This window comes from Pinus tabuliformis, chromosome 4_1 (genome assembly GCF_031772625.1).
Source record: "Pinus tabuliformis cultivar Carrire ecotype Pingquan chromosome 4_1, CPIR1, whole genome shotgun sequence".
NCBI classification, from domain to species: domain Eukaryota; kingdom Viridiplantae; phylum Streptophyta; class Pinopsida; order Pinales; family Pinaceae; genus Pinus; species Pinus tabuliformis.
In genome coordinates, this window is record NC_142303.1 from 340,613,819 (window position 1) to 340,685,907 (window position 72,089).

Consider the following 72,089-nt stretch of genomic DNA (forward strand, 5'->3'; position numbering starts at 1 on the left):
GGGATCGATGGCTTTGCTCTCGTAAACAAATTGTCACTTGGGAAATTTTTTATGGAAGAAATTATAGCACATTATGAGGATACAAAAGCCAACACCTTTTTTAGCCAATTGATAAATCTAAAACAAAAGGATTCAATGATGGAGCACATTGAGGACTTCCAAAAATTGAACATAAGGGTAAAATATATTCCAGAGGAGCATAGGATTGATGTGTTCATAGGGACCTTAAAGGATAATATCCAACATGAGGTTCGCCTTTGGGAACCTGATTCATTGGATAAGGCATTCAAGTTAGCAAGAAAAATTGAAAGCAAAATTATGGCAATGAGGAAACCTACCACTCACAACTATAAATATGGAAGTGTTGTTGCCCCTAGCCTTCCACAAGCTACAAGGTTGACACCACAAAAATTGGAAAAAGAAGGTGAAAAAGGGCTATGTTACAGTTGTGATAGAAAATACACTAAAGGTCATAAGTGTGCTGAGAAGAAATTATTCTACATAGATTGTGAAGAGGAGGAAGAAAAGGAGCAAGAAATTTCAAAGAAGAGGATATGCTCCAAGAACAAACCATAGATAAAGAAGAAATGAATCCGACCATATCTTGTAATGCATTGGCTAGAACTATTGCTCCTCAAACTATCAATATAGAAGGACATATAAAGAAGAAAAAGGTAATAGTGTTGATTGATTTAGGAAGTACCCATAATTTTATTCATTGTAAGATAGCAAAGGAATTGAATTGCTTCCTATATCCAACACCAGAGTGTCAATTGATAGTTGCAAGTGGAGGAACCATAAATTTCTCTGGAAAGTGCCATAATATCAAGCTATTCATGGGAGAATATGTATTGAATAGCCAAATGCTTTCCATTCCAATGAGTGGTGCTGATGTTGTACTAGGATTCCAATGGCTACAATCCTTGGGTACAATAGCTTTTAATTTTCAAGAACTTTTCATGAAATTTTTTGCAGAAGGAGAGGAAGTTGAATTAAGGGGTATTGCAGGGAAATCGAGAAAGATAATCATCTCTAACGGTATGACAAAGCTTCTAAAGAAGGAACAACGAGGTGTAATTGCACAATTGTGTTCACTAGAGGTTCCCACATCGAAATCATCTAATTCTCCAGATATCCAAAAAGTCTTGGACAATCATTCCAAGGTATTTGAGACTTCCAAAGGTCTCCCACTTATTCGTGATAATGATCATGCTATTCATTTGATTCCAGGAAGTGTTCCTCCAATCATTAAGTTGTACATATATTCCTATGCTCAAAAGAGTGAAATTGAACATATGGTTGCAGAAATGCTAGAGGCTAGTATAATTCAACCTAGACAAAGTTATTTCTATGGTTTAGTAGTATTGGTGCACAAGAAGGATGGATCGTAGTGCATGTGTCTAAATTATAGGGAGCTCAACAAGCTCACTATTAAATATAAATTTCCCATTCCTGTCATTGATGAATTATTGGATGAATTGCATTGATCAATTTACTTCACCAAGTTGGATCTTCATTTAGGATATCATCAAATCAAAATGAAGACTCGAGACATTCTGAAAACAACATTTAGAACTAATGAGGGTCACTATGAATTTTTGGTCATGCCTTTTGGCCTTACCAATTCACCTTCTACATTTCAAGGTTTGATGAATTCTATTTTCAAAAACTTCCTTAGAAAATTTGTGTTAGTATTTTTTGATGATATACTAATCTACAGCAAGTCTTGGAGGGATCATGTTGAACATGTTGACAAGGTGCTCAAACTATTGAAGGAGAAACAATTATATGCAAAAAGCTCCAAATTTTCTTTGGAGTACAAGAGGTGGAATATTTGGGTCATATTATATCTCATGAAGGTGTTAAGGTACACCCTAGAAAAATTAAAGCCATTATGGAATGGAAAATCCCCACATCCATAAAGCATCTGCGAGGATTTCTCGGGTTGACAGGGTATTATCGCAAGTTTGTTAAGAATTATGGGAGAATAGCAGCACCTCTAACAACATTATTGAAGAAAGATGCATTTTCATGGACTCTAGAAGCAACAAAGGCCTTTGAACATCTTAAAGAGGAAATGTGCCAAGCATCGGTCTTAGCTATACCAGAATTCACAAAAATCTTTATTGTGGAATGTGATGCTTCATGAAATGGAATTGGTGTTGTTTTAATGCAAGATGAAGGACACATTGCTTTCGAAAGTTGTCCAATCAAGGGAAAGTATTTACACAAAGTTATTTATGAGAAGGAAATGTTGGAAATACTACATGGACTTACGAAATGGAAACCCTACCTAATGGGAAGACACTTCAAGTAAAAACGGACCGTCATAGTCTTTAATAATTTTTACAACAAAGATTATCCTCTAAAGAGAAACAAAAATGGGTCACAAAGATGTTGGGTTATGACTTTGAAATCATCTACAAAAGAGGGAAGCAAAATGATGTGGCAGATGCACTCTCAAGAAACGATGAGGATGTGGAAGTATTATTGTGCGCCATTTCTATTATCCAACTAGATTGGATAAACGAAGCAAGGGAGGAATGGAAGAATGACAAAGAAGTGTGGGCACTCATTCAAAAGTTACAACAATATCCCAGTACATCTAATACGTTTAGCTGGAAAAATTATTCGTTATGGTACAAATATCGCTTATACCTATGTAAAAATTCCCAACTCAAACAAAATATTCTTATGGAATTGCACACTTCTCCCTTAAGAGGGCACTTTGGATTCTTAAAAACTTACCACAGGGTTAAGAAGGAATTTTTTTGGGATGGCCTTAAATCGGATATTCAAAATTTTGTGGCGGAATGTTTGGTTTGCCAACAAAATAAAGTTGAAACAGTTAAGACCCCAGGTCTATTACAACCTTTATCCATTCCAAGCCAATGTTGGGAGGAGGTTTCAATGAATTTTATCACATGTTTACCCAAGTCCGAAGGAAAGAGTGTCATCATGGTGGTAGTTGACAGACTTATCAAGTATGCATAGTTTTGTGTAGTATCACATCCATTTAAAGTCAGTACAATTTCTACTGTATTTATGGAAACAATTCAAAAGCTACATGGAAACCCAAAGATGATTATAAGCGACAAAGATCCCTTTTTTCACTGGAAATTTTTGGATAGAATTATTTTCTTATCTAGGTACTTAGTTAGCTCATATCTCATCTTGTCGTCCTCAATCTGATGGGCAAACTGAGATAGTAAACAAATTTTTGGAAGGATATCTTCATTGCTTTGTATCTTATAAACAGATACAATGGGTCAAATGGTTGCCTCTGGGTGAATGGTCGTATAACACTTCCTTCCATACTGTAGCAAAAATGACCCCATTTATGGCACTTTATGGATATCATCCACCATCCATCACATCATATTTAAGAGAAAATTCTAAGGTTCAAGAAGTGGAACATCACATCGAGCATCAACTACAAGTTTTGTAACTCTTAAAGGATAACCTCACGTTGGCGTAGAATAGAATGAAACAACAGGCAGATCAACATCGCAACAAAAGAAGTTTTGATGTAGGTGACTGGGTATTCTTACGGCTACAACCATATAAACAAATGCCCCTCAAGCAAGCTAAGAAGGATAATAAATTATCACCAAAGTATTATGGTCCATACAAGGTGTTGCAAAATATTGCTACTCTGGCATAAAAATTGGAGCTTCCTGTAGCTTCCTGAGTGCACATAGTTTTCCATGTTTCATGTTTAAATGAGGTTATAGGTGACAAGCTCGCAGTTCAAAAAATATTTCCAAAACATAACAAGGAAGGAAAAATCATATTGGAATCGGAAGCAGTCACAAAAACAAGAACTCGGTAGCTACGAAATCGATCAATTTCGGAGTATATCATCAGGTGGAAGAACTTATCTACTAAATATTCCACATGGGAGGATGAGAATTTTATATAGAAGCATCCAAAACTACTCAAGCATTGAGGACAATGCTTTTCGGAAGGAGAGGGGCATTTTAGGCCCCTATAATACTAGTGATTCCCCCATTACTATTGTCATTATATCCCTTATTGTTATTATTGTGCCCCTATTGTCCCCATATTGTTATTAGTATGCCCCATAGAAACCCAATATTGTTATTTTTGTGCCCTTAGATTATTACTGTTATGTCGGCTTGATTACATTGTGACCCCTTAAACTCCTATATATAGAAGGGAGGTTTAATCATTTGTATCATCCAAGAATCGTTCATTTGTGTAATGTAAAGGAGATTGCCCCCTCGAAGAGGCTGAATTCTAAGGCGTTGATCTATCTTTTCTGTCTTTTTGTGAGATGGTTTCCTGAGAGAAGCTCTAGGTGCAACTCGACTCACTTGTGAGTTGTGTGGTCGATTTCTAAATTTCGTCTTCCATATTTTTGAGTTGGTATCAGAGTGTCACGGTAGAGTTGAGCCCTTGTCGCTGATATTGACGCGGTGAGCCTTTGTGGCTGAGAGATTCTGGTGAGTGTAGAGCCTCCTCTAGTAATGAGTGCAGGTGTGAAGATGTATTGGCAGAGTCAAGGTCTACCATATTCATGCATGGAGTAGTGTGATCACATTGGAAGGTTGCATTGTTCATTTAAGGATCGAGTCACTATCATGATGTATGTGGAGTGCAATGGATCTTGTTGTGGACCAATAGACGTGAGTTGAGTTGGGATGTTTTAGGAAAAGAAAGGATAGATCTGACCTGCATGCCCCCAGTTGATTGTATAGTGCGCAAATTGGCACATTGCACAATTTTTCTTAAGAAAAAGTGAGCAGATTTGTCCAGATTCTACAAAATAAAAGTGTGTAGATTGCTCAATTTTTATGAAGAAAAAGTGAGCAAATGTGTGCAACTTTGAAGTTGCTGACCATAGTTGTTGTTGGAGATGCGGATCTATCGATCAGGGATTCGTGGAGCGATTGGTGGCACTCTTGAAGTGTGGATATATGTTGGCCATTATTTTGTTCCTCAGGGTAAGTATGTCAAAGAAGTTCTTAGAAAGTTGAAAATGGATCAGTTTAAAGCTTCTTTTGTGCCAATGCAATAAAATGTGAAACTTGATTTTGATGATGGCTCAGAGGAGGTAGATGGCACATTCCATAGACAACTGATGGGAAGCTTGAATTATCTTATTAAAACTAGACCCGATTTAGCATAATATGTTAGTATGTGAAGTCAATTTATAGTGAGACCTCTAGAGCGCCATTGGAGAGTAGTGAATGATGTACTTAGGTATCTTAAAGGAACAATTGATTTTTGTTTTAAGTATACTGATTCATTTGATGTTGAGATGAAGTGTTACTCAGATTCAGATTAGGCTGGTAATCTGGATGATAGGAGATCTACTATAGGTTTTTCATTCAGTATTAGATTAAGGATTTTTTCATGGAGCGGTAAGAAAAAACCTACTATATCCTTTTCATCTACTAAGGAAGAGGATAAAGCTTTGTGCACAACAACTTTTGAAGTTGTTTGGTTGAGGAAATTTCTTCAAGATGTTGGAGAATAACAAAAGAAAGTTACAATGGTCAAATGTGACAACTAGAGCTCGATTAAGTTGGAAAATAATTCAATATATCATGCAAGGAAAAATCATGTTGATGCTCAGTTTCATTTTATTAGAGAGAAGATATAGTCTAAAGAATTTTTTCTTAAATATTGTAACACTTGTGAAAATGTTGCTGATATTTTCACAAATCCCTTTTGGAAGATGAAATTTGAGTTGTTTAGGCACATCTTAGGTGTGCAATTAAATCCTTTCTCCATTAAGGGGGGAACTTAAAAGTAATGGAGAATGGATTCATCAGGTAGTTTTGATTGTATGTGTATTTAGGAGTTAGATACAATTTTTGGGTAATTTGATTGATATCCCTAACTAAATGGAATCCCATAATATACGTATCTTTTGATTGTTTATTCAATGAATGGTTAGCAGTGCTCCTTAGGCAGCCTCCAAGTGCATCTCAAAAGACCTATGAATTGTGTGATTCATTCCTGAATTTAGTCTTCCATAATTTTGAATTTTTTTTGTACTTTTGTTCTCACTTCTAACTTCTTCTTTCTCAAAATACTTATGAAAAAAATGTTTTGAGAGAATTATGTCATGGAGTATTGTTCTTACACACTTTTGAGAATAGGAAAACATTATGACATTGTACCAAATTACCTTTATTAATCTAATCAATTTTATATGATGATGGTGGCTCATTCTTAATCAATGTGAAAGGTTGCACTCCCGTTCAACACTTCAAATTCAAAGTGAAAATAAAGTTGTACTAGGAAATAATTAAAAGGTTGAATATTATATATTGAATAGTTTTGTTTTCTATTCAATAATTTACAAAATAAAATTGAGTTTTGGTGTCATGTTGATCATTTTGTTTAAGATATAGATATTTTTGTCTTAATATAATTATTAATAAATGTTTATATTAAAATGATGTTGTTATATGATACAATTATTAAATTTAATTTTTTTAATTAAAATTATTTTATATTAATATTTAATTTAATTTTTTATATTTATTAATTATAATAAATAATAGTATAATTAATATTTTAAAATTAATTTCAATTATTTAAAAAGATTATTAAAATAAAATATATATTTTAAATTATCTAAATGTAAAAAACTAGATTACCCATGTTTTTATAGTTTTACTTTTATTTTATATAATATATATGTTTGTAAAATTTATAAATGTTTAAATAATTATAGTTTTTTCCCTTGATATTATATTAAAAGTTTCCCAAATTTTATTATTATATTTTTGAAATATATTAAGATTCTAATTGAATTTGTGATCCATATTATGAAAAGTAAAAACAAAATAGTAAAATCATATCATGAGAGATTTGTATACTCGAACTATCTAGTGTGCTTCATTGTTACGACAATATGAAGAACAAGATCTGGGCATCAAATTAAATAGATTAAGAGAAAAAAAAATAGTGGTTATATTATTTGACAAAATTAGATTTGAGACTCTCGTCACCCCTGTTATCTTATAGGGATGTGAATTGTGGGAGTGCAGTATATCTAGGGAGTTGTGGAGTAAGGTTGAGATGATCCAGAAGCAATTCATAACCTATAACCTCAAGATGAAGGGAAATACTCCCTATCCTATCCTCTTGATCGAAGTTGGCCTATCCCCCATTCAAAGTGACTATGTTTAGATATAAACTTCACAATATGGAACCCAAGAGGTTCCCAAAAATTGTTTCTAACCTTAGTCAAAACCCGTGAGTCTCTAGCACGGGTGACATCATGCTTAGTCCTGGCTCAACCTTTGGGGCATTAAGGAGGAGACCATCGTGAGAAGCCACTACAGTATCAAAGATATTATTATGTCAAGTTTTAAGGACAAGATGTGGGATGCTAAGGAGATACTAGGAAGGTGGAAGATGAAAAACAATTCATTTTAGACTGCCCCACTCTTGCACATACCCACTCTCAATTCTCTATCATCACCCACACTTCCAATCTTCTTGAACCTTATTTCCCTACTCTTGGGTCACATAAACAATATTTTGAAGAATGACAATTAGACTCTCTTTTCTTAAAGTCCTATAACCCACATTGGTCTTAGTAGACATTAATCGTCATGATCATTTAGTTATTTACTTATATTTAATTTATTATTATTATTATTTATTTATTTATTTTAAGTTTGACTATTTATTATTTTTATTTATTTTTAAGTTTTTAGAATTAATTGTTTGGATTATTTAGGTTTAATCTAAATATTATTTTTATTTTTATTTTTATGTTTAGATATTCAATTCATTATTTTTTTGATTAATTATTAATTTGATGTGAGGATCTTGTTCTTCATCTTTTGGGATGATTGGATGATGTGATTTTTACTTAAAATTTTCTTATTTTTTATATTAAGATTTTAAGATTTTTTTAACTATTACACTGTAATGACGTCGTGATTTTTAAAGAAATTTATTTTATTTACTTTTCAATAGTTTATTATTATATTAATGTTATATGTAGTTAATTATTAGAAAAAATAGTATTCCCTTACTATTTTACATTATAATAATATTTATAAAGAGGGTGATCTAATTATTTTGAGTTTTGTATTTTTTTTAATAAAATAAGATAAAATACTTTTAATTATGTTTTTTTTAATAGTTTAAGATTGGTTTTTAATGTAAAAATAGATTCATGTCATTGGAAATTTTTCTCTTCCTACAAATTTTTAACAGATTTCAAACAAATTTGACTGTAAATATACCAATAAAATGCTATAAAACTCAGAATAAGGAAACAACCACCTTAAAAAATAATATAATTTTTTATTTAAATTTTACAGTGTACTTCGATCCTATGACAAACATGGTATATTCTGTAAGAAAGCATGTGTAAGACCCTCCCATTGGGGATTAAAGAAAAGATAATATGAACAGAATGAAGAAGAAACCCGTTGACATTGAGACACATTGCCCATAACCGTTGAGAAGTAAGCTGGTTCAATTCATAAAAAATATACACAGAAAAACAAACTCTAGAGTTTCGTTCGACTGTCAGCACGAATGAGTTTCTGTGAAGTATAGGATCTTCACGGCGGCTATTCTATTCTATTCTAGACGTTTATGCTGCTACTTACAATTTCTTCAAAATTTTCCATGACAAAGTGTGGCAGACACACAGGAGCTACGATTCCTTGAAAGTCTTTCATTAGAGGAACGGAGAAATTTGACCACCCAGGTGTTAGCTCCCACGGAAAACCTGCATACGCTGCTTTCCCCCACCCAAAATCAGCTTTGGCATATTCAAGTTTGGACAAGTCTGTAATAACATAAGAGGCGCCGACTGCAAAGTGTGGGCGCCCTTTCACTTCCATCATATCGATAGCAGATCGCAGATATTTATCGTCGATCCTTCTCTTGGCTTCGTTGATTAAATTTACAGCGAAAGACAACGGCTGGTGAGTTAGATCCCCCCACTTTTGCCTCAGTGCAGGCAAAGCTTATTGCATTGCCATAGTAACCGGCCGGAAGAGGCGGTTGAAATCGAGAACGGGCGTTCAAAGCAAACAACATTTTCAAACCTTGGTCCGCAGGGAGCTTCAGTGCCTTGGTTCTTGATTGCCACAAACAAGCCGATAACGCTTCGAATGTGGTTTTAAGGCCTCGATGTCTCTTAGCCCAAAGAAGAATGACTTATTGATGTTCATTTCCTCCTGAAGCGCCATTAATTGTTTATATTCATCGGGCGTCGGTTGGTCATACTCAGGGTGGGGAAATTCCACGGTAGGCTTCTCTCAGGGAGGATTTCTCTATTCCAAACTGGTGGAACCACGGGGCTCGCCACGCCTCTTGCCATTTCAGACATAGCTTTTACGAATTGGGCGAGACCAACACCATCACTCATGCAGTGATTGGAGCGCAAACCCAATACGAAGCCTCCACATCTAAGACGCGTTACCTGGAAATTCACAGGGTGCAAAATTCTATCAGATTAGCCTCGACATGTGATACCGGATAGTGCCGACTTGAGGGCAAATATGAATTAATATTTCATAGGCACACCCGAAAAAAGAGAGTTGTTAGTTTATTACAGTAGTTTTTAATTATATGTAATGTATTGCGATGGACGATATCTTATAATTTACCTACTCAAACTAATTTTATAATATCTTAATCATCTACTCACAATCGAATTTTATATTTCTAAACTAATTTTATTACATTTGAACGATTTTTAATTGGTTTTATATTTATAAAAGGTAAGTATTAATTTTAAAAAAATCAATAAAAGCTTTTTATATTTATATGCTATCTCAATGGAGATTATGTTTACACGGAAGTGATCCCATACCAGCAACATTGACAATATATCCAACTAAACCCTAATAAGGATAACATTAGATTATGAAATTTATTTGTTTGTTTTTTTAATATTTATTATATTTATATTGTTTTTTGTTTGTCAAATTGTATGTGATGTTTTAAGTTTGATTTGCGGTTTGAGGAATTGTAACTTAGGGGCATTTAAAGTATTAAAGTCACTTAGAGCCACACTGACCCTTAGCTCACTGGATTTTTAAGCATGTCTTCTCCCCTTAGCACATAACCAACCCTAATAAAGTTTACTAGCCCTTAACTAAATAGATTTTTAAACATGTCTCTTCCCCCTAGCACAAAACCAACCCCAGTAAAATTTGATTAAGACTTGACTTTATTATAATTATACTTATTATAAATACATTACCCTTATATATTTATATAAATATATATATTATATTAATATTTATAATTAAGTTAAATTATGTTATATTAACACTCTTTGTGCCTTATTATATTTATACTTATTATGAATATATTACCCTTATATATTTATATAACTATTAATAGATACTATACTAATATTTATAATTAAATTAATTATGTTATATTAACAATTTTTTTATATTATGGATTTTCTTTTTAAGATGTTAATTTTTGGTTTTAAACTATTTAATTAAAATTATTTCGTTTTCTTTGTAAGTTTGGTAGGAGTACATCTTCATCAAGTCTAATATATCAATGGGTTAGAAGTAAGCAATTGAACTAGTGACTTCACATCAAAAAATGGGTTCTGCCAAATCACCATCTATCCAAAACATCATAAACAAAAGTATTTGATTTTAATTTATTTTGATTTTTCTTACCATTTATATTATTTAACCATTCTTTATTTATAATTTTTTTAACTTTGACTTCTTATATTTATACATTATTGTAAATATTTGATTCTTGTTTATCCAATAAAAAACTCTCTTCTGCTCGCATCTCAAGCATTTATGAGCTTCTACTTTTCAATTAACCTAACTTCACTTTCAAATAACCTAACTTCTCTTCTGTTGGCATCTCTCATTACTTTCTATCAGTGCTCATCAAATTTCATATCTCTATCCTCACATGCGCCACACTTTGATAACTATAAATATTTGATAACTATAAATATTGACCATAAGTAGAAAAAAAAAATTCAATTCTCACACAAATCTCCTAGTCTAAGTCTGAGAAGATTCACACTGATCATTAATCAATTGAACGCTTGAGGTTAGAACTGATCAAAGTAACAACTTCTCTGTAAAGACAATTGATTAAACTAGGCGAACAAAGTAAGACACTTGATTAAACTATTTTTTAGTCTAACAAAGTAATTTGTTATTGAGCCTAGAGTCTCATTCTACAGCTGAATACCACTTTGAAAAATATTCACACTAATCTTCATTAATTTTATGAGTAGAAAAGTTCACAAATACCAATAACATGATGATAATCAATTGAGCACATCCGGTTAGAACTGATCAAAATAACTACTTCTCTATAAAGACAATTGATTAAACTATTTTTTAGTTGAACAAAGTAATTTGTTATTGACCTTAGAGGTTCATTCTACAGCCTAATACCACTCTGAGAATATTCACACTAATCTTCATTAATTTTATGGGTAGAAAAGTTCACAAATACCAATAACATGATGATAATGAATGGAACACTTCCCCTTAGAACTGATCAAAGTAATGACTTCGGTATAAAGACAATTGATCAAACTAAGCTAACAAAGTAAGAAAATTGATTAAACTATTTTTCTAGTCAAACAAAGTAATTTGTTATTGAGCACAAAGGCTCATTCTACAGCCCAATACCACTGTTAGAATATTCACACTAATCTTCATTAATTTTATGGGTAGAAAAGTTCACCAAAATCAATAACATGATGATACTCAATTGAACACTTCGAGTTAGAACTGATCAAATTTCTCTATAAAGAAAATTGATCAAACTAGGCGAACAAAGTAAGACAATTGATTAAACTATTTTTTAGTCTAACAAAGTAATTTGTTATTAAGCCTAGAGGCTCATTCTAGAGCCCAATACCACTCTGAGAATATTCACACTAATCTTCGTTAATTTTATGGGTAGAAAAGTTCACAAATACCAATAACATGATGATAATCAATTGAACACTTCCAATTAGAACTGATCAATGTAACTACTTCTCTATAAAGACAATTGATCAAACTAAGCAAACAAAGTAAGACAATTGATTAAACTATTTTTTAATCAAACAAAGTAACTTGTTATTGAAATTTGAATTTAGAGGCTCATTCTACAGCCCAATATAATGTATAAAATTATAATTTTTTAAAAAAATCTAAAAATAAAAAAATTTAAATAACTATACAAAATATTTAAATAATATTTAATTTACCCATAGAAAAATTAGATTAACCTCTGACATAAATCTGTATTTAAAATAGATGTATAAAGACAATTTATCAATCTAATTCTTGAAATGATCGAATGTTTCTCCAAATTACCTGAACGAGTAGTAGTGGAGAGTCTGTGATGTTTTAGGAACCTGGAACGTTATTGATAAATTCATCTCCACGAGGAATAGGTGGATACAGATCTCCGAAGTCTCCGAGGGAAATATCGGCATCCGCTTCTACAAAAAGAACACCCTCGCCAGTGCAGTCCACGGTGAGTTTACCGTTATCTGCATCTCTCAATCTTCCGGCAAAAGGATAGTAATGCATCAGAACCTTTGCGAGAGCCTCTTTCACAACTTTGATGGGATCCTCTTCATTTTTCTTCTTCGAGGAATCACTGTCGCTGCGATAAAATAGAAGCTTGGGAGTCTGATACGTTACTCCCCGTTGATCGTCAATGTTTGAAAGATACAGCGATTGACGGGGAGTGGGGCGATCGGGGGCGACGAACACAGGTGGCTTCAACTTCTGAGATCGACGACTGTTAGACAGGCAGCAGGCCGACTGGCTGCTTACTCTTCTTCTGGCGTGTTGTGTGCCCTTCCAAGGACTGCTCCCAACTTTACGATCCCAAATGAATTATGTATCCCAAACTCTAATTCATGACGCTAGACCAAAGTGATACATAGATTGATTTAATAATAGCACAACATAAGATATTTAAGGGAAACAAAAATTGCAAGATTATCAATTTCATTGCCAATAAAGTTAAGGGTAAAGTGATTTACAATCAATTGTCTCTCATAATAACTTATTTTAAACATAAAAGTTTAACTTATTTTGAACATAAAAGTTTAGTTAATGAAATGAACATAGAAGAATAATGAGTAAAAAGAGAATAATAAGATGTAAGTGGAAAAGATTTAACAACAATTTTTTTGTTTTTTTTTTTTAATTTTTCAATATGTCAATCATCTTTTTTACCAAATGTAATATGAATTTCAATTTTATAAATCAAGAAGTAAGAAAATAAATTTTTTATATCTTTTTAAATTAAACAAAGAAATTTAAAATGCTATATTTTAGAGTAGAAACACAAGTTTTTGGTCATGATATACAAAGCAATTTAATTACACTAGAAAAAACTCACACTCATGAGTGAATGGATTATTGTTCATTCACTTTATTTATTTTTACAAAAAATATAAACAAGCATTTTGAAGGATAAAAAAATTGGAAGTTATTCAATCAATCAAAGTATTGTTTAAATCCCTATACAATAATGGCATTGATCAAAGTATATCTACCTATATTTTAATCCTAGAGACGTCTAATATCACATGTTTGCAATAGTGAAATGAATAATGTTAATTTATTATAGAGAAATCCAACATACAAAAAACAATAGATATAAATCCATATAGGACAATAATAATTAATAAGATAGAATGAGTGATGGATTTACAATGTCATGTGATAATATGGTTATATGTGTTCGCTAGTCAATATTATGTTCATTATAACAAGTTGACTTGACATGCAATGGAATGATTTGAAACATATGTACATTGTTCAATGTATTTTTTTTACTGTATAAAAGAAGGATAAATAGATGAAGAAAAATATTCCACTAATCAAGGCATGTAACAACTCAGAGAGAGAGATAGAGGCATTTGTTGTTTTATTTTCCTAAAGCAAAACACACAATAAGAGTATTTGAAACAATTGAAATGCGCACTCTTTCATGTTTGTAATTTTATTTGAGATGTAATTAGAACCATAACATTGAAATGTACACACATGCGTGTCTATAATTCTATGTGTGATGTAATTAGACCCATAACGTTGAAATGTACAGTTGTTGAGCATTGAAATTTGGACTTCTAGTTGCCCACCTCCACTCTCAACCATATGTAGTTGTTAACATACATAACAATCATGGAATCATGAATGTTAATATTCATGGCTATCCTAATCATCTGGTGTTAGCAGTTTTGGGAGATAATCGTGTGTGATTTTTATTCATTATTTATTATCCAGCCACACCACCTTATACAACTGAATTTTCTTGCTAATTTCTACCTTCTAATTCTGGGTGGGTGTAATTCAACTGCTGAGAATCACTTTCTTCATTTGAGACAAAAGGAAGCATCTTAATGCTCTTCTCTAGTTCGAAGTGTTTGTGAACTCTTCTCAAGAAGTGTCCATACATGACACACGCTGCATAGACTTGCCCCACTCAAACTGCCAACTGCTGGTGTGCTTTGTGCATCCCCTTTTTTGTGATTGTTGTCCTTGTGAATCGTGATGCCTTCTACATTACAATTACTAAAAAACAATTTGAGATATTCCTTGTTATAGAAGAAATTTCATTTTGGTGATAGCAATGTGCATAACCTTCCATGAAGATCAATGTTAATTTTAATTTTCAATGATCAACAGACCTATGTGTGTGAGATCTATTTGTTTCTTTTCATTAGTTTTCATATGAATTTTGTTGTATATTGTCTTATTTTCAAATAATATTATGTATTTTTATATTAATTTATATTTTTATATTTCTTGTTTTGTTGACTATAGGTATAAAATGCCACCTCTTGGTCGCCCAAAAAAGGATCTGAAACAACTTTCACTTTTCGATGCATTTGGTATATCTCAATGTTCTAATCAACCACATATTTCTGAAAATGAAGTATATGATCATGTGGATGAGGACCATGAATCAGATAGTGCAGAACTTCTTGAAGAGGAACCAACATCCAAGAGGTACAAAAGAAAATTCAAGTCCAAATGGAAGTTGAGATTTCCATGGGCTAATGCTGTAAAAGATTTTAATGGTGTTGAAAGGATAAAATTTTCATGGTGTGTAAAATTTAAAAGGGAAACTCCATTTGCTAAATATGGAAGCACAAACCTTCAAGTTAGTGCTTTAAACATCCATGCAACATCAGAGGCTCATAAATTTTCTTTGCAACTTGTAGAGGGAGAAAGTAAACGGAGTACTCTTCCAATTACAAAACACGTAGAACTAATGGTTGATGCTCAGAAAGAGAGAATTATATCAGTTATTGAGAACATGTATTTTGTTGCAATACATGATTTACCTTTGGAAGTATATAAGCCAATTTGTGACTTGAATAGGTATAAAAACACTCCTCACATGCCTCTAACAGATGAATAATCAGCATATACAAATACAACATCTGGAAACGACTTTCTAGAAGCTGCTAAGGAGGTATATTGGAAAAAATTAAAAGATGATATTTTCCAAAGTCCATATTACTCACTTTTAGTTGATGAAAGCACTGATCGGACTATGGTGCAACATTTGATTATTTATATTACATATTTGACCAATGAAGGAAGAGGTCCATGTGCTACAAAATTCATACAATTGCTACAAATTAGGGATGGAACATCACAATCTATGTATGATGCTGTGACATCTCTTTTAGCAGACATGAATCTATCCATGACAAAGTTAGTTGGATTTGGATCTGATGGAGCATCATCCATGAGGGGTATTCGTGAAGGTTTATCTACTAAGCTTCGTCGACATGCCCCTCATTTAGTAGATATCCACTGTATAGCTCATTGAGAAGCATTAGCAGCTAATGATGCTTCATCTTATTTTGAAGAGTTGAAAGCTATTGATAAGTTTTCAAACAAGATCTATTCATGGTTAGGGAAATCTACTAAAAGACATGGAGAATTGAAAGAGCTAATGGAGTCATTTCAAATCACAAGGCTAGAAGTGTTACAAATTCATCATATTAGATGGCTTTCTAGAGGAAAAGTCATGGAAAGACTCATTAAGCTCATGCGTGCTTTGTTAAGGGACTGAGAGTTAGTGGATAAAAAAATGTATGAGATGGCTACAATATTTCAAGTTCAATTTTGCATCCACTTACTTGCAGATGTGCTTATTGAATTAAATAAGCTGAATCAAAAGTTTCAAGAGGATCATGTTAACATTACATCTATTGGAACAACTTTGGATATCACTATTAGCTTACTTCATAAGCTATTTCTAAGAGGCACATTTGGGGTAGGTGCAATGCATACATCATCCTTCTTAAATAAAACACAACAGGGAACCCTTGAGTTTGCAGATTGCATAGGTATATTACATGTATATGAATTAAGGTTTGAGAGTTTGCCAAAGTCACAAAGATCAGGGACACTAGATGACTGCATTACGCTGGGAAAGGCTTTTGTAATAAAGGTGATTGACTCTCTAAATACAAGGTTAACAAATTTACCTATTTTTCATGCAGCTAAGTTTTTTAGCCCTCGTAATTATTATGAGGATATGGATGACAGAGGCTCTCAAACAAGAAGATGGTTGACTTCAACGACTTATTCTTCAGCTATTAATGACTTCAACGAATTATTCTTCAACTAATTTTTCTTGAATGAAACTTCTAACTAACCAGTCTACTTTCTCTTTATTTCTTAAATAAAAAATTTTGGGTATTTTTGAAAATCTCCTTCTTTTTCTTTTCCTTTTCTTTATAAAACTAATTAAATGGGTTAATATTACCCATTATAAAATTATTATTTAGATTTAGGTAGTAAGTTTAAGTTCTCTTTAGATAACTTAACTAATAAATTTATATTAAAAAGTTTCGCAAAACAATTAATAATAAAAATATTACTATTATTATAATATTATAATAATAATTTAATAATATTCAGTATTATTATTTTTTAATGATAATATTAAATCTATACTATTACTAAAAGTTATAATCCCTAGAGCTATTAATATATAACTATGATTCACTATTATATTCCCCAAATTTTATTTCAATTATTTTACTTAAAATAACACTCAATAACAACCAAAAGTATTAAATGACATTATAAAATATTAATATTATACACTACTACATTGATGATATTATTATAATTAAATAATTTAATCAACTAAATCTAGTCGTTTCTTAATCAATTATAGCCTTTGTCCAGTCTAGTCTAATATAGCCATTTGTTCTGACGATGAACCACACTCGTTGGTTTGAAAGGCCTCGACAGAAATTTTTTGCTGTGATTTTTCCGGAAATATTTTTATACTCTCACAGTATTGTCTAATATAGCCATTTGTTCTGACGATGAACCACACTCGTTGGTTTGAAAGGCCTCGACAGAAATTTTTTGCTGTGATTTTTCCGGAAATATTTTTATACTCTCACAGTATTGATGCATCATATATATATTTTATTTATTTATTTATTGATTGAGTATTAATGCTGCTAATATTTTATTTTTTTAATTATAATTATGAATAATTATAATGATGTACAAACGAGTATTGATGCATCGTGTGTGTGTGTGTGTGTGTATATATATATATATATATATATATATATATATAATATATATATAATATAATGTTTATTTTTTTAATTATAAATATGTAAATTTATGTTATATTTTATTTATTGAGTATTAAGGTTGTTAATATTTTATTTTTTTAATTATAATTATGTAAATTCATGTTATTTTTAAATTTTTATCAGCATTAATAAGCATTAAAATATTTATCTTTATTTTATTTTAGAAATTTATAATTTGTAAATAGTTTTTATTATAATACAATGAGTCAATATTATAGTTTACCAATATCATGTACTTAAAAAATCATAACTCATTTCATGTGACACTTGTTTATATGGTGTTTTTTACTTAATTAATTTAAGTAAAAAAAAACAAAGAATGCATAATTATTTTGGAAGTAAATATCAACTTTTGATTTGTGTATACTACTATGAATATTTTAGAATACCCTCTCGGAGTTAAATTTTTTACTTTCTCCCTGATAATTATTGATAATTAATTAAAATTTTAGAGGTCATATATCAAAGTAGTTAACAAAAACTACAACTAACTCACAAAAATATATCTAAAAATGCTACTTCATTTTGAAGGATTTAATCTCTTTTTTAACCTTTGAATTTAGACTTCTATGATCCATAATAATTGTAACAACATCTTTTGGTCAAAGTCACATAGGACAAGATGAGGAATCAAATGAAGAGAGAAGTTAACTAGCGGTTAGAATATAACAAGCTAGTTTGACTTAATAACCGATATTAATAATTAACATTTGGAGAAAGGGTATCAAACTAAATATAGTTAAAGAAAAAATTTTATTAAAATGAATTTTAATTAATAAATAATATTATTAAAATAAATTCTATTAATATTACAAATCAAATCAATTTCTTAATAAAAGTTATTAAACTAAAAATATACTATTATAGGTAATACTATTATTAAGAAATAGTATTCTAACAAATGATAATATTATAAACAAATAATAATATTGATGATGATGATGGTTAACGTCCACTGAGACCAAACTTTGGTCTATCGGACCTAAAGAAACAAATTATTTAGTTTGATTTAAGATTTTATTTCTATGCTCAAAAAGCTTGGAGAGAAGCCTCCCAAGCTCACTATAATTTTGACATCGTAAAAGGCTAGGAAGGTCAGTATTGCAACAAAGATTATGAAACTGAGATCTAATGTGGTTGTATGCAGGGCACTCTAAGAGGAAGTGGTTTTCATCCTCAATGTTCCTATTCTCACAGAGATGGCAGATCCTTTCCATCCATGGTGTTTTAGGAACTGCCCAACGACCTGTTTCACTATGGAGCTCATGAGAGTTCATTCTAATATTCACTATATTAATTTTCTTCTTTGAGCTAACTAAAACAAAGAGATATTTTTGATCTTCTACGGTGGGGTTGATGACCTTCTTTTAATAACTTAGTTTTCTTTTAGCTGCTAAATCTTTCTCACACCACATTTTTTCTTTGAACATAGAAGTAACAATATTTTTTAATGTTATTAATGTTTTGCAATGCATCATTCTCGTTGATCTCCCAATGGTTTAACCAGGGCCCGTGTGTCTTTATACCACCCCCGTTTGAGCCTTAGTTGGTTTTGACTGGAATTTAAAGCTAGCTTAGGAAGTTTATGATCTCCTATGTTATTGAGCTTGTGCTTGTACAACAATAGCCTAGTCATAGCTAAGCTCTCGATAGGGGAAAGACCTGCTTCTATAAGGAGAATAGGGTAGGTTGTATTGCTTTTAATTTTCAGGTTATACGTTATAAAGCGCTTCTGGATTTGCTTAATCTTTCTCCAGGATTCTCTAGAGATGTTGCAACCCCAAACCTCACATCCATATAAGATAACATGAGTGACTAAAGTTTCAAAGAGAAACTTCTTTTTATCCCACATTATGAGGTTTTCCATTTTACAATTATTCTCAAGACCAAAGTAAGATTTCCACCCCCCATTAATCCTTTTCTCAATGCTATAGTTCTAGTTGAGCTTGTGATGAATATCAATTCATAGGTACTTGTAAGAATACACTTCCTCCAAGTTATTATTTTCATACATAAAATTAGCATGGGTTTCCTTCTTGGATTTGATAATCATAACTTTTTTTTGTCAGTGTTAACAATCATACCCATGGTAGAGCAGAAATCCTTAAGAAGCCTAAGTTTCTTATCAAGATCAGATGGACACCTTGTGAGGAGAACAATATCGTCAGCATAGAGAAGAAGGATGATGACTATCCTAGCTAAGATTGTGCCAGCACATCCTCTTTCCTCTAAGTAACCTTCGAGCTTGTCAATGTAAATTCCAAATAGGGTAGGGGAGAGAGGGAAACCTTGTTTAACTCTGATATTACACTTAATATCTTTCAACCACCCCTCATTGCTCTTTAGCTTGGTAATTACATTCTCGTATAATCTAATGGCGACAACTCTCAACTCGTAAGGAACCTTTAGCTCTTCTAATCTATTCCAAAGGTTGTTTCTAGGAACCATATCAAAAGCCTTTCTAAAGTCCACAAAGCAACAAAAGATATTGGATTTATCATTACAACATTCATCCACAATGATCCTAAGCGTAACGAGGTGGTCTGTTGTTGAGTGATGCCTTCTAAAACCCACTTGGCCTTTAGCTCGCTTACCTTCACTTTCAAGCCATATGCTCAACTTGTTTTCCAAAATACTACCATATAACTTAGCTAAGAGAGGGATAATCATAATTGTCCGATAATTAGATGGGTTATTTGTATCCCCATTTTTAAAAATAGAGATAATGAGGCTCTCAGTCCATAGCATAGGGAACCCTTGCTTGACTGCTGGATTAAAAATAAACAATATTTTTAAGTTGGTATGAAAAAAAGTTATTCTTCCAAATAATTAGTAATACTATTATTAAGAAATAGTAATATAAAAATAATAATATTATAAAATTATTGTTAAATTACAATTAATAAATTTATTTTTTAGGAGTAATATTTTTATAATAAGACAAACAGAAACAAAAAAGGAAAAAGAATAATATATATATATATATATATATATATATATATATATGATTGAAAATGAAATTAAATAAATAGAAAAAACTTTAGGAAGATAGAGCAGGGATCCAACACTTGTTGATACTCTAGCCATCGTCTCTATTCAGATTAACAGGTCTCTTTTCAATTTCCAAGGCCTCTCTAAATTTACGATGCTGAAAATGGTCAATCTTAGCAATGACCCTCGCCTCTTCTATGCATATGTGATGATTTGTCTTTTATGCATGTTCTGCCAAAGTGGAAGATAAAGACCTTCCATGCTTGATGTTTGCAACATGCTCACAAATCCTTTAATTTATTGATCGACTAGTCTAACCAATATAAGGAGTCCCACAAGAACAAGGAATTATGTAAACCCCCTTCCCATCCTTAGGGTTAACCGATCCCTTAACAAAATGAAGAGAACTCTGAATAGTGCTATGGGGCCTAAAAGTAGAAAGGAATCTTATGCTTTTTCAATATCCTTACGATTTTATCTGTGGTCCCCTAAATAAAAGAAAGATGAACTTCAGAAAACTGATCCTTGGGATCAATATTATTCTTAGAACCCTTTTCAACATTAAGGAAAGCTCTAAGACCCTGGTACCTACTATAACCATTCCTCTTTTTTAACTGTTAAAATATTAAAAAAACTATATTCAATATCTTCAACAATGGAGCTCCTACTCATGGTTATCAGGTTTTCCCTGGCAGCTTCAAGTGGATTCTCTCACATTCATTACAACACTTTTTCCCTTCTATGTGTTCCCTATGGTCTTGGAGTCAAATACTTTTAGTTTCAACTTATTAAACTATAATTCTACCTCAACTAGAGCCTTTTGTGCATTATTTAATTGTTTCCTTAAGGCTAGTTCATGGAACACCATTATTTTCAAGGATGTTGTTCTAATTGGTGTTGTGGCACACCTCCCTTCCGCTTTTCCCTTTTTTATGCAATGAGCCCCTACTTTCATTGCTTCAAGCAACCATATGTAGAGGATTCATTGGGTTACTTCTCGTCTCATAGTTTGGTTTTTTGTTTCAATGGTTTTTGGCTAGGATTAACAAACATTAATTAGTAGATCTTCAAAACTAGATCTCAACCTCTTAGTTACTAGTAGATCTTCAAATTGGATCTCAACCTCTTGGTTACTTCTGATTAAAAGATAATTCTTTGTCCATCCATGTTGGAAGGGTTTTCATTGTGGAATTTGATATTATTGAAGACATGTATCAAATTCTTAATTTAGGCCCATTGTTTTTGCTGAAAGGGATGAGAAATACAATTGTATATCCTCGAGAAAAACACACATAATCACATGACTAAACTACAGTTCTGTTGATGGTTTTGGATGCCGCCAACATGTAAGGGGATCTCTCCGCTATGAACTCCCAATTTGACCTCACACCATTTGGTGTAGGAGTCCCATCCAACTATATGATCCGGCCACTGTTGGAAAGGTTTCAAAGATATGCCTTGGTTACACGAACACATAAGATAATGCAATACCACTTTTGGGCAGCAAGTATGTGAGCTTTGTGAGACACCCATTATAAGACGCACAAAGGAACTTCTACGGTTGGTAAGGGAAAATGAGCCTCCGGTTAGAAAAGTAATAGTAGTATCTTAAGGGGGGATCTCGGAAGGAAGATAAAGACTTGTTGATTACCTGTAGATTAGTCCACATAATAAAAAACAATCACGAAATCATAACAAAAATTATTTAGGAATAACCATAACTGAGCAACAAATTAGTTCATTAACTTAGTATGTAACTAAAGCAACATATACCATAAACATAACAAGAATAGTCCTACTATATCTATGATACAAGTATGAAGAAGTGTCAACTCATAGAGCTTCTGATTAAGAATGAAAGATCCCATGTACATTGTTACATACGTGAAACACTATATCGAGTAGTGGAACATGAATCCACAGCTTACATCTCTAAACAATGATCTATCTCCTATGCACTACAAGAGAAGTAAAGGCAAAAATCCAAGAATCCAAGCCCTCCACTTGAGTTACGAGGAACTATTTATAACAAATAGCAATGACCTTTGAGCTTCCTCACGACTCTTCAACTCCTATGACTTTTCATATTCTATACATGACTAATTACATTCCATATGTGGCTATTCACATTCCACATGTGTCTCTTGGACTTCATTACATACCATTTATTATAAAAGACAAGTAACAAATGAGATGGTGGTTATATAAGACAAAAATAATAATAGGACAAAGTCGCATATTGAAAAATCATTTCTTCCTCACGAAGGTCATTTGTGATATATGTGTGTCATGCCCTAAAATATGTTGAGATGACTTTGAATCAAATTAGAAATTCCCCAACATACTACATCTTCACCTCTAGTGCCTCCATCAATATAGTCTTTGAGATTAACTGTACATTATTCCATATCCATGAAAGTTTCATATGATCTTTAACTTTTGCGATGGCATATTTTAGAATAATGTCTTTTGATCTAAAATCACCCGTAAATGACCTCAGAGAATTAATGGATAGATAAGATTGCGAAATACACAGAAATTAAAACAGTAAGAGAACACAGTAAGCAAACACATAAAACACAACAAGCTTAATAAGGAGTTCACCCAATCCTCCTGGGCTATGTCTCCTGGTCCAGCCTTCAGTGGTGGCCTTTCTATTGTGTCTTAAAAGTAGAGTTTTTACAATAATGAGCTCAATTTGAGTTTCACTTAATAGATGATGATCAGTAGGATTCTACTTGGATTCCCCAGGCCTCTAGAGTACAATGACTCCCCTTACTGAATCTCGACCTCAACTAGTCTCAGTGGTATGAGTCCAATTTGGTACTCAATACCTGACAGGTATGCACAAAAGAGTTGCTTGAACCTCTCAAGCCTTCTCTGCAGTTCACAGACTCTCAGACTCTCTCTGTCTCTATTTGCTCGATGCTACCTTTGCTCTGCAGGTCAGTTCAGCTTCTCTGTTCTCTGCAATTTGCTTCTCTCTCTCCTTCTGCCTCCTCTTTCTCTCTATTTGTTCATGGCTTAAAGCCAATATGCTCTCTGATCGTTCATTTCCGCTTCTCGGCTTCCTGGATCTCCTGCCTTTGTCGTCTTGAATTCCCTTGCTCTGCATCATCATCACCGTGTAACGTTTCATAGAGAGGTGGCCACCTATTTCCTCATGAACCGAGCATCAGTTCTCTTTGAATGGTCATTATTTCCATTGCTCCAAGATTGCCCATGAAATTGATTGCTCTTCCAACTCATCGGTCTTGTTGGACCTCAAATCTTATGTGATTCAGCCTATTTCCCCATCGAATCTAGTCATCTATCAAATCATTTCTCCACCATTGATCTTGAGCCTCTAGATCCTATGGTCTCCACCCATTTTGGGTGGGTAAGTAGCATGACCTTTACCCATCTCACATGAGCAGTTTTCTCTCTCATCTGACGGACGCATGTCACCCAGTGTATGGAATTGGGTGGGACTCGTTCGAAGCCACTTACCACTTGAAGCCCTCCCGATATCTTGCTGGTTTTAGTGTGGGACCCGCCTTCTGACGGAATCGGTGATTTCTGTACTGTTTTATGCTTTCCTCATGACCGAGCGCTTATGGGCTTTCCTTCACTAAGGGTGATTTTAGCACTAATCACGTATCATAAACTGCCTCTGTTTTTCGATTTGACCTCCCGTTTGTCAATTTGTGCCAGCGCGCAGTCACGATGGGCCAACGGTCTATGTGCTTTGACTAAGGGTCCTTGTTGTTCCGTGTTAACAACAAATTGCCATTGTTTAGAGGTTATTTCTGATAAGCTCAATATCCATAACACTTTGAATCTTGACATAATTTGAAACAGTCATGAAAACTTAGAGAATGTTTAAGGATCCAGTTTGGATCATGGCCTTCCCATTGAAAAATCTTTTGGACCACCAAAAGTTGGTTTTCAAGCATTGACTAAGTGAGGGTATAGTTGTCTCACTTGTCCAATCTCTATCCATTTTGCACCACTTGGTTTTGAACCCTTGAGTCCAATCCTGAGGTACTCAACATGTCTCCTACACGTCGTTCTCACCTTTCGTTCCAGAACTGTATCTTCCTATAATTCATTGAGATATTCAAGTAACAGATCATCAATAGAAGGAAATCGACTCTCCTCTTTGGGATCTCCAATTAATGAAGGTTCAAATAGTCTCAAGTTATCTGCATTAACGACTGAGTAGATGTGCATGTAAGTTGGCAAATCAAGGTGAAAAGCATTCTCACCAATTTTCTCAAGTATCTTGAAAGGTACATACCTTATTGGCTTTAGCGTTTTGCCTTCACCTTTCATTTTGTCTTTGCTAATATACAGTTAGACTTGATCGCCAACTTGGAAACTATGCTCCATCCTATGCTTGTCATGCCTTTCCTTGTACTTGGCTTGGCTCTTTTCCAACTGTTCATGTACTTCCTGGTGAATCTCTTGGATTTGTTTAATGAACTTGGTTGCCTTGTCCACATTACTGTGTCCATCAACCACTATGTCTTTACCAAAGAAAAAATCCAAGGGAGACCTTGGTGTGAAACCAAAACAGTTCTCAAAAGGAGATCTCTGTGTAGAAGAATGTTTTGCTCAGTTGTAAGCATGTTGCACATAACAAAAATGTTCATCCCAAAGTTTGGGATGCTTGCTGCAATAACCTCTCAGCAACTGGATCACTGTCCTATTGACCACTTCTGTTTGGCCATCTGTTTGAGGATGAAAAGCTACACTCTTCTTCAGTTTGGCCAATAACAAAACCTTTGCAGCTGTGCAACTGTTTTACTTACCCTAAAGTGACCTAATATTAGCGAAGTGTGTACTTCTCGAATTGTCTTTACTCTTTCAATTTGTGGAATGCATATCTTCCCACAATGATATAAGAGTTGTTCCTTAATATGATAATCCAATTCTTCTACTTGTTTGCCTTGACTTATAGTTGCATATACATCTTTAAAATCTATATCTTGAGCATATTGTTCAATGTAGCTCTCATGCAATACTGAATTATGACTAAGTATAGTAGATGCATTTATAATTGGTCTATATAACATATCTGCAACTTTATTGTGTATGCCCTTTTTAGATCTAGTGACTAAATGAAACTGTTGTAGAAAACCCATCCATCTATAGTGTCTTGATTACTACAACTTAGTTTGGGTGTGTAGATATTGAATTGGTTGATGATCGGTATGTATAACTATCTCTTTTCCCATTAAGTAATGTTTCCACTTTTTCACACTCTGTACTAATGCATACAATTCTTTTTCATATGTGGGATAGTTAACTACTGCAGAATTAAATGTCTTGGAATGATAACATATGGGTTTACCCTGTTGTATCAACACTGCTCCCATGGCATAGTCGTTGGAATCCGTTTGAATCTCAAATGGTCTTTGAAGATCGGGTAGTGCTAGTATTGGTGTTGTACTAATCTTTTCTTTCAAGGTGTCAAAGGCTTTCTGCTATTTTCCTCCCCACTGAAACACCTTGTTCAATCCTGTTAAAGCATGTAAGGGAGCTACAATTAAGGAAAAGTTAGAAATGAACTTTCTCCAAAATTGTTTTTCTCGTAAGAAGCTTCTAACTTCTGTAGAAGATTTAGGTTTAGGTTAGCTTACAATGACTGCAACCTTAGAGGGATCTATCTTCAATTCACCACCCCCTACTATGTGTCCCAAATAATTTAAAGATGTTTTTCCAAATTCACATTTTGAGAGTTTAACATAAATATTTTCTCTTTTCAAAACATCTAGGGTCTGCTTAACATGCTTTAAATGTTCTTCCCATGTTTTGTTGAATATAAGAATGTCATCCAAATATACAATAACAAAATCATCAAGAAAAGGTATGAGTACTGTTATCACTCAGGTTGTCCCTTTTGACTCCCAAAGGGATACGGCCGAGGTAACCACAAACCAACTTTGGACTGTAGGCCCTAGCCTGCCTACATTCAGAGAGGGCTCTCTCTTTATGATTTAGCTTTGCTGAAAGGGGTGATTTTAGGCTAGATATGATGCACAGGGTTTTGATTGAGTTTTGGCGGGAAAACTGACACTTTCAGGCAGAGAGGCTGAGTATAGTCTGAATGTTTCAAACCATTGGGCGTGGAGTCGAGGAGGGGAACTGCTGGTGTTTTTCTTTAATAACAGTGAGGGGAAAATGGAGCGAGATAACTGAGGCAGAAGCAACTTTCAGGTTCAAGGGATGGCAAGAATTCTAAAGAAAGAGAGGCAGTTAAGAATCTCTCCAACAGATTAGAAGGGGAAACAACAAGGCGCTACCTAGGAGCAGTTAAGAATCCCTAGATAATTGGCCAGAACAGGTGAACTGGGGTAAACATGAGCCAAAAGGAATTCAATGTTCATAACCAATTCATTCAGAAGAAAACATCAAGAAACAACAGGAATTGAGCATAGAGAGTAGTTAACTAATTCTAGGCTATTCTTTCTTCCTCCTATTTAGATAATGGCAAACACATAAACAGAGATAAGAGGCACTTATTGCTTCAGGCCGCAGCACAGGAATTCCATCTCCAACTCTTGAGCACATTCATCAACAACAGACAGTTCGTTCTCCAAGCTTTTAAGCAATCTTTGATTACAGAAACTTTCAGGTATACACAGCGAGTCTCTAGTGAAAATTATCAATTGACCAACCCTTAAAACTATACAGAGGGTGGTATATATAGGGAAAAACTCTCTGCAGAGTTTCCTTTATTACATTTTGACCTAATTAGGTCATAAAAATGACTACTTGACCTAATCCTATTTATAAATAAATGCAAAGAATGTCTCGGGCCGTGCTCAGGGCCGACGTGTCAAAACTAAATGAATGATGCTGTCCTCGGTGGCTTGCTGCAGTGTTTTCTGCAATAAATGGGTATGGGTCTCTGCTTCCTTGCTGTCCTGGTGCCTTAAATGTCTTGACAGTGATTTGAAAGCAAGGATGGGCTGATGCTTATCGATTTGATTTTCTGGGGGCTTCATCAATGTTCAGGTGCCTCGCGCCCCTAAAAGATCATGACTGATTCTCTCTGGCGTCCTTTCTTCCACTAATACTCTCTGACAAAATCTGGGCTGCTGATCTGCTGTGCTGCGTGTCTAATCACCAGTAAATGGCCGCTGTTCGGCCTCTGTATCATCTGGAATTGTCTTCTGATCATTTTGGTATGCTCTGTGAAGAAAACAGATCATTTTTGCGCCTTTTCGGGCTTCCTAGGGCCGCATGGGGCGAAGATTCCTTAAAGATTCCCTGAAGATTCTCCATTCTGGCCCAAAAAATCTTGCGATGAGCGATTTGCGCTAGGCGCAGCGCAAATCGCTCATCAAAAACTGCCTCAGAATTCGATTCCGGGGCTCCGAAGTGCGATTTTCGCGCCTCTGCGTCCAAAAAAGGGCTGATGACGTCAGCATTGTACGGCGGGTGACGTCAGCATGACGTCATCATGGCGACGTGGCGGTATGACGTCAGCATGACGTCATCTCGTATAGACGATGACGTGGCAGGTACGGTGGCAGGACAAGTGGCAGTGACGTGGCAGGAGGCCACGCAGGCGGGTGACTCATCGGATGACTGTACAGGGGGGGTGACGTGGGCTGGTGACTGTGCAGGGGTGACGTGGGCTGTGACTTCACCGGGCGGTAACCAGTATTTGGCACACCGCTTATGGGGGATGGCGGTTTCGGAGGGAGGGGCTCCGCCACAGCCCGGCGCTTGACGCGTGGCGGGAGTACGGCGGCAAAACCGCCGAACTCCCGGACGTTAAAGGTCGGGCGCGTTGGGGATGAGGATGCCCGCCAGCCATTGATCTGCGGGGCTGTGGATCGGACGGCTGGCAGCGAACGCGACGGGACAGGGGGTTAATGGGAGGGAATATTCGCAGGAATATTCCGAGTTTAATGTGCGCGGCAGATGGGTTAGAACTTAGGGAAATGGGTTTAAGGGATTTTTACAGCAGTGGGGTGAAGTTTTACAAGGGGAACATGAAAACATGGGTTTTTTTTTTTGGGGGTTTGTGGGGTTAAGGGAGAGGTTACTAGCTGACCAGATGTCGAACTAGCTCCTTAATGACGCGGATGGGCTAAAAACAGTCCCAGATGGACTGAAATTTCCCGGACTTAGTAGAAAGTATGGCTATATTGCCAGGGAGGGGTATTTACATAGGGGGATTTATATACATGGTTTTAATAGGGGGAGGGAAAAACTAATAGGGAGTTACATAATAAGGGCGATGAGAAAAGGAGAGATGTTAGTGAACTCCAGCCTGAGTGCCTCCAACTGAAAAAACTGCCTCAAAGCAAAAATGGATTGCTTTATCAAAACTGGAACACAGCAGTGGCCTTTAGACCAGCCTACTCTTATGGATACTCTTTGGCCATCTGTAGCAAATATGGAGCATTGCAGCATGCATAGCACGACATATTTGGCATGTAAAACTGTCGATCATGAAAGATGATTAACCTGCTGCAGCAGGAGGCTAACAAGTACATCATTCATTACTCTCATGAAAGTAGCAGGAACATTATTTAAGCCAAAAGGCATAATCAGCCACTCATACAATCCCTGCATTGTTTTGAATGCAGTCTTCCATGCATCTTATTTTGCAACTCTGACCTGATGATAGCCACTATGCAAGTCTAACTTAGAAAAATAAACAGCTTCCTTTAACTGATCTAATAGATCATCTATGCGAGGAAGGGGATAACAATTTTTGATTGTTATCTTATTCATTGCTTGCTAATCAATGCACATTCTCCATCAGCCATCTTTCTTTTTCACCAAAATGATTGGAGAACCACATGGTGATGTGCTAGGCCTGATGAACCCCTTCTCGAGAACCTCCTAAACATTCTTCTTGATTTCTGCATTCTCTAAAGCGGACAACCTGTACATTCCGATGTTAGGCAATGGAGCATCTTGCTGCAAATTAATATCATCCACTATTTTCGTTTTGGGTGGCAGACCTTTAGGTTCTTGAAACAAGATATCATATTCTGAAACAACTTTTTCTAAATCAGCTTGCTGTCTAGCATCAAAGCCCTCAAATACATTGGTTTTATCAGGTTTCCTTTCCTTTACAACCATCAGTAAAAATTGTTTGCATGAATTTACAATTCATTTGATCTGCCTTGAGTTTATGAGAGTATAATTATTCTTGAGCTTATGAGCTCTTACAATATATTCGATTCCATCTTTAACGAGTATATACTTGTTCTCAGCTCTATAGAAAATATTTTTTCTATCATACAAGTAGGGACTTCCTAAACCAATTCCACATATATCCAAAGGAACTATATCTAACTCAACCTCATTCACAAATGCTGACCCAAAAGAAAACTTAAGTTTACATTGTCTAGTCACTTGTAGTTGTGCTTTATCACATAACCAATCTAATGGATATAGCTTCTTGTGAGGTGTAGTCAGTAATCCAAACTTCTTTACAATTGCTTCAGAAATTAAATTTACTTGTGAGTCATTATCAAACAAAGTATCAATCTTTTGATGATTGGAAATAACTCGAATATGAAAAAGCTCACGTCGTTTCCTCTCATTTTCTTCATTATTAGTAGATTGTGCATAATTACTAGTAAATGCTTCAGAATTTTTACCTTTTATACCGGTGGATACAATGGTTGTTTCATCTCCTGAGTTTGACCCCAAATCTTTCTGAATAGTTGCAGAAGTCTTCTTCTTCTTGCCCTCTAACTTCTTAGGTCTCAGCTCCGGATGCAAAATCCAACAGTGCTCATCATCATGCCCATCCTTCTTACAGTGAGTGCATGAAGACTTATTTTTCTGTGTAGTGTTGGCCTTCCTCTCTTTTCATTTCTATTTTATTTTCTCCTTACTCTTGCTTGCAATGGGTTTGGATGATCCCCCAACTTCTGGGTTCCCATTCTTTCCTCTAGCTTCTAGATGCGTAGCTTGAACGGATACCTCATCTATAATAGTGGGATTAAACATGAGGATAGTGTGCCTCATGTGGCTGTGTAGAACACCTATGTACTTCAATAGTCTTAGGTGAGTCTAATGAAATTCCTAGAATCAAAGATCTTTTCCAAAATTCTTGGGTGTAACCTTGTACTCTTTTCCCTTTCAATTGGTGAAGAGTTTGCCATTTCATCATGGCTTGCTGCATGTAAGCTAGTGGATAGAATTTCTTTTCGATTGCAGAAAAAAATTCACTCCAAACAGAAAGAATATTACCATGTTTCTTCATGTCAGCTTGTGTCCTGCCTTCCCACCATACCAAGGCAATGCCTCCAAGGCGTAGGCTCACCAGCTGAATCTTACTTTTGTCTGAGTCAATGCTTTGCACTCTACAATAAACATCAATTAATCTGATCCAATTATCGAGCTTCTCTAGATTCAACTCTCCATCATATATGGGTAAGTCAAATTTAACATCTAATTTAATCAAAGATGTCTTCTTTTTATGTTCAAGGCTATTAGGAGGCGTGAGGAATTTTTATTCTTTCCCTTTACCTTTGGAGTGGTCATGGAGGAGATATTCTTTTTCTCCTTTGTCTTGTTTGAAGCCTGATGAATATTCATCTTTATGTTTCCTAAAGTCCCTATACATTTCCTCCACCATGGACCTCATGGCCAGGAAACTATCTAAAAATTGGGGGTTTGGTCCCAAGGGAGTTTCTTCTGACATTTTCTTCTTAGAATAGAATCTTCCAATTTCCAGGTTAGTTTCAGCCAATTCTCCTTCTCCTAATTTAAACTTTGATCTAGTTAGCATTCAACAACAAAATCCAGCACAAGCTTGTCTAACCTTAACAACCTAGTGCTCTGATACCACTTGATCTGAAATCACCCGTAAATGACCTCAGAGAATTAATGAAGGTATTACAGACTCATGTGTTGGGGTGTGCCTATGTTATTTTATGCAACAGATTGATAAGATTGCAAAATACATAGACACTAGAACAATAAGAGAACACAGTAGGCAAACACATAAAACATAACAAGCTTAATAAGGAGTTCACCCAATCCTCCCGGTCTATGTCTCCTAGCCCAGCCTTTAGTGGTGGCCTTTCTATTGTGTCTTAAAAGCAGAGTTTTTACTATAATGAGCTCAATTTGAGTCTCACTTAACAGATAATGATCAGTAGGATTGTACTTGGATTCCCCAAGCCTCTAGAGTACACAAACTCCCCTTACTGAATCTCGACCTCAACTATTCTTAGTGGTATGAGTCCAATTTGGTACTCAATACCTAACAGGTATACACAGAAGAGCTACTTGAACCTCTCAAGCCTTCTCTGGAGTTCACAGACTCTCGAACTCTCTTTGTCTCTATCTACTCGATGTTGCCTTTGCTCTGTAGGTCAGCTTAGCTTCTTTGTTCTGTGCAATTTACTTCTCTCTCTCTTTCTGCCTCCTCTTTCTCTTTGTCTGTTCATGGCTTAAAGCCAATCTGCTCCCTGATTGTTCGTTTTTGCTTCCTGGCTTCCTCGATCTCCTGCCTCTGTCTGCTCAAATTCGCTGGCTCCACGTCGTCATCGTTGTGTAACGTTTCATAGAGAGGTGGCCAACCATTTCCTCATGAACCGAGCGTCAGTTCTCTTCGAACGGTCGTTATTTCCATTGCTCCAAGATTGCCCGCGAAACTGATTCCTCTGCCAACTCATCGGTCATGCCGGACCTCAAATCTTATGTGACTCATCCTATTTTTGCGTCGAATCTGATCATCCATCGGATCATTTCTCCACCGTTGATCTACAGCCTCTAGATCCTACGGTCTTCGTCCATATCGGGTGGGTAAGTAGCATGAGCTTTACCTGTCTGATGTGAGCAGTTTTCTCTCTTATTCGCCAGACGCGTGTCACCCAGTGTATGGCATCGAGTGGGACTCGATCGAACTCGCTTACCACTTGAAGCCCTCCCGATATCCTGCCGGTTTTAGCATGGGACCCGCCTTCTGACGGAATTGGCGATTTCTGTACGATTTATGCTTTCCTCATGACCGAGTGCTTGGGGGCTTTCCTTCATTGAGGGGGATGCCCTGCGATACACTATTAGCACTTTAGCACTAATCGCATATCAAAACTACCTTTGTTTTTGGATTTTACCTCCCGTTTGTCAATTTGTGCCAGCGCGCAGTCACCATGGGCCAACAGTCTGCGCGCTTTGACTGAGGGTCCTCGCTGTTCTGTGCTGACTACAAATTGCCATTATTTAGAGGTTATTTCTGATAAGTTCGATATCCATAAGACTTTGAAGCTTGACATAATTTGAAACAGTCATGAAAGCTTAGAGAATGTTTAAGGATCCAATTCATATCATTTTTGGTAACCTATAAGCCCGTGTTCTATTGTTTTCTTGATCTACTCAATGTATTGTGTGACCTCATGGGAGATGAATTCTCTTCCTCTGATTTCTTCAAGTGATCCTATTGTGCGCATCCCATTTTTATGTGTTAGAGACTTGAAACCATTATACGATCAATTATAAGCAACAATAGTACTAATCGAATGTTCCCTAGGACACATGTAGTTATGACGGTGGAATATCAGCCAAACTTTATCTATGTCTTCGACAATCCTTTGCTTTTTTCTAAATGCTGCGCAGCATCGGGATACTTAGCAGCCCACTCCCAAAGTTGGTCAACTGCTTTGTTTGTCACTTTCAGGAGTTTCACAAATTCTTGTGCTTTCTTCTAAATGCTAAAAAGAGGAGCCACCACTTGTTGTAGAAGTATCATCTCATCGTATAACCATGCCATGGTGTCCTCCATTGACCCCAGTTCCTCCTGCATGGCTGAATTCCATTCTATGATGTTAAAGCTCTATGAAGATAACCATTGATTCTCCACTGCAAGATGTTTTGTCTGTTGCTTCACTGCAGCAATTTCTCTCCTTAATATAACATTCTTATTCAACATATATTCAGATTTGTCCCATGTTTTTGTAGAAGAAGCAACATTTCTCACCTTGTTTTCCCTAGGATTCCTTCTGGTATAGGCAATTATAACCTTTTCTATGGAAATTGAGACAAGATTCTAAGGATTATTCAGGAAGCATTTATGCCTCTACTACATGATCCTCTTCTTCAATTAATCAAACATGACACTGCATACATCCATGACTTTGTCTACCAATGGAGGTGTGATCCCCATCTATCCAAATGGAATATTACCTCTTGTGATAGGAGGTTCTTCTGGAGAACCTAGTTCATCATCGATGGGTTGGATGATATCTTCTTCCTCCAACTCTTCGCCTTCTATCTCCTAAGTCAATTGTTCTTCTTCGAGTCTATGTGCTGATTCTACCTCCTAGGATTGCCTTTGTTTTTCATCTTCTATTCTTCTACTTTATTCTTCTTCTCATTGCTTCTCAAGCAACTCATCCTGCTTCCTCTTCCCCTCTTATTCTACTCATCTCCTCTCATGTAATGCTTGAATAGCTCCTGTTTTCAAGGGATCAACTTTCCATTTCCTGCTACTCTCGCCTATCAAATCATATATGGTCCTCTTCTTAGGAGATATTTTCCTTACTTGAGGGGTTATCCTCTCTTCCTCTTAGACCTACATGTCTTGAGCTGGTGGATCTTGGGGTGAACTAGTCTCCATCCCTAGATGTGCCTTCCTAACTAAATTATATAGTTCTTTGCCTTCTCATCTTCTACTGCAGACATTGATGAATACCCCAAATTGAAACCGATCCTTTGACACTCTCTTGGGATCATATGCATAAAAGTCATTCGTTGTGAAGTACAAGCAATCTGAGTCTTGTATTTCTGTTTTTTCTGCCTTGTGGCTCTCCAATTCATATAGTCTAATCCTCAAAGGGAAGGTGGGCCAAGAGGCTTTCTTCCTCTTGTGAAAAAATCTGGACAAAACCTTGTTATAGATAACCTATCTTTAAAATATAACATTTTTTATTTCAATAACTTAATAATCTTATTAAAATGTTCCCTAACTCGATTTTTCTAATTTATCACTTTATGACCTAAAGGCTTAAAAAAGTGAACATAATAAATTTAATATCTTCTTTTACACACTTATCTAAACCATGCTTTTCCACAAAAGGCATATCATAAGTTAACTTACAATGATGATAAAGTATGATTTAACTTATAAAATAAATTAATATTAAATAATATAAAATAAATATATTTATAGTACAAAAATAAATAACTTTTTTATATCAAACAGGAGAATGGAAATATTTTTCTCAAAATTAATAAAATTTTAAAAACTATATAATCTATAAAGAGAAATTATTAATCAAAACCTTTTTGCAAATTAAAAATAAAACCTGAACTACATCACAAACTAACTATTTTGAAACTTGAGCTCCATCCCAAACTAACAATTGGCAATCACATAGCAAGTCAAGGCATAATGTTACTAAAGAAGCCATCCATATGGATGGTTCATGCACTAAACAATTTTTTCATAAAAGGCAGAAGAATGAGCTACAAGATAATATGAAATGTGTTACAATCTAGAAATGGATTATTTTTTATGAAAGGCTTAAGTGAAAATATAGTCACTTGCATATTATAAGCTTAATAAAAAATGTTAGTATCCCTCATGGTATTGTAGCAAGTAAATAATCTAAAAAGTTACTTTATCTATCTAAAAAGTTACTTTATGGATGTGTAGGAACTGAAGTTAAATTTAAATTTGCTGGTAATGAAGAATTCTTCATTTAAGGCAATAGTAGATTTTTCTTCCCTTCTTTCTATGAACATATCAACCTAAAATAATCCTTGGAATGAATTTTATTTCCAAACCGCTTTAAATAATCATTAGAATGAAACTTTACCTAAAATAATCCTTGGAATGAATTTTATTTCCAAACTGCTTTAAATAATCATTAGAATGAAACTTTTAATTTTGAAAGGCACCTCCTTTTTACTCCCTAGAAAAGTTAGTGGATGACTCTTAATAAACATGTTTTTGTACACAATATTTTCTTTATAATCTTATTTTGTAGAATCATATATTTGTGATAACTAATTTGAACTTATTTTTAAATTTCTATTAATTTCCATTTTATAGAGTTATTCTCGTTCGATATTTTGTTATAGGATGAAGGAAAAGGAAAGAAGAGTAGTATTCTAATTAAGATTCATTTAGGTGAGATTCTTCAAAATAATTTATAAATATATAATCACTTTTAAGGTTTTATCACTAGTGAGTATTTTTACAAATAAATTTTGTTAGGTATCTTTTAAATTCTAGATTTTTAAATTAGGAGAATTTTGACGTCTAAAATGGGTCTTTTAAGGAAAATAATAAAATATTAGTTAAAGTACTAAATAATAGTTATGAATTTATAAAGAGAAAAAAACTACCATTTTTACTATATTTTCGATTTATCTCTTTATAGGTTTACTCAAATTTCAAGAATAGACCCACATTGGATGTTGAATTAAATTCCACATCCAACAAGTACCCACTTTGCATACTTCTAAATAGACCCACATCAGGAAAAATTGAAAATACGTGAAAAAATTGGGTTGAACATGTTTGTTGATGTGTTTTTAATTTATTTTTTTATGTGTGTGTTAATTTTAGATAATAATGGTATGTTTTATGCTTAACACAATTTACTTCAATATTCCTTATCAGCCCAATGAAAATTTCCGGTTGTTTCCAGTAGCAATCACATTAACTTAATCACATTGACAGTAAATGCAGATAGAACATAAAAACATGTACATAAGACAAGCCAAGATAAGAGCATAGAAGATTTGGTGGATGCCAAGGAAAAACCCCAATGTGTGGAAAACCCTTTGATCAAATCTTCTTATTATTATTCAATAGTTCAACAGAGAGAGAGAGAGAGTACGTAGATCAAATTTACTTTCCCAATACACAATCAAAACAACGCTTTCAAAATTAGCAATCAAATGCAGTCAATTGTAGTCCTAACCAGAAAGTCAACATTGGTCAAATAAGCAACAAAACGTCCTCCAAGAAGCTCGATCAACTGTAGTCCAGTTTGACCTTCAGGGAGGGTCAAATTCAAGCCAAAATAGTCCACCCAACCTTAGTAAAACTTGATCAAAATTAAGTCAATGTTGTGGTCAAACAATCAAGTCAGCGAAGGTTAAACTGCCCCAAATGCCTCAATTTATGTGTCAACGAATGTGACCTCAAGTGGTTGGAATTTTCCAGAGAAAAACACAGTCAAAGATAGTCAAACAACCCTTGGTCAACGCTATTATGTATTTTGAAATTTCAGCATGTTCTTGTCTCTGAAATTTTTGTCCTCTTGCCACACGTGCAGAGAGAGAGAGAGAGAGAGAGAGAGAGAGAGAGAGAGAGAGAGAAGAACCCAAGTTGTCTGAACCAATATAATGTTTGGAGAGATAATGACATGTGAGTGATTCATGTCCAAATGAAGAGAGAGGTCACTCTTATTTATACAATTTGTTTAGGGTGAGAAGACACATCCAATGGGCTTCTTGAGCCTAGATTTGACTGATGCCGACCTTGACAATTTGTGCACGAAAGAGAATAAATTCAAAATTGCACTTCTTCTTCTCCGAATGAGAAGATATTTATATAAAAAATGGACCTCTCGAAAAGAATAATTCAATGAAATAATCATCTCCATCATATGAGTTGTACCAAGGTGGAATTTGGTGCTAGTTTCCAATTTTAATACTCCCTCTGAACTAGGGAGAATTCCACCTACCAACCCATCTCTATCATCATATCATCATGTCATCATGTCATCATGTACCATCTCTGTCATCACTTCTCTACTCTTCTCTGTTGAACCATGAAGTAATAATGAAGAATAAGTGATCAAGAGTGAGTCACAAGACCTTACCACTCTCCACTAACAAAAGTCAATCCTTCATCCCAGATCAAGTTGTTGAACACCTACTTCTAAGTCATAGGGAGTACAACAATCGGTAGTGCTATGGTCCTGAATCACTTTTCCCAACTCATTGGCCAGATGAGAGGTACTTCACATGAGTCCCAGACTACATGGGTAGGATGTGTGTTGGGGCACTGATAGGAGAAGGTGAACCACTCATCCTGCTTATATGCCATAGGAGAAGGTGAACCACTCATCCTATGCATATGTTGATCATAGGGGAAGGTGAACCACTCACCCTACATACATGTGTCCACAATCATAGGGGAAGGTGAACCACTCACCCTACACACATGTCAACCATCATGGGATATCACGGGGGAAAGTGAACCACTCACCTTGTATCTAGCGCACCACTAGGGGAAGGTGAATCACTCAGCCTATGGTCGCTCATAGCTCCAAGAATTACCCCAAGCCCCTAGGAGCTCCCAGAGCTTAGTTTTCAACTCATATGGGACCCTCATATGAGGATCCTTCCATGACTCCAAGTCTCTCTCAGAAGGTTAAGAAGTTTACCTTCCCAATGGATTTGTGAGAATGTTTGTGACCTACTCATTCGTCCTGATGTGTTGGAGCCTTATTGCTCCCTGTTGTACCATATCCTGGATAAAGTGGTACCTGATTTCAATGTCTTGGAGCGGTTGTGGAACACGAGATTCTCTGAAAGGAAAATCCCATTCTTGTCATCGCATAATATCATAGTGGTATCTAGCACATGCTAAAATAGCTCACTAAAGATCTTCCCTAACCAAAAAACTTCATAGCAAGCCATACTTCCAACAATGTATTTTGCCTTGGCGATGCTTAAAGCAACTAATTTTTGCTTCTTTGTCATCCAAGATATTGAAGCAGACCCAAAATAGAAGCAACACCCAGACGTACTCTTACGATCCACCACACTGTTAGCCCAGTCAACATCTATATATCCATGTAGCCTCAAATTCTTGACAGTGTATCTTAGACCATATTGGATTGTGCCATAGAGATATCTCAATAGATTCTTAGCAGTAATCCAATGAAAGTGATGTGGCTCAACCATAAATTGACTCAACGTGTTCACAATGAAGCATACGTCAGGATGAGAGTTGACGAAGAACATCAGGGCCCCCACAAGTTGTCGATGCTCAGAAGGGTTCACTAATTTGGGCCCAACAACACTTCCACATAGCTTCTTAAATTGGAGTTCCATCGGAGTAGACACGAACTTGCAATCCACCATCCCACATCTCTCAAGAAACTTCACAATGTATTTTCCTTAATAAAGGAAAATCTCACCTAGCTTTTGCTAGACCTCTGATCCTAGGAAATAATGCATCAAACCTAGGTCCTTCATCTCGAATTCCGAAGGCAACACCCTCTCGCATTGATGAATGAGAGGTTCATCACCCATCATAAAGAGATCATCAACATAAAGGACTAGAATGAGAAGTATGTCCTTTTCATCCTTGAAATAAAGGTCTGGGTCAATATCACTCCTTGTAAATCCTAGCTTCATAAGATAACTATCAATCCTCTCATACCAAGCCCTAGGGTCTTTCTTCAAACCATAGAGGGATTTCTTCAACCTGCATACATGTGTCTTACAATATTGAATTTTGAACCCCTCAGGTTGTTCTAAATAGACTTCCTCTTTAAGCGGGCCATGCAAGAAAGCAGTGTTGACGTCCATTTGGTGTAAGCTCCAACCTTGCAAGGTAGTAAGGGCTATGATAGAACAGGTGGTGGTATATTGGGTATCCGATGAAAATATATCATCATAGTCTACTCCTTCCCTTTTAGAGAAGCCTTGAACAACAAACTGGCCTTGATCTTTTCAACAACCCCATCAACTCCATGTTTGATTTTGTAAAGCTATTTTTAAGTGACCATAGACTTGTCCTTGGGTCTGGCAACCACATCGCAGACATCATGCTTCGTGATAGATTCATATTCCTTGTCCATTACATCCTTCCAGATTTAGTGTTTCATGACTTCTTCAAATGTACAATGATTAGATTGTACAATGGTACTCATGGCAACTAACTACCCTTGGTACTTATTTTACTTATTTCTATCACGAAATCATCCCCTTTGTGTAATATGTCTCTCAACATCTTCAAGAGTATCATGATCCACAAAGGTATTTTTTCTTGAAGTATAGGGCTCACTAGGAGGTGTATCAATGGGATCCATCGGACCTTCAACATCGGGCATCAGATCATCCGTAGGAGATTCATCCTGCTTTCTTGCATCATCATCATTGTCCTTCCTAGGGATAGGATGATCTTCGACTTTCCTAAGGGGAAAAGCTTCATCGAAAGTTGCATCATGACTTATTTCCACTTCTCTTTGACCAGAAACACAAATTATATATGCCTTCGAAGTTTCACTCTAGCCTATAAACATTCCTTTCTTCCCAAATGCATCTAGCTTGTTTCTTTTCTCTTTCAGTACATCAAAATATATAGGACAACGAAATTTTCTAAAATTAGAAACATCAGGTTTCTTACCATAGAAAATTTCTTCAGGTGTTTTGAAGTCCAATGCTTGATGTTGGCCTCTACTGTGAACATACAAAATGGTGTTGGAAGCTTCTCACCATAAGGACTTCGGTAGACCTTGGTCATGAAGCATGGCATGGGTGGCTTCTATGATAGTTTGATTCTTCCTTTTGACAATTCCATTTTTCTTAGGAGTGTATGTAGTAGTAGTCTTCCTCTTGATGCCATCTCCTCTACAATAGTCATTGAATTCATTTGACTCATATTCAACCCATTATCTGTCTTTAATATTTTTATCTTCTTCCCTATTTGATTCTCAACCAAGTCTTTGAAAGAGCGAAACCATTTGAACACTTCATCCTTTTTATTCAAGAAATATATCCATGTTTTGTGAGAGAAGTCATACAAAAAAATTGCATAGCACAAATATCCTCCCAAAGATGTCACGGGCAAAATACCTCATAGATCAGAATGAACGAATTGAAGAATATCAGTAGTTTGACTTTGACTTGAGGGGAATGGTTCCATTGTGTGTTTTCTAGCTACACAAACCTAACAAACACCTTCATGATCTAAGTTGAATTCGGGCATACCTGTGATCATCTTCGTTACATCAAGTAAGGCTTTGTAATGAAGGTAAATAAATCTTTGGTGCCTGTTGTAGTACTTAACAACCCCCATTTGAATTTATTTTAGCTATATATTAAATAATGGGAACCCTTTTGAAATCAAATAAAATTTGTTAGTCCTAATAAAGATAAGACAATTTTTAAGTTTCTGTAAATAACCCTCTTATAAAGGTTTCATATATCGGAATTATATATAAGAGGATTTAAGCCACGCACATATTTTAAAACCCGATAGGCCTTTCATTATTTATGATAATGTATTATCGAGTTACTCATATTAAAACATTCGAATATAGTAACATTCCTTATAGGAAATTTACGATAAAAAAATCCTCAATACAACTTCCCCGATATCTAAAGAATAAAGTGGGCACTTCCTTTATATTTAATATTTCAAATAACAACTGAACCACAACATTCCCACTTGGCATACCAGAGCTCCCAAATATCATAACTTTCATCCAAGCACCATCTCAAAACCTCTAATACCTGATATCCCCAGTACCAAATGCTTCTGATTCTTGCAAACTACCGATATTGTGATGTTCCGATATCTTACACTCTCGATGCCCGATATCTCCCATATTCTCCACTCTGTTATCCCAACCCTCTAGTATTCCCACTCTGCTTAAATCAAAACTTTACATATCGGATGGCACACATTAAAGTCCCCACTATTCCAAAATGCCGATATCAAACCCCTGGCAATCTGCCGGCCTACACTTATGACCTTTTAATCTTTGAAAAATATATATTGAGAGTCCCAGATATCGTAACTTTTAGAGTGAAACAACAGGATTTCTTCGATAAAAATCCTTCGATATGCTCATGTGTCCATCACCCACATGAATCCACATTTTTCATTTAATTTCCAAAAAGTGGAGAATTTATGGTTTTCGAAGTTCTAAAACAACATTCATTTTGAATTAATATTGTCATGATTCGCCCTTTAAAGATAGAAATTGTTATGGAAATTCGTTACTTGCGTAAAGAGCTTTCAGGAGAGAGAATTATCACTTAGTACTATGTTTTACATTCCAAGCTAGTCCCGATAAACACAATTCAAAATATATGTCAAGGGTAACTAAACAAAGAAAGAAACCAGTTGCTCAGCAACAACCAATCACTCCACCAGCTAAAAATCTTGACACACCAGGGTTGTTTTCAGATACAGTTTGTTCTTTAGATGCTAGTAGAACCTCATGGGAGCATATTTATCGTTTATTAGAAGAAGAAGGACCAAGGGATATTAAAAGAACTGTCATGACTAGATATTCCACTCTGTTTTCCAATACCACCTACAACAATGTTGGAATCTCATTTCTACATAGAATTTCTACTTGGCCCAAGCTCCTACCCTACATAGATATGATTCGGTGGGTTGTGGATCATTTAAAATTTGCAGAAAGGAAATTCATAACAAATAATTATACAATCATCAAATCTTTTAGTGATAGTGACTTCAACGCTACGTATCATTTTCCTACTCCTCAGTGTAAATATGACAAATAATTCGTTGAGAAGTTCATGAGTGGCATTGATCATCCATCTGAATCGATAAAGGATTGGAGGATAGATCCCAATAAGCATAAGATTAAATAAAAGGGCATATATTCAGTAGACTCTTTTTGCAAGACCTTATTTCCGAATTTCTGCCATGGTATGTAGAATTTTCTCCTATCCTAATACTCAGAAGTTCTTAGATCAATGGGCTACTTTAATAGATGTTTCTTTTGAAGGATATATATTGGATTGAGGAAATATTTTATCTCATAACTTGGCCACTCACATTCTTGATTTTAGAAGAAATAATATAGTTTCATAAGGTTATCTATATAGGTCATGCAAGGACGATCGATCTCGAATATCAAATAAAAAACAACTACAAAGAAATGCTCATCCAATATGTCATATGTGCCTCTGACACTTGATTTTGACAATATTTTGCAGTAAAAGTAAACTGGGAACTTGTCCTGAGGGGTCTAGTTCTAGTACATTCCTGGGAATGCATATTGTGCACAAATCCCATCTAGTAGAAATGTAGAAATATAGAATTATGGGGCCTGATTTTCCCTCAAAAATGCTTTTTCCTGCCCACATGACATTGCAACTCAAATTAAAATATATCTTCCAAAATGAAATATTTACCATGTGTTACCACCATATTGAGCATATATATCAAGTTTTCCTTGAACACCTCAGCATTCTTCTGCCCATGTAACTTTTGTCGAGGTCAACCCATCTAATGTAGAAGTCATCATTTTCATATTTTGTGGACCTAAGAATATTGTAGTAGGTTTGCATGTCTTCTTCATAGTAGGTGGTGATATGACAACTGCTTTCATTACAAACCATGAGATGAGAGTCATCCATGTGTCTAATAATCCACTCGATCACTTCCACACAAGGGATGACCGAGAATCTACATGTGATCCTATGCATCTTGGATTGCTTGATATCGATGTAAACATATAAGTCTTCCAAGTTCTCAGGAAACCTTTTCTACATGAATGTGTCTTTTATGCCACTCCATGTGACCTCCATAGAATTATTAATGAAGCAATGTGTGTCAACATATGTAGGAATGGTTGGCTTTGTTACTTCAACTGCTTCATCAGTGATTACTTATGAGGGTTCCTTGGAGGCCACTTTATGTGTAGCGGGAGGCATGGCTCCAACAAATGATGTTGGGTCCCTATAATACTAGTAATTACCCCATTACTATTGTATTTATACCCCGTATTTATATTGTTGTGCCCCTATTACCCCCATATTGTTATTTCTGTGCCCCATAGAATCCCTCTATTGTTATTTTTGTGGCTTTATATTATTATTGTTAGGTCGGCTGGATTATATTGTGACTCCTTAGACTCCTATATATAGAAAGGAGGTTTTGTCATTTGTATCATCGAAGAATTGTTCATTTATGTAATGTAAAGGAGGTTGCCCCCTCGAAGAGGCTGAATTCTAAGGCGTTGATCTATCTTTTCTATCTTTTCTTGAGCTGGTTTCATAACATTTGGTATCAGAGCTTTGGATTCTAGGGTTTCGCTGCTCCAAACAGGTCATCGTGGCATTTTCGCTATAACGTTTTTTCTGTGATGTTTCAGAAGTCGCAAGAGAAACCCATTTGAGAATAATTCGCGTTGAACCTTGGGTCCGAATTTCAGAGCTTTTCGCGCGATATTTGGGGAGATATGATCTGAGGAAGTTGGTATTTTTGCAGACTCCTAAATTACATTCAAAAGAGGTGACCTGGGGAAAATCGTCATAACATTCTCTCTGGGAATCGGATTGAAATTTCATAAGAAGGTACAGAAAGAGGATGGACTGTAGTTTCTTGTATGTGTGTTTTAGATTAAAAAGGTTGAAACAGTGACTCGTGGCACGTCATACAAGTTCTCTCTACTGAACTAGTCTAAAAGAAAGTCACTGTGGGAGATTTCACATAACTCTTCCTTGGAGAATCCAATTTGGCTCAGACTTGTGGTATTGGAAAGAGGACGCAGAAGGCTACTACAGGTAGCAATTTCAGAACTGGATGATCCGAAATTACAGAGATACATCAGATTCAATATCAGGCTTCTATAAAGTGAGAAAAGGTGTGTAGTTTTTTTTTTAAATTTTTGTGTAAGCTTGGTTTAACGGGAATTCAAAGGGCATAGTAAAGCATTATTATCGGTAACTGATGCCCCAAGGAAAGAAAATGCAAACACCTAGTAAGGAACCTGAAAGGTCTAGCATGACTCATGAAGAAGAGGAATAAATGCTACATGATATATCAAAATTACAAGAACAAGTGCAACAAATGTCACGCTCACAAAAGCTAACAGAAGCTAAGATAAGTGGCGTGGAATCTAAGATAAATGGCGTGGAATCTAAGATAAAGGGCATGGAAGCTAAGATGGAGGATTCGATGACAGATTTGAAGATAGATTTGAAGACAGACATGGAAGAATTGAAGAAGTTGCTACAAGAAAGGGTCACTAATGGTGAAAAGGTAGTAAAGGAAACTCATGATGAGAACAAAAGAAATTATAATCATGATTCCATAGACGCTAATGTTGGATCGAAGAATCACCATATTCCAAAAATCGATATGAGGAAGTTTGATGGCAAGGATCCCGCCACATGGATATTACAGATGGAGCAATTCTTCGATCTCAATAATGTGCAAAATGCACAAAAGGTACGTATGGCAACTATATATTTGGAACCAAATCAGTTTGTATGGTATCAATGGCTTTGCTCTCGTAAACAATTTATCACTTGGGCAATTTTTACGGAAGAATTGATAGCACATTATGAAGATACAAAAACCAACACTTTTTTTAGCCAATTGATAAGTCTCAAACAAAAGGGTTCAGTAATGGAGCACATTGAGGAGTTCCAAAAATTGAACATAAGGGTAAAAGATATTCTAGAGGAGCATAGGATTGATGTGTTCATAGGGTCTTTAAAGGATAATATCCAACATGATGTTCGCCTTTGGGAACCTGATTCGTTAGAGAAGGCATTCAGGTTAGCAAGAAAAATGGAAAGCAAAATTATGGCAACCAGGAAGCATACCACTCACAACTATAAAGACGGAAGTGTTGTTGCCCCTAGTCTTCCACAACCTATAAGGTTGACACCACAACAATTGGAAGAAAAAAGAGAAAAAGGGCTTTGTTACAGTTGTGATAGCAAATACACTAAAGGTCATAAGTGTGCTGAGAAGAAATTATTCTACATAGATTGTGAAGAGGAAGAAGAAAAGGAGCAAGAAAGGTCAAAAGAAGAAGATATACTCCAGGAACAAAGCCTAGATGAAGAACAAATAAATCCGACCATATCTTGTAATGCATTGGCGGGAATTACCACTCCTCAAATCATCAAGATAGAAGGACAAATCAAGAAGAAAAAGGTAATAGTGTTGATTGATTCAGGAAGCACCCACAATTTTATTCATTGTAGGGTAGCAAAAGAATTGAATTGCTTCCTATATCCAGCACTAGAGTTTCAAGTGATGATTGCAAATGGAGGAACAATAAATTGCTCTGGAAAGTGCCATAATATCAATCTATCCATGGGAGAATATGTATTGACTAGCCCAATGCTTTCCATTCCAATGGGAGGTGCTGATGTTGTACTAGGAGTCCAATGGCTACAATTCTTGGGTACAATAGCTTTTAATTTTCAAGAAATTTTCATCAAATTTTCTATGGAAGGAAAGGAAGTTGAATTAAGGGGTATTGCAGGGAAACCAGGAAAGATAATCAGCTCTAATGGCATGACTAAGCTTCTTAAAAAGGAACAAAGAGGTGTAATTGCACAATTATGTTGGCTAGATGTTTCCACATTGGAATCATCTATTTCTCCAGATCTCCAAAATGTCCTGGACAATCATTCCAAGGTATTTGAGACTCCCAAAGGTCTCCCACCTATGCGTGATCATGATCATGCTATTCATCTGATTCCAGGAAGTGTTCCTCCAAACATCAGGGCGTACAGATATCCCTATTCCCAAAATAGTGAAATTGAACGTATGGTTGCAGAAATGCTAGAGCCTCGTATAATTCAACCAAGTCAAAGTTCTTTCTCAGCTCCAGTAGTATTGGTGCACAAGAAGGATGGATCATGGCGCATGTGTCCGGATTATAGGGAGCTCAACAAGCTCACTATTAAAGATAAGTTCCCCATTCCTGTTATTGATGAATTATTGGATGAATTGCATGGATCAATTTACTTCACCAAGTTGGATCTTCGTTCGGGATATCATCAAATTAGAATGAAGATTGAAGACATTCTGAAAACGGCATTTAGAACTCATGAGGGTCATTATGAATTTTTGGTCATGCCTTTTGGCCTTACCAATGCACTTTTAACATTTCAAGGTTTGATGAATTCAATTTTCAAACCATTCCTTAGAAAATTTGTGTTAGTATTTTTTGATGATATACTAATCTACAGCAAGTCTTGGAAGGATCATGTTGAACATGTTGACAGGGTGCTACAACTATTGGAGGAGAAACAATTATATGCAAAAAGATCCAAATGTTTCTTTGGAGTCCAGGAGGTGGAATATTTGGGTCATATTGTATCTCATGAAGGAGTTAAGGTAGACCCTAGCAAAATTAAAGCCATTAAGGAATGGAAAATACCCACATCCATAAAGCATCTGCGAGGATTTCTTGGGTTGACAGGGTATTATCGCAAGTTTGTTAAGAATTATGGGAGAATAGCAGCACCTCTAACAACATTATTGAAGAAAGATTCATTTTCATGGACTCCGGAAGCAACAAAGGCCTTTGAACATCTTAAAGAGGCAATGTGCCAAGCACCAGCCTTAGCTACGCCGGACTTCACAAAAACCTTTATTGTGGAATGTGATGCTTCAGGAAATGGAATTGGTGCTGTTCTAATGCAAGATGAAAGACCCATTGCTTTTGAAAGTCGTCCAATCAAGGGAAAGTTTTTAAGAAAAGCTATTTATGAGAAGGAAATGTTGGCAATACTCCATGCACTTAAGAAATGGCGGCCCTACCTAGTGGGAAGACACTTCAAGGTAAAAACGGATCATGATAGCCTTAAATACTTTTTAGAGCAAAGATTATCTTCTGAAGAGCAACAAAAGTGGGTCACAAAGATGTTGGGTTATGACTTTGAAATCATCTACTAAAAAGGGAAGCAAAATGTGGTGGCAAATGCACTCTCAAGAAAGGATGAGGATGTGGAAGCATTGTTGTGTGCCATTTCTATTATCCAACCAGATTGGATAAACGAAGCAAGGGAGGAATGGAAGAATGACGAAGAAGTGTGGGCACTTATTCGAAAGCTACAACAAGATTCCAGTACTTCTGATACATTTAGCTGGCAAAATGATTCGTTATGGTACAAAGATCGCTTATACCTCTGTAAGAATTCGCAGCTAAAACAAAAGATTCTTATGGAATTGCACATTTCTCCCTTAGGAGGGCACTCAGGATTTTTAAAAACTTACCACAGGGTTAAGAAGGAATTTTTTTGGGATGGCCTTAAATCAGATATTCAAAAGTTTGTGGTGGAATGTTTGGTTTGCCAGCAAAATAAAGTTGAAACAATTAAGACACCGGGTCTATTACAACTCTTATCCATTCCAAGCCAACGTTGGGAAGAGGTTTCAATGGATTTTATCACAGGTTTGCCCAAGTCTGAGGGAAAGAGTGTCATCATGGTGGTAGTTGACAGACTTACCAAGTATGCACACTTTTGTGCATTATCACATCCATTTAAAGCCAGTACAGTTTCTACTGCATTTATGGAAACAGTTCAAAAGCTACATGGAAACCCAAAGATTATTGTAAGTGACAGAGATCCCATTTTCACTGGAAATTTTTGGACAGAATTATTTTCTTGTCTTGGTACTCAGTTAGCTCATAGCTCATCTTATCATCCTCAATCTGATGGGCAAACTGAGATAGTAAACAAATGTTTGGAAGGATATCTTCGTTGCTTTGTATCTGATAAACAGACACAATGGGTCAAATGGTTGCCTCTGGCTGAATGGTGGTATAACACTTCCTTCCATACAGCAACAAAAATGACCCCATTTATGGCACTTTATGGGTATGAACCACCATCCATCACATCATATTTAAGAGAAAATTCTAAGGTTCAGGCAGTGGAACATCACATCGAACATCAACAACAAGTCCTCCAACTCTTAAAGGATAACCTCGTGTTGGCACAAAATAGAATGAAACAACCGGCAGATCAACATCGTAGTGAAAGAAGTTTTGATGTAGGTGATTGGGTGTTCCTACGGCTACAACCATATAAGCAAATGTCCCTAAAGCAAGCTAAGAAGGATAATAAATTATCACCAAATTATTATGGTCCGTACAAGGTGTTGCAAAAGATTGGTACTATGGCATACAAATTGGAGCTTCCTGCAGCTTCTCGATTGCACCCAGTTTTCCATGTTTCATGTTTAAAGAAGGTTATAGGTGACAAGCTCCCAATTCAAACAATATTGCCAGAACTTGACAAGGAAGGAAAAATTATATTGGAACCGGAAGCAGTCACAGAAACAAGAACTCGACAGCTACGAAATCGATCAATTTCAGAGTATCTTATCAAGTGGAAGAACTTATCCGCTGAAGATTCCACATGGGAGGATGAGAATTTTATGCAGAAGTATCCAGAACTACTCAAGTGTTGAGGACAACACTTTTTTGAAGGAGAGGGGCATGTTGGGTCCCTATAATACTAGTGATTACCCCATTACTATTGTAGTTATACCCCTTATTTATATTGTTGTGCCCCTATTACCCCAATATTGTTATTTCTGTGCCCCATAGAATCCCTCTATTGTTATTTTTGTGGCTTTATATTATTATTGTTAGGTCGGCTGGATTATATTGTGACTCCTTAGACTCCTATATATAGAAAGGAGGTTTTGTCATTTGTATCATTGAAGAATTGTTCATTTATGTAATGTAAAGGAGGTTGCCCCCTCGAAGAGGCTGAATTCTAAGGCATTGATCTATCTTTTCTATCTTTTCTTGAGCTGGTTTCATAACAAATGATGAAAGGGTGACCGTAGTTTTTTTCATGGAAACCTGTTTGTGGTAGCACACTCATGATGACAAGATTAGATTTATGCAACTAACTATGAAGCATTATCTTAGAAAAACACATTCAAAGAGCCATTAAATGTACTGAGAATGTAAATCTATGAATGAAAAAACATAATCACTTTCATGCATAAGAAAATAGCCTAGAAACAAGGAGGGTGCACTCTCAAAGAACGAAGGGGTTTAGGGGTCATTTAGGGCTTTAATGCACACTCATGCGCTCAAACAAGGTAAGAGAAACTGTCAAGGGCACACTAGAACACTCTGAAGAGATGAAGGATGATTCTTTGGGCCTTGAAGCTTTCATGATGTGATTATGCACTCAAGGAGACAGAGAGGACACAATGGCAGGGATGAAGGGGAAAGAATTCGTGCCTTCAAGCCTTTAGGGTGTGCTCATGCGCTCAAGGGAAAGGAGTGTGTACTAGCGCATGTCAAAGGGATGAAGGAAAATAATTCAAGCCTCTATGATGTGCTCACGTGTTGAGGGAGGGTGCAGTTCTTCATTGTGAATGAGTGTGCTCAAGAGGGAAACTAGATTGTTTTGAGTGCAATTTTCCTAGCTGATCAAGCTTCGGGTTCCAGGAGTGTGCTCTACTTGGGGATGGCTTAATACCAAGCATAACAACAATATTTCATGATGGAAATGAGAAGAATAAAGATCTAAAAGATTTTATGGATGTTTTCTTAATCATGGTGAGAATGTGAAAAGACCAAGTCTAACAACAATATTTCGTGATGGAAATGAGAAGAATAAAGATCTAAAAGATTTTATGGATGTTTTCATAATCATGGTGAGAATGTGAAAAGACAAGGAACATGTAGATTTTTAGCATGCGACAACAAAATAACACTTGTAGAAGCAAGATGGAACATAAATGCTGATAAATAAATTGAAGAAAGAAGAAACACCAACAAGAAAAGTAATATAGATAGTGAAATCATGAAAGGCAGTGAATAGATTCAACATGAAAAACTTAATTGTAACACAGATCAACGAAGAGTTTCTTGATCCACAGTTGTGCACCCAACCCAGATGAGAATGATTATGGAAATGAATGATTAGTTGGGTTGATTTAAAAGAAATTACATGAAAGTCAATTTCATGCATGATCACCACTTGTCGACCAGTGAATGAGTTAGTTAAGGGAATTTATGTGGGCTCCTATTTTCTAGGATTGTGCCCACATTCAAAAAGAAGGCTCATGCATGCATTCAAGAAGGGTACATGTCTTCGATAGGAAGGAATGCACTCAAGGAGGGCACACTTGATCAACAAGAAGGAGTGCGCTCAAGGAGGGTGCACTTGTTTGACCCAAAGGAGTGCGCTCAAGGAGGGTGCACTTGTTTGACCCGAAGGAGTGCGCTCAACACACAAGCATGTCTTGATCATCAAAGAGTGTGTTTTTTCTTGATTTTGTGTGCTTTTCGGTGATTTTAGAGTGTGATAATGTGGAAAAGGCTAGTTTCTATGCTAAGAAAAGTCATTAGTCCACCTAAGCATGGGCTTGATAACACAAGCACTTCCAAGGGTTAGGTAATGACACTTAGGAAACATTGACTTAGGAGAATGTGATAGTAGGAGAAAACATAAGAATGAAAAAAAAAACAATGTAGCGACACTAAGGGGCTTGAAATGACAATTCATGTAGGCTCCAAAATTAACTTAGGAAAATATTTTGGAGGGTCATTGTCGCAACAACAACGCTTGGTGACACACTCAGAAAACCTCAGCTTCTCTAAAATGGTTTCATTTTGGTGCGAAGTCTCAATTCTCCAGGAAGTATTGATTTAATCAACGAGTTACCATAGCTCCCCACTCTTTCTCGATTAAATATATAGTCTTCCCAGTTCCACTACTCGGTGTTACACAACATAAAGCAAGCTATATCATTATTCTATCAATGTAAGGGTAATATAGTATGACGAGTTAAAGCGATCAGAGTATGAATTTTACATCTCTATTGTTGCTATGCTATTACCAGGCTTGGAAAGTACCCCGACAGAGTCACTTCAGGAGCACAAAATTTTCTTTGCTACTAGCAAGCTTGGACAATACCCCGATGAAGTCACTTGCTTCACCTCTTTGCATATGAATCCTTTCTCTTCTTTTACCATTTGTATTTTTCTTTCTTTTCCTTTTCATAGGACTATCCATAGGCACTTATTATTTTTCAATGGGTGGAAGAGGGATCCTAACTTATTGAGAGCAGAAGAGGTCGATCCTTTAGATACATGTTTAGGACATATGATGCATTATTCGCTAAATATTTTATCCTTATCTTACTCTACTCAGATAGATACGTAAGAACACATTATTCATAACAGGACGAAGTGAAGAGATGAGAATCGTAAAAGGATATGGGTATCATGGTTTTCTTATAGTTTCTCGGCTGAAGGATTGTATTTTCCATTTGAAGATCATTGCCTTGAAATGTGTAATACAAAAAGAAGAATAGGGTAATAGATAAGACAAGGGTTTTATGTTACCACAACTTTCCTTTCACAAAATATTAGCCACATCATCTTGAAGCTCGAAACCAACCTTATTCAAAAACAAACAAATGCATAAGAACAAAATGGGGTAATGGAAACAAAAAATAGGAATGAAATGCATCTAACTAAATGCAACCTATCTTATCTTAAACTAAACAGAATAAGGTCGGGTCATGTGAAATGGAACTTCCAATGCAACCATAGAAGTTTCTCCCGACCTTTTGGTGGAAAGATGTGATCATGTAAAATCTAAATGAAATGTAGTGCAGAGACAAGGTTAGAACATGAAAAAATATGCACTGACATGTAGAAACAAGAAGTGCAATCATAACGGTGTAACATACTTGACTTCTCTATCAAATGAGAGAATTCTCGATAACAGTAATCACCATGTCTATGGCCATACAATATTTGACGAAGTGCATGAAAGTATAGGCCATGAGACATGGGTCTTGACTGATAAGATTCCTCAAGGGAGTCCACAATGGGATCATGGAAATATCCTCTAGAAGAACTCTGACAAGAAAAACTAATCAAAGACAAATCCACATCATAAGAAATATAAATAGCTTTACCACAATACATGTCGTTGTGAAAGTGAGATTCTTTGATGGATGATTCAGAAGACAAGTTAGATTCATTAAAATCACTCTTTGCTTCCACTTTGCAGATTGAATATTTTCTTGAGGTGGGAGGTAGTGATGGAAGTTCAACATTCAAATTAGACTTTTCTCCCTAAGGGTTAAAATTTTCTATGTGAAGAAAATAATAATCCCTCAAGAGAGAGTCGACATCCCATGAAATGACATTAACAATAAGATCTTGTGAGAGAATCCTAAACTTACTAAAATCATTGATGTTATCAAGGTGATAGGAACCTAACAAAACCATCAGCGTAAGCTAAAGTGTCCTACTCACGTGACTTAACTTTGAATCCAGAGAAATCGCGGTCAACTGCTTATCATGACAAGAGTACTTTATTCAAATTATGAGAATCAAAATGAAACTGAGTTTGATCAGATATATTTTGGAGATTGTGTTATGCAAGCAACTCACAAAAATATAGATCAATGGCTTAAAAATTATCCTCTTCAAGGGGCGAACCTCCTTTACATTACATAAATGAACAATTCTTGGATGATAAATATGACAAGACCTTTCTACATATAGAAGTCTTAGAGGTTACAATATAATCAGAACCTACATAACAATAATAATGTAAGGGCACAACAATAACAATATTGGGCTTCTATGGGGCACAATAGTAACAATATGTGGACTACATGGGCACAACAATAATAATAAGGGGGCTACACTAACAATAACAATAAAGGACTACACTAGTATTATAGGGACCTAACATGCCCCTTTCCTTCAAAAAGTGTTTTCCTCAACATTTGAGTAGTTCTAGATGTTTCTTTATAAAATTCTTATCCTCCCATGTGGAGTCTTCAGCGAGTAAGTTCTTCCACTTGATGAGATACTTTGAAATTGATTAATTTCGTAGTTGTCGGGTTCTTGTTTCCATGACTCCTTCAGGTTCCAATATGATTTTTCCTTCCTTGTAACCTTTTGACAGTATTGTTTGAACTAGGACCTTGTCACCTATAACCTTATTTAAGCATGACACCGGGAAAACTAGGTGCACTCAGGAAAATGCAGGAAGCTCCAATTTGTATGCCATAGTACCAATCTTTTGCAACACCTTGTAAGGACCATAGTAATTTGGTGATAATTTATTATCCTTCTTAGCTTGATTGAGGGACATTTTTTTGTATGCTTGTAGCTATAAAAATGCCCAGTCACCTACATTAAAAATTCATTCACTACAATGTTGATCGGCCTGTTGTTTCATTCAATTATGTGCCAAAGTGAGGTTATCCTTTAAGATTTGGAGAAATTGTTGTTGATTCTTGATGTGATCTTCCACTACTTGAACCTTATAATTTCCTTTTAAATATGATGTGATAGATGGTGGATGATATCCACAAAGTGCCATAAATGGGATCATTTTTGCTGCAATATGGAAGGAAGTGCTATACCACCATTCAGCCATAGGTAACCACTTGACCCATTGTGTTTGTTTATCAGATACAAAGCAACAAAGATATCCTTCCAAAAATTTGTTCACTATATCAATTTTCCCATCAGATTGAGGATGATAAGATGAGCTATAAGCTAATTGAGCACCCAGACCAGAAAATATTTTTGTTCAAAAATTTCCAGTGAAAATGGGATCTTTTTCACTTACAATAATCTTTGGGTTCCCATGTAGCTTTTTAAGTTTTTCCATGAATGCAATAGAAACTATAATTTATTTAAATGGATGAGATAATGCATAAATTTGTGCATACATTGTAAGGCTATCAACTACCACCATGATGAAACTCTTTCCTTCGGGCTTGGGTAAATCTGTGAAAAACTCCATTGGAACCTCCTCCCAATGTTGACTTGGAATGGCTAAAGGTTGTAACAGGCCTGGGTTCTTAATTGTCTCAACTTTGTTTTGTTGGCAAAAAAACATTCCACCAAAACATTTTGAATATCCGATTTAAGGTCATCCCCAAAAAAATCCTTCTTGACCCTATGGTAAGTTTTTAAAAATCCTGAGTGCCCTGCTAAGGGAGAGTTGTGCAATTCCAAAAGATTCTTTTGTTTGAGTTGGGAATTATTACAAAGATATAGGCAATCTTTGTACCATAATGAATAATTTGTCTAGCTAAATGTATCAAATGTACTGGGATCTTGCTGCAACTTTTAAATGAGTGTCCACACTTCTTCATCATTCTTCCATTCATCGCTTTCTCCGATTATCCAATCTGGTTAGATAATAGAAATGGAACAAAGCAATGCTTCCACATCCTCATCCTTTCTTGAGAGTGCATATGCAACAACAATTTGCTTCCATTTTTTGTTAATGATTTCAAAGTCATAACCCAACATCCTTGTGACCAATTTTTTCTTCTCTTTTGAACATAATCTTTGTTCCAAAAAGTATTTAATACTATCATGATTTTTTTTACCTTTAAGTGCATTTCCATTAAGTAAGGTCACCGTTTTTTTAGTGCATGTAGTATATCTAACATTTCCTTCTCATAAATAGGTTTTTGCAAATACTTTCCTTTGATTGGACGACTTTCAAAAGTAATGGATCTTACTTCTTGCATTAAAACAACATCAATTCCATTTCTTGAGGCACCACATTCCAAAATAAAGGTTTTTGTGAAGTTTGGCATAACTAAGACCAATGCTTGGAACCTTGCCTCTTTAAGATGTTCAAAGGCCTTAGTTTCTTATGGTGTGCAAGAAAATGCATCTTTCTTCAGTAATGTTGTTAGAGGTGTTGTTATTCTCCGATAATTCTTAACAAACTTGTGATAATACCATGTCAACTTGAGAAATCCTCGAAGATGCTTTATGTTGTGGGGATTTTCCATTCCTTAATGGATTTAATTTTTTTAGGGTCTACCTTAAAACCCTCATGAGATACAACATGACCCAGATATTCCACCTCCTATACTCAGAAGAAATGTTTGGAGCTTTTCGCATATAATTGTTTCTCCGCAAATAGTTTGAGCACACTGGCAACATTTTAAACATGGTCCTTCCAGGACTCTTTGTATATTAGTATATCATAAAAAAATATTAACACAAATTTTATAAGGAAGGGTTTGAAAATTGAATTCATCAAACCTTGAAATGTGGAAGGTGCATTGGTAAGGCCAAAAGGCATGACAAAAAATTCATAATGTCCCTCATGAGTTCTATATGTTGTTTTCAGAATGTCTTCAGTCTTCATTTTAATTTTATGATATCCTGAACAAAGATCCAAATTACTGAAGTAAATTTCTCCATGTAATTCATCAATGAAAAGAATGGGAAATTTATATTTAATAGTGAGCTTGTTGAACTCCCTATAATCTAGACACATGTGCCATGATCCATCCTTCTTATGCACCAATACTACTGGAGCAGAGAAAGAAGTTTGACTAGGTTGAATTATAGCGACCTTTATCATTTCTGCAACCATACATTCAATTTCACTCTTTTTGGCATAGGGATATATGTAAGCCCTGATGTTTGGAGGAACAATTCCTGGAATCAAATGAATAACATGATCAGGATCATGAATAGGTGGGAGGCCTTTGGGAGTCTCGAATACCTTGGAATTATTGTTGAAGGGTTTTTGGAGATCTAGAGAAATATATGATTTTGATGTTTGAAAATGTAGTGAGCATAATTGTGAAATTATTTCCCGTTTTTATTTATTCAGAAGATTTGTCATGCCATTAGATATGATTAAATTTCCAGGTTTCCCTATTATACCCCTTAATTCAACTTCCTTTCCTTCCCCCAAAAAAATACAAGAAAAGTTATTGAAAATTAAAAGCTATCATCCCCAAAGATTGTAACCATTGGAGTCCTAGTACAACATCAACACCAACCATTGGAATGGAAAGCGTTAATGGACTATTTAATACATATTCCCCCATGGTTAGCTTGATATTATGGATTTTTCTAGGGAAAATTATAGTTCCTCCATTTTCAACTATCACTTGACACCTTGGTGCTGGATATAGGAAGAAATTCAATTCCTTGGTTATCTTACAATGAATAAAATTATGGGTAGTTCCTGAATCAATCAGCATTATTACCTTTTTATTCTTGATATGACTTTCTATCTTGAGAGTTTGGGGAGTGGTAATTCCTTCCAATGCATTACAAGATATGGTTGGATTCTTTTCTTCTTTCTCTAGGTTTGGTTCCTAGTGTATATCCTCTTCGTTTGACATTTCTTGTTCCTTTTCTTCCTCCTCTTCACAATCTATGTAAAATAATTTCTTCTGAGCACACTTATAACCTTTAGTGTGTTTTCTATCACAACTGTAACAAAGCCCTTTTTCTATTTTTCCTTCCAATTTTTGTGGTGTTAAGCTTGTAGGTTGTGGAAGGCTTAGAGCAACAACACTTCCATCTTTATAGTTGTGAGTGGTAGACTTCCTTGTTGCCATAATTTTCCTTTCAATTTTTCTTGCCACCCTGAATACCTACTCTAATGAATCAGGTTCCCAAAGGCGAAGCTCATTTTGGATGTTATCCTTTAGAGTCCATATGAAGACATCCATCCTATGCTCCTCTGGAATGTCATTTACCCTGATATTAAATTTGTGGAAGTCCTCAATTTGCTCTGCTTTTGAACCCTTTTTTTTGAGATATATTAATTGGAGAAATAAGATGTTTCTCTTTGTATCCTCATAATGTGATATCATTTCCTCCTTAAAAATTGACCAAGTGATAAGTGGTTTATGAGAAAAAATCTATGTATACCATACAAATTGACTGGGTTCTAAATATAAAGTTGCAATGCGTAACTTTTGTATTTGTTGCACATTATGGAGATCAAAATATTGTTCCATCTATAGTATCCATGTTACCAAATCCTTGCCATCAAACTTCCTCATATCGACCTTTGGAATATGGTGGTATTCAATCCAAAGTTATAGTCTCTAAAATCATGATTAACATTCATTTTTTCTCATCATGAGTTTCATCAAAAACCTTTTCACAATTAGGAATCATTTCTTGTAGCAACTTTGTCAAACCTTCCATCTTAGCATCCATGTCTGCTTTTAATCCATCCTTAAAAGCTTTGAGGTATTATTTTAATCCATCCTTCAAACCTTCCATGTCTGATTTTAAACCATTCTTCAAACCATCCATGTTAGCTTCCATTTCATTTTTGGTTACTCTTTGGGAGAGTGAAATTTGTTGCACATGGTCTCGTAATTTTGATATATCATGTTGCATTTCTTCCTCTTCTTCATGCGTCATAATAGAGTTTTTTGGTTGCTTACTTGGTGTTTAAATTTTCTTACTTCAAGTCATTTTCAAATCAAACAATGATATTTATGGTTCACTATGCCCCTTGAATCACGTCAAACTAATTTTTCAAACAAAACTTGTGCAAATTTTAAAAAACTACACACCTATTTCTGCTTTGTAGGAGCTTGATATTGAATCTATTGTAGCTCTATAATTTCGGATCTCCAAGGTCTAAAATTTCCTCCTGTGGTATCCCTATGAATCGTCTTTCCATCCCCACAAGTCAAAATGATATTGGAGTCTTCAAGAGAGAGTTATGCCCAATTTCCCATGATGGCCTAATTATAAACTAGTTCAATAGAGCGAACTTGTATAAAATTCCACGTGTCAATTTTTTGACCATCAAATATAAAAATGATACATGAAAAACTATATTATGTGCTATTTAAGTCGCTTTTTATAAAATTCAAATCTGATTCTTAGAGAGAAAGTTATGAAAAATTTCCCTAGGTCACTTGTTTGATACTGAATTCTGTAGCCTACAAAAACACTAACTTCCTTGGATCATATCTATGAAAATTTAGTGAAAGAAGATCTGAAATTTTCACAAGGCATTCACTAAGATTTCAGCTCTATGTGGTCCAAATTTTAGCTTCAGAAGCCTCGTAGAACAAAACGTATAGAAAATTCCAAGATGACCTATTTGGAGAAGCGAGACCCTAGAATCCAAAGCTTTGATATCAAATGTTATGAAACCAACTCACAAAAAGATAGATCAGCGACTTAAAAATTATCCTCTTCAAGGGGAGACCTCTTTTACATTACATAAATGAACAATTCTTTGATGATACAAATGACAAGACCTCCTTTCTATATATATGATTCTAAGGGGTCACAATATAATCAGAACCTACATAACAATAATAATGTAAGGGCACAACAATAACAATATTAGGCTTCCTTGGGGCACAATAGTAACAATATTAAGACTAGATGGGCACAAAAATAACAATAAGGGGGCTATACTAACAATAAAAATAAGGGGATACACTAGTATTATAGGGACTTAAAATATTGCCATAAAAATCCCCAATGATAAGCATGTGATCTTCATGATCAAAAGGAGATATACTTGAAAGAAAATATTTGATAATCACTTCAAACTCCATTTGAAATTCCTTCAAATATAAATCTTCTCATAGGGACAAATATTCATCAATGTTACTTGAACAATCATTACCATATAATTCAGAGAAAAGGAAATCATTAGGGTCATGGTTGTCCAAGGGTTCAACTTGATTAACGATTTGAGAATCGACAATAGGAGTATCAAGATTTAAGGATGGTGGATTTATGATATTAGATGAATAATCATGAATGGAAATATGTGAAATAAGAATTGATTCTTCATCAACAAATTTATCTTCCAATTTAGTGATCGGTTTACGTTCAAAGCAAAAAACATAGAAAGGAGGGGGACATGGAACAAAAGGCATATCTGGTTCTTCCTCAGGATGGCGAAATTATTTTTGATCAGGATGACATGATGAATCAAAATCAAAATATTTTCTTGACATCCTAACTAAGAAGCACAACATTTTATCCAAGAAGTGTCATTCCATATCCTCATTCAAAAATTCATGACAAAGATGAAGGAACCGTTCAACAAAATGTTCAAGAGATTCATGGGATTCCATTCTAAGATGATCAATTTGATTAAAAACATCTTGATATTCATATTTTTTGGAAACACAACGAAGCTTATTAACTAAATTCTTAAAATATGGGATAGAAGAAGTGAGTAAATAATAAAACCATTGCTTCACACGACCATTGAATGTGAGGGTAAACAATCATGCAAGGATTTATTTAGAATAAAAACCATTCGAGAAAAAATTTTGGACAAATTCAATAGTGTAATAAAGAATAGTAGTTGTACCCATGCCATCAAATTTCAAATGTGACAAGACATGTAAAAATTCTGTGGGGATTGAAGGATCTAACGCTTCATAAAAACACCTCGGAATTATGATATGGGATGAACTCATTAAAGGCAAAATATTCAAAGAGACTTCATAGGCTCAACTTGTCATCTAGCCCACCTTCTAGTGCTAAATATGTTGACGATGTTGGATGATGCCAACATGTAAGGGGATCTCCCTGATGTGAAGTCTCAATTAGACCTCACACTATATGGTGTAGGAGTCCCATCTGGCTATATGGTTCGACCACCATTTGAAAGGTTTCAAAGATATGCATTTGTTACGCACACGCACAAGAGAACACAACACCACTTTGGGGCATAAATTATGTGAGCCTTGTGAGACACTTGATGTAATGTGCACAGAGGAACTTCCATAGTTAGTAAGGGGAAATGAGCCTCTAGTTAGAAAAGTAATTGTTGGCAATCACGATTATTGTTAGACCAAAATAAGTGTTAATTAAAAATCACATCGCCAGAGATAAGGATCCACGCGAGGTGATTAGTCCATGTCACAAAACACATGGGGAGTGTTGGTTTTATCCAATGTTCAACAATCTCCCCCCCAATGTGAGCCGGGTGTGTATCGAAATCATGACCTACCCTCTGACATGGCTTGTTGGGAATCAGGATTGCGGCTATACCAAAACTCGCAGGTGTTAGTTAATGATCTTATCTCTAGAGATAAAGATCCATGAGAGGCGGTTAATCCATGTCACGAAACACATGGGGAGCATTCGTTTTATCCAATGTCCAGCAGTAATAGTATATCCTAAGTGGGGACCTAGGAAGGAAGATAAAGACTTCTTGGTTACCTACATATTAATCCACATAATAATAAATAATCATGAAATCATAGTAGCACTTATTCAATAATAACCATAGCTAAGCAATGAATTAGTTCATTATCTTAGTATGTAACTAGAGCAACATATACCATAAACACAACAAGAATAGTCCTACTATATCTATGATACATGTATGAAGAAGTGCCAACTCATAGAGCTTCTGATTTAGAATGAAAGATCCCAAGTATAATGTTACATAGATGAAACACTATATCCAATAGTGGAACATGAAGCCACAACTTACTTCTCCAAAGAATGATCTATCTCCTATGCACTACAAGAGAAGCCAAGGAAAGATTCCAAGAATCCAAGTCCTCTGCATGAGCCATGAGGAGCTATTTAAAACAAATAACAATGAACTTTGAGCTTCCTCATGACTCTTCAATTCCTATGACTTTTCATATTATATACATGACTTACTACATTCCTTATGTGGCTATTCACATTCCACATGTGTCTCTTGGAATTCATTACATACCATTTATTATAAAAGACAAGTTACAAATGAAACGATTGTTATATAAGAAAAAACTGATAATAAGACAAATTCTCATATTGACAAATCATTTTCTTCCTCATGGAGTTCATTTTTTGATGTATGCATCCCATGTATTGAACTCTGTTGAAATGACTTTGACCCGACTAGAAAGTCCCTTGCATACCGCATCTTCATCTCTAAGACCTTCGTCAATATAGTCTTGGATCTTGATTGTACATTACTCCATAGCCATGAAATTTTCATATGAGCTTTAACTGGTGTGATGGAAGAATAATGTCTTTGGTAACCTCGAAGCCCGTGTTTTGTTTCTTTCTTGATGTATTGAATGTATTGCCTGACCTCCTGGGAGATGACTTCTCTTCCTATGATTTGTTCAATCGGTCCTATTGCGGTCATCCCATGTTTCTATGTTAGAGACTCGAAACTATTGTGTAGCTGATTACAAGTAGAAATAGTACTCACTATAAGGAAAATACCTTCTAGCGGCGGTTTTTGTGGAAGCCCCTATAATAATAGTCCAGAAGTCCATTTGTAGTGGAGGTCACTAGTGGAGGTGGCTGCGCGAGTTTTTTAGGAAATGTTTTTTTTTTAAGGTGCATCTAAAATTTACAAACACACCATTTTTTTACTATCAATACATGCACTGATGTTGCATATAACATGGTGCACGATCGAAAATTTATTTTTATAAAATAAAAAAGCACAGTGTGCTAAATAACATAACATACCAATGATTGAATTATAGATAGCACCGGTGTCCTTAACATAGTAAAATGTCTCGATGCATACCAGTAAGGAGCATCGCTATATTTTTAAATTTCAGAGAAATGCGGTGTTATTTTCCAACGAAGCCCCGATGCAGTAGGCTTAAGAAAATGCCTTGGGGAATCTTCTAAAGAGCACCACTAGGTGGTTTTAATTTCTAAAAAAATTAGCAGTGCTATAGTAAAAACATAGCACCGGTGCGGCACCTCTAGAGAATTTCCTCAGGGTGTCTCTCAAGAAGAGAACCACCATATTTTTTAATTAAAAAAAATGTGGTGCTTTTGGATATATCACACACCGGTGCATTTGGAGAAAAGCACTGCAGGACAGTTAAATAAAAATAATCCCCCCATCCGTAGTTTTCATTTTTACAATCTACAATCCAAGAGAGCTCTGAACCACGAGTGCCACTCTTGTCACATGCAATAGCCTTGACATCAAAGCTTCTCTTGATCACTATCCTTCCATACCATTCTCACTGTGTGAGATTCCAATTTTTTCAAACCGTCCTAAAATTTATTTTTCTCCATTACATGTCCATAATGCCTCACCAACAACCAAATGTCCAGGTAGTGCCTATGTTTATTTGTAATATATTTTTTTAGTGGATTAGAATTGTAATTTAGGCTAAATTGGCCACTGTATTTAAAAAAAATAAAAATCATCGTGTAGTGTGTTTAATACATTTGGCTCATACCAGGTGCAATGCACCTTGTAAATTTACAGGGTGCACTATGTTTTGGTGCGTGAACATAATGCACCGCCATTGTTGCAATGCATTTTGTAAATAAAAGCATAAGAGGGAGATGAAACGAATTGTACATCAATGCGTCACTCCCATTTTGTTTATATTCAATAGCTTGAACATTTCATATTGGTCCGTAAAGGTTATACGTGCACATTAGTGCACAAGTGTGTCGCATTGCTATCAAAAGTTAAATTTGTAAAACAACAACGATGTGTCATACTTATGTGTGCACCGATTTTGGTGCAGTTATAGTTGAAAGAGAAATGGCGTTTTATGAAAATGTTTTGAGCATGTTAAAGTAGGTTGATTTATTAGTTGAAGGTTTTCGAAATACCATTTTGTTGTCTTGGAGAGATTCAAATTCATAAACATTATCACTATTATAAGTTTGACCTTGTACTATCTAGAAAGTCATTTTGAGCCCGGTCGTCACCTTAATCATTAAAGTCCAATCATGGGAAGGGGTGTCTAAGTATTGAGAGTTGTGATGAAGACTGTTGAGTCAGGGTACTAAGATTTGTTTAGGATGTCTACTTGTCATGTGTCTACAGTTAAATGAATGATGTTAAAGAAATATAGTCATTAATATCCCAATATTTTGCCGTTGTTCTCATCCCCTTATTCCCTCCTTCTCATCACCTTATTCCCTTGTTATCTTAAATTCCCCTATTCCTAATCATTCAGATATCCTCTACACCCTCATCATTTACCATACTCCCTAGACTCATACTAAACATAAAAGGCTTCTACAGTGTGCAATGCAATTTCCTCTAAAATTGACTATTTTAGTCACCATTTTGTAGAATGGTTTCTTATCACGTGGAGGATAATTTTGGAAACCGAAAAGAGGTTTTTCTTAAGCACAGACCATGTCACAATAACCTCTTCCACATTTAATATAGGTGTCATGGATGGGAGATTCTATTGCATCTTCAAAGCCTATTTTTCGGACTGCACATATACTCTATTTTAGTCATGGTTTTGCAGAGTCGTTTCTGAGGCTATGGGGAAGAATTTGAAGAAATTGAGATATTTTTTAGTAAAACAAATATCATATAGAAAAACCTATCTCATATTTTACATAGATGTTATATTTTTGGAGTTACACGCGTCCAATGGTGGCCTATTTTTTGAGTTTCTGCTGACAAAATTAGGCGTTGTGCACCGCTATGCAGACCATGACCAGACTATCTCATGTACTTTGGACGATGGCCACCTGTCAGGTTTCAAAGATTCTAGCATGGGGTACATGTGGTGTTTAGCTCATCTCCTCAAAATATTACCACATGTCTTTTCTAGAAGGATGAATTTTCCAATGCTGTGCAGCTGGTACGCAGGCTTTTGAACAATCAGAAAATAAGTTTTTTGTGCTTTTGCTATTTTAGTCATGGTGAATCAATTCAAAGATTTTTCTAAGTTAATTTGTATTAAAATAGTTTTTTTTTGCTTTCAAAGGGACAAAATATGCTTTATGTTTTATGTTGGAGGCAAAGCATTTAAAAAAAATAGCAGTTTACTATGTTTATTTTAGTTGTGGACCGATCCTCTATTGGATCGAAGATACAATGAAACTAAGCATGTTTTGATCATATGTATTGATTATAATTCTAATGAATGAATACATAAATGGTTGTTTTTGTTGGTTTCACTATCACTGGAGGATTTATTGCAATTATTCTTGTGATTTAGTTTTAATGATCATGCCTGAATGTGGAAGGGGTTCTAGTCGATTTATTGAGATTCTTATTGTATGGATGTTTTTGGAATAAGTTGTCTCTCTCAATTTATATGTAATTCTCTTGTCTGTTTTCTTCATACTAATTTAAAGGTGTAAGGGACAATTATACTTGAATTCATTTTACATGCTCATGCTTGATTTAACCTGGTATATTTCAATTGCAAATGAAATATGTATGCCTTTGAAAGTATTGTATTTTATTATTGATGGTCATTGATCTGAATTGCAGTGATAAAATGTTATTATTTTTTCTCTTTTGATAAATGTCATGATACCCTTACCTATTCAATACTACAATTCTTTATCCATTCCAAAGTTGTACTAATTAAGTCTCCATATATGAATCTGGTTGGAAACACATCCGCATGTCACAATAGGGAGATCACTATTACTGCCAATATTTTTTCTTAGAATCCTCTACCACCCCCATTATCAAAATCTAAACAAATTTAGAACTAGTCTTTATATGCTATAGAGTCAAATCTTTAGTTTTCATTAGTTAAGGGAGCCCCCTCTGCCTAGAAAGGACCAATTTCTAGCCCAAAGGGGTTTGTGGTTACCTCTGTGGCCATTTCCTCAGCTTGAACATATTTATAGAGTGGTAACAAAGTGGTGTTGTTGTCGGGGATTGAACGGTTTCCTATTCCCCAAGAAAGATCATCAAAGTTCATATCTGGTTGTTGATGGTGGATATCAGTCAGACGTAGGAATGCTAAACCATTCACCTAGCGACTCCAGTATTCAAAGGTCAATAGTTTCAGTAGTTTCAAGATGAATTCTCAATCTAGAAGATATGCTCCTATAAATCAATCTCACATTCCATGATTTCCAAACAACATGCCTTGTGTAGATTGGCAAACTTGTTTACCAAGGTTCAAAGATGAGGATAGAGAGGATGCTACTCTGTATTTGGTTAAATTTCACATACATGTACGGAAGATGAAGGTACAATTTCCTGAATATTGTCTCATGAAGATGTTCATGGTCACTTTGGAATGAAAAACGAGATGGTATGAAAAGTCACAAGTTGCTAGTTTATGTTCTTTGAAGCATTTTCATACAGTTTTTCTTTTTAAATTATAAAGGATCTCACCCATCTTTGCCACTAGTTCAAAATTGTTGTGATCATTTTGAATTTTTCATTCAGCATTTGGAAACTTTTTATGGAGATGATGAGTCTATGGATTATGATATTATAGAGGCATTTCATGAGAATGCTTTTCAACAGAAGAAGGAAAAGGTAGAGGACAAGTTCCATGACATATAGATGGATTCCTGGTAGGCATTGATTTATTCCTTAGCTAAAGAAGAAACTGACTAGGAATTCAATGTAGATATTCATGTTCATTCTCCTAAGATTGATGAAATAATATAGAAGTTTTTTTCTCTTGAGATTGATGAACATATTCAACAGTTTTTAAATGAACAAGAAAGAGAGGAAGATAGTAGATCAGTTTGTTCTTCATGTCATTAATTTTTTCAGTTTTTATCTCATGAAGAAATTGATGAAAATTAGATCTATGAAATTGCATGCAGTGAAATCATTCATGATGAAAAGCATCTAAATTTGCAAGAAAATAATGAAGAACAATAGATTGTTTTAGATCTCTTGAATGATGCAAAAAATATTCATGATTTTCCATCTTTGGAATTCACAAGTTCAGAAATTTTAAAGGTCAAGATAATACTCTTGTTGAAATATATGAAGACTTATTTCTGAATATGCCTTGTCATAGAAGATGTGTCTATTTCAATTGAAGATTCTCAGATCCATACAAATCTTGGTTCCAATAAGGATGATAGAAGGAGTGAACAAGATGTTATTTCTTCATTTGAGAATGGTGTTGAATTTCAGAACATAAAACAAGAAGTAGTTGGAAATGAAGAATGTCCTTTTCTTTTGGGTTATCAAGAAAATATAGTTTTTTATGTTCTTGGAGATTCTTTTGCCAATTTATTGGAAACATGAGTGCAAGCAGATTTTGTGTTGTCTATGGACCATGGGATTTGGCTTCAGCTGGATTTTGAGTTTCCATTTCTTAGATTTTATTGCCTGCTCAAGGAAAGTGTGAGCAGAATTCAGTCAAGTGGCCTTCTTCTTGATTGACTACATTGGAAAAAGGTGATTACTTAGTGTACATACTTTCAACATATGAAAGATTCCACAATACATATCATGTTACTTTCAATATTGCAAGTGTGGGTAGTAGGAGTTGGGATTTCAAGCCTGAGGTGAAGGCCGTGAGGTCTTGGTTTTCTACTGCCATAAATAAGTCAGTTTGTCCAAGAAGAGCTTGTTAGTCATCTATTATTTTTAGTCAGTCCAATCAGCAAATTTTTCCAGTTTGGTAGTCTGTATATCCGTTTTATACATTATTTCCATTTCCTAATGGATAGGCTTCTGGTCTGTGGTGTCATTCTTCACACCTCACGAGGAGGCTGCCATCCCCAATGGAGCCAATGTTAGAGTAGATTAATTTATTGGTTGAAGGTTTTTGAAATAGTAGTTTGTTGTCTTGGAGGGGGTCAAATTCATAAGCATTATCATTGTTATAACCTTGACCTTATACTGTCTAGAAAGTCATTTTGAGCCTGGTTATCACCTTGATCATTAAAATCCAATCATGGGAAGGGGTATCTAAGTATTGAGATATGTTATGAAGACTATTGAGTTAGGGTACTGAGAGTTGGTTAGGATGTATACTTGGTCATGTGTCACAATTAAAGGAAAAATGTTAAAGCAATATAGTCATTAATATCCCAATCCTTTCCCTCTATTCTCATCCCCTTATTCCCTCCTTCTCATCCCCTTATTCCCTTGTCATCTTAAATTCCCCTATTCCTAATAATTCACATATCCTCTACACCCTACTCATTTCCCATACTCCCTACACTCATGCAAAACATGGAGGGCTTCTACATTGCAATGCATTTTCCTCTGCAATTGATTGTTTTAGTCACCATTTTCCAAAAATGTTTCTGACCACATGGAGGAGAATTTTGCGAAAATGAAAGATATTTTCTTAATCACAAACCAAAGCACAATAAACTCTTCTAGATTTTACACAGGTGTAAAAGATTGGGAGATTCTATTACATCTTCAAAGCCTATTTTTTGGACTGCATAAATACTCTATTTTAGTCATGGTTTTTTAGAGCAGTTTCTGAGGCTCGGGGGAAGAATTTGAAGAAACAGAGAGACATTTTTCTCAAAAACAATCTCATCTACAAAAAAATATCTCATATTTTATACAATTTTTACATTTTTGGAGTTACACGCGTCCAATGGTGGCCTAGTTTTGCAGTTTCTACTGATAGAACTAGGCGCTGCATAGACCATGCCCAGACTATCTCACGTACTCTGGATGATGGCCACATGTATGGTTTTGAAGATAATGGCATGGGGTACTTTTGGTGTCAAACTCACCTCCTAAAAATCTTGCAACATGTCTTTTCTAGAAGGATGAAGTTTCTAGTGTTGCATAGTTGCTACGCGGGCTTTTGAACAATTAGAAAAGCATTCTTTTGTGCTTTTTCTATTTTAGTCATGGTGAATGAGTTCAAAGAATATTCTAAGTTAATTTGTACTAAAATATTTTTTTTTCTTTCAAAGGGACAAAATATGCTTTATGTTTTATGTTGGAGGAAAAGCATTTTAAAAAAACAGCAGTTTACTATGTTTATTTTAGTTTTGGACTGATCCTCTATTGGATCAAAGATACAGTGAACCTAAACATGTTTTGATCATATGTATCTATTATATATTCTAATGAATGAATACAAAAATGGTTGATGTTGTTGGTTTCACTATCGCTAGAGAAGTTATTGCAGTTATGCTTGTGATTTGGTTTTAATGATCATGCCTAAATGTTGAAGGCATTCCAGCTGATTTATGGAGATTGTTATGGTATGGATGTTTTCAGAATAATTTTTTTCTCTTATTTTGTATGTCATTCTCTTGTCTATTGTCTTTATACTGATTTAAAGGTGTAAGGGACAGTTATACTTGAATTCATTTTACATGCTCATCTTTGACAGAACCGGGTATATTTCAGTTGGAAATGAAATATGTATGCCCTTGGAATTGTTGTCTTTTCTTCTTGATGGTCATTGATCTAATTTGCATTGATAAAATGTTATTATTTCTTCTCTTTTGATAAATGTCTTGAAACTCTTACCCTTTCTACACTACAATTCGATATCCATTCTGAAGTTGTACTAATTAAGCCTCCATATATGACGCTGGTTGAAAATACATCAACATGTAACAATAGGGAGATCACTATTAATGCCAATAGTTTTTCTTAGAATCCTCTATCACCCTCATTATCAAAATCCAAACAATTTCAGAACTAGTATTTGTATGCTATAGAGTCAAATCTTTAGTTTTCATTAGGTTAGGGAGCCCCCTCCAGCTAGAAAGGACCAATTTCTAACCCAATGCGGTTTTTGGTTAACTCTATGGCCCTTTCCTCAGCCTGAAGGGATTTACGGAGTGTTAACATAGTGGTGATGTTTTTGGGGATCGAAAGGTTTCATATTCCCTGAGAAAGATCATCATAGTTCAGATCTGGTTGCTGATGGTGGATAGAAGTCAAATACAGGAAGGCTAAACCATTCACCTAGCAACTCCAGTATTCAAAGGTCAATAGTTTCAGTAGTTTCAATATGAATTCTAAATCCAGAAGGTATGCTCCTATGAATCGATATCACATTCTAGGATTTCCAAACCACTAGCCTTGTGTAGATTGGAAGACTTGCTTACCAAGGTTCAAAGAAGAGGATGGAGAGGATGTTGCTCTACATTTGGTAAAATTCACATACATGTACGCAAGATGAGGGTTGAATTTCTTGAAGATTGTCTCATGAAGATGCTCGTGGTCACTTTGGAAGGAAAAGCAAGGTTTGTTGAAGAATCTAGGGCAGTTAGCATTAGATAGATTATTTTATACTTGATAGCAATTTGTGAAGTTATTTTACTATTTATCTTATCTTGATCTTCTTCTTATTATGATTACGTGTGTTTACTTCATCAAACTACTATTAAAACAAAGAGATGAGAATACAAGAAGTTGGCATTCTTCTAGGGCCAAAAGCTCTCCCTCATGGAGAGGAAAACCTGCACATAATTATTCTCATAGATATTCTAATTGATGAACACCAAGACCATTATACTTGACCTTCTATGCCACTCCAAGGCTAAGACACCAATCCTCTTCCTTTGTTACTACTAAGATCATCATCATAGTTGCTTCAAGATTGATCCTTTATCGAAATATTCAACACAATTTCCACATATATGACTAATTTCTGTGCTTAACTTCACCGATATCATCATTGTCTCATGGTTGCACCTTTAACTAAGATTATAGTCTTATGACTGTGTATTCATTGAGATCATATTAATAAACTCTCGAGACAAAGTATATTCCCATCATGTTTATGCCCAGACTGTTTATGTTACTAAGGTTTAGTAGGATTCTTGAGATCATTGTTATCACTACGGTTATGAATGTGTGTTTATTCCAGTGAGATCTTCTCTACCACAATGAGACTCTATCATTGTTCCATTATAAGTATTTGAGATGTCTACACCCTTGTCCGAGATTCCTACAATCCTGCACTTGTTTGAGATTCCTATAATCCTGCACTTGTTCGAGATTCACTATGCCATCCAAGACTTGTACTTCCCATACCATCCAAAATTGCAAAGTAATCTGAAGTTTTGTGCTTCTTGTACCTCCTATACCCATCTACATTTGTAGATACTTGTCCAAAAATCTAATCTTCTATGGTGACCTCAGCATGCTATATAGTGGTTTTGTCTCCATAAATAAGGGTATTTATACTTCTGAACTATGTGTCTATTATTTGAGCCGAATTGACTACCTTTTAATTCGATTTCCAAGCCGATGTGATAGAGAGGATGGTGCTTGTTATTTGGAGGGTTGCTAGACACTAGGTTCACCCATTTTCATTACATAGATCCTCAAGTAGAGCTCTTCAATATAATTTTTACTCTTTAACATTCCTAGACCTATGGAATGAGCAAGAAACTCATTCATATTATTTATAAAAGTGATAACTCTTTTTCTTGACAAGTACAAAGATCAAAATTACATTGACAAATACTGAACCTAGTTATTATTTTATTCAACAAGGTTATGGTATGAAAAGTTACCAGCTGCTAGTTTATGTTCTTTGAAGAATTTTCATATAATATTTTTCAAAATTATAAAGGATCTTACCCATCTCTGCCACTAGTTCAAAATTGTTGTGATCATACTGAAAATTTCATTCAGCATTTGGAAACATTTTATGGAGATGATGAGTTTATGGATGATGAGATTATAGAGGCCTTTCATGATAATCCTTTTCAATAGCAGAAGGGAAAGGTAAAGGACAATTTCCATGATATCCAAATGGATTCCCAACAGACAATGATTTATTCCTTAGCTAAAGAATAAACTGACCAGGAAGTCGATGTAGATATTCACATTCATTCTCCTGAGATTGATGAAGTAATACAATAGGTTTGTTCTCTTGAGCTTGATGAAAATATTCAATAGTTTTCAACTGACCAAGAAAGGGAGGAAGATAGTAGATCAGTTTGTTCTTCATGTCATTCATTTTCTGAGTTTTTGTCTCATGAAAAACTCATGAAAATCAGATCTATGAAGTTGCATGCAGTGAAATCATTCATGATTATAATCATCCAAATTTTCAAGAAAATAATGAAAAAGAACAGATTGTTTTAGACCCGTTGAATGATGCATAAAATATTCATGATTTTTCATCTTTGGAATTGACAAGTTCAGAAATTTTTAAAGCTCAAGATAATACTCTTGTTGAAATATATGAAGACTTATTTCTGAATATTCCTGTCATACAAGCTGTGTCTATTTCAATTCAAGATTATCAAATCCATACAAATATTGATTCTAATAAGGATGATAGGAGGAGTGAACAAGTCGTTATTTCGTCATTTGAGAATGGTGTTGAATTTCATAACATAAAACAAGAAGCAATTGGAAATGAAGAATGTCCTTTTCTTTTGGGTTATCAAGAAAATATAGTTTTTTATGTTCTTGAATATTATTTTGCCAGTTTATTGGAAACATTAGCGAAAGTAGATTTTGTGTTGTCTATGGACCATGGGATTTGGTTTCAACTAGATTTTGAGTTTCCATTTCTTAGATTTTATTTCCCACTCAAGGAAAGTGTGAGCAGAATTCAATCAAGTAGCCTTCTTCTTGACTCGCTACATTGGAAAAAGTTGATTACATAGTGTAAATACTTTCAACATATGCAAGATTCTACTGAACATATCGTGTTACTATTAATATTGTAAGTGTGGGTGATAGGAGTTGGGATTTGAAGCCTGAGGTGAAGGCCATGAGGTCATGGTTTTCTGTTGCCATAAATAAGTCAGTTTGTCCAGTAAGAGTCTATCAATCAATAGTTATTTTCGTTTATTCCAATCATTAAATTTTTCGAGTTTGGTAGTATGTATATGCATTTTATACATTTTTTATGCTGCCCAATGGATAGGCTTCTCATCTATAGTGCCAGTCTTGGAACCTCACAAGGAGGCTGCCATCCCTGATGGAGCTAATGTTAGCGTAGGTTAATTTATTAGTGAAAGCTTTTCAAAACAGAAGTTTGTTGTCTTGGAGGGGATCAACTCCATAAACATTATCACTGTTATAACTTTGACCTTGTACTATCTAGAAAATCATTTTGAGGCTCTTCATCACCTTGATCATTAAAGTCCAATAGGTATTGAGAGCTGTTATGATGACTTTTGAGTCAGGGTACTAAGACTTGGTTAGGATGTCTACTTGGCCATGTGTCTACAATTAAAGGAATGATGTTAAAGCAATATAGTCATTAATATCCCAAACGTTTCCCTCTATTCTCATCCCCTTACTCCCTCCTTCTCATCCCCTTATTACCTTATTATATTAAATTCCACTATTCCTAATCATTCGCATATCCTCTACACACTAATAGTTTCCCATACTCCCT

General features: G+C 35.2%; 1 pseudogene; it reads right to left on the reverse strand.

Annotated features, from left to right (window-relative positions):
• Window positions 1–8,463: 8,463 nt before the first annotated feature.
• On the reverse strand, window positions 8,464–41,151 carry LOC149175667 (benzyl alcohol O-benzoyltransferase pseudogene; annotated as a pseudogene).
• Window positions 41,152–72,089: the final 30,938 nt, after the last annotated feature.